This window comes from Camellia sinensis, chromosome 3 (genome assembly GCF_055761805.1).
Source record: "Camellia sinensis isolate YWXY chromosome 3, ASM5576180v1, whole genome shotgun sequence".
NCBI classification, from domain to species: Eukaryota; Viridiplantae; Streptophyta; class Magnoliopsida; order Ericales; family Theaceae; genus Camellia; species Camellia sinensis.
Genome location: NC_138963.1, coordinates 67,632,191 through 67,704,279, shown reverse-complemented (window position 1 = coordinate 67,704,279; position 72,089 = coordinate 67,632,191). Strand labels below are relative to the sequence as shown.

At 31.7% G+C, this 72,089-nt stretch overlaps 2 protein-coding genes across 2 annotated transcripts; one reads left to right on the top strand and one right to left on the bottom strand.

The window, feature by feature from the left end:
* Nucleotides 1–25,680: 25,680 nt before the first annotated feature.
* Nucleotides 25,681–31,166, top strand: LOC114277699 (asparagine synthetase [glutamine-hydrolyzing] 1). Its single transcript, XM_028219646.2, has 13 exons — nt 25,681–26,115; nt 27,474–27,612; nt 28,415–28,510; nt 28,647–28,788; nt 28,888–29,078; nt 29,178–29,339; nt 29,436–29,516; nt 29,596–29,817; nt 29,928–30,062; nt 30,145–30,225; nt 30,309–30,395; nt 30,483–30,590; nt 30,675–31,166. The coding sequence occupies exons 1-13, from the start codon at nt 26,036–26,038 to the stop codon at nt 30,915–30,917; spliced, it is 1,767 nt and encodes a 588-aa protein (XP_028075447.2). The 5' UTR covers nt 25,681–26,035; the 3' UTR covers nt 30,918–31,166.
* Nucleotides 31,167–37,613: 6,447 nt separating this feature from the next.
* On the bottom strand, nt 37,614–46,970 carry LOC114277700 (protein PMR5). Its single transcript, XM_082919971.1, has 5 exons — nt 46,475–46,970; nt 42,449–42,620; nt 42,182–42,360; nt 41,273–41,431; nt 37,614–38,328 (listed from the first exon to the last, which is right to left on the bottom strand). Exons 1-5 carry the CDS (start codon nt 46,816–46,818, stop codon nt 38,001–38,003), a joined length of 1,182 nt encoding a protein of 393 aa, XP_082776097.1. The 5' UTR covers nt 46,819–46,970; the 3' UTR covers nt 37,614–38,000.
* Nucleotides 46,971–72,089: the final 25,119 nt, after the last annotated feature.

The window sequence follows — 72,089 nt, the reverse complement described above, 5'->3', positions numbered from 1 at the left end:
GATATTAAACAATTTGAGCACAATGCCATTAAATAATTCAATTTAATCTGGCCCGAATCAATTTTTCAATTAAATTTCACCGTAGACTCTAAAAATTATGCCAATCACAATAGTGTAATCAATTCCGGGTTCTGTGGCCGATAAGGCCCTCAATTAAATTTCTGAAGCTGATTATTCAAACAGATATTCCTACGGTGAACAGATAAAACTTCAAAATCACATATATTCACATAATGGCACATAAAATCATGGTAAACACATAATCATACTCAATTTAAGGACCAATTGGCATACTACGGAACAGGGGTATTACAGCGATGTTAAAAATGCATGATTTAGGACGACTAAGTTCTTACCTTCATCTTCCCTAAAAACTCATTGGTGCAAAAGGAAGATGTGGAGATCATTATTTAGCGCAAACTCGCAATTGCCCGAGACAATGAGATAGCCTTCTCCAACACCCTTGTTGGAGTCTGGAAGGTCGGCTATTAGTTTGTATGCGGTAGATCAGGGTTTGAGGTAATAAGTGTTGCCATTGGTGGATTTGAGGCTACATATGGTATAGCAGTACTGGATGTCAGCAAAGGTTATCCTAGCATTATGACAATAATTACATAACTAAATATATAATTTTAATGTATCTCACTTTTCCTCACGTCCAATTCTCTATCAATATTAGAATGAATGCATGAAAAAAAAAAAAAGAACATTTGAGAAGACAAAGCAATGTGGTTTGAGCCCTTTCAATTGCAGAATTCTATTAATTAATAGTTATTAATTTGTTTTAGATATTTTTTTGATATACAAATTATTTTTTTTTAGATTTTAATGAAATGCACAGTGTAATTTTTTTTTTTTTGCAATTGCAACCTGTTATTTTTTAATATACAAATTATTTTTACAATGTAATTTTTTTTCTCTTTTTTTTTTCGCAATTGCTACATGTTATTTTTTAATAAGAAAATATATTTGTTTTAGATATTTTTTGAATATACAAATTATTTTTTTTAGATTTTTTATAAAAATAATGTAGTAATCTCATCACTAACCATAGTGTATAGAAGAAGTTGAAAATGGTGTAGTAGTAGGTATGAGAGAAGTCAAAAAGACTTTTGGATTGGGAGAAATCAATAAATGTTGAGATTTTTTTTTAAATCAAAAAATTAGAAAATTAAGATTGGGATATTGGAACTCCAACAAGACTTGTGGGTTAGAAACTCTCGTTTCTTTATATAATATATAGATTTTATGAGTCTTTTAATTTAAAATGAATGAATATCAATTTAATAATCATTTTATATAAATTTTATGTATAATATTTTTATGGGTAAATTATAGTTACCTCCTTTGAGGTTTCTAACAATTATAAGGATCTCTCCTATGGTTTCTGAAATTACGTTGACCTTCCATACTTTTTTTGCCATTGTCCCCCTCCTTTTAATTTAACCCAAACGGTAACTTGGTTATGCAAATGACTATAATACCCTTTACCCTTTAAATACTATTAATAACCTCAAGGGAACTAAGTGTAATTCACCTATATATTAAATTATCATTTTATTTCTCACATTTTTTTTGTATTTCCTTGACTTTGTATTTTATTTTTTTCTCCGCTATAAGTTTTTGAACTTTTATAAGTTTAAAAAAAAAAAAGAAGAGAAAAGATTAATGAAAGTAAGAAAGAAAATCCAATTTTAAGGTTTAATTTAATAAAAATAATTTAAATGAAAGAAACAAAGATAGAGATATAGATTTGAGATGTAATAAATAACAAATTATTTGAGTATTTTATTATTTTTGAATAATTTCTTCCTTCAAGTAAAATTCCATTTTAATTAGATGTAAGAAATAACAAATTTAAATAGTTTATTATTCTCAAAAAAATTATTTATCTTTCATTCCCTATCATCTAATTTTAATTTATTATTACGTGATTAGATGTTTTTTCACTTTTATATTTATTTTTGAAAAATTTGTTAATAGGGTGAGAAATATTGACCCATTTTTTTAAATATCCATTGACTAGAAATTGAAAAGATGAAAATAAAAATTTGAAAATAATATAGGATTGTGAAAAGATAAAAATGACAATTTTTTTTTATATATTTATGAGATAGAATTTGGTAATTTTTATAAGTCAATTTTTTTAAATTATAAATATGAAATGTTATTATTATTATTATTTTTTTTTCAAATTAATGCCCAAATATGTTTACAAAACAAAAGAAAAATTCATGTTTCATAAGTTGCTATGGTATTGGGTGATGTTAGCTAGCATTGATGAAAGGGAAAAAAAAATGCTGAAAAAAATGAAGGAAAGAGCATGAGGGAAGAGAATTTCTATTTATTGTTTAAACATATTTAGTGACCTAAGTTAGGATTTAATAACATATATAAGATATAATACGTTAATCTTCAATATTTTTTTTTAATTATTATTGTTATATATTTATATATATTGATGAATCGAATACGAAACATTCAATAAAGCAAAACATAGAGTATTGAAAAATATCCAAATTATAGAGCAAAAAATGACCCAAGTACAAATATATACAATATTTAAGGATTGCTTCATGGATCTAAGGAGCTCATTTTGTTTAAAAAATAAAGAAGTTAATTTGTTTTACTTTCTTAAACAAAAAATTCAAACAATAAATACGTTAGTTCAAATAATAAATTTTACGTTGTTTATGTAGTATGAAATAAATCTTATGTGAAATTAAGGTATTATCAATAATAATATTAATTTTAGAGATATGGATTCTTTTTAAATATTTTATCAATAAAAATATTAAATATTTTTATAATATCTTAATAATTTAGAATTTTTTTAAATATTGTATAGAATTTAATATTTTTTTTCAATATTACTAAAATAATGTATGAATCTTTATTAATTTTTTTTGTAAAATCTTAAGGGAGGTGAGTGAAATTTACTATTTGAATATATAAGGGTAATCTTGAAATTTTTAACTCATAATACATGACATCAGCATATTCTGTTAAGTAAACTAACAGAAGATTATCGGTGGGAGAATTTTCATAATAATTTCTATAACGCCTTCAAAATAAATACGTATAACTCAATCATTCATGATATCCATAGACATAGGAAAATAAAATATATTCATCCATCAGAGTATTCTTTACAAAAAGTATTACATGTTGACAACAAAAGTAAATGCCCTACGGGCTTACAAACTTTCCAAGTCAACACTTGGTTTCAACAAAAGAGAGTTCTAACTCTTAACAGATTAAGCCCTTGGCTTGAATTACATGTAATACAAAAGATAACTACAAAAATAAGTCTTCAGCTTCTAAACCTCCCAAGCTACATCCTTGGAGGCGGCATATCACCTGTACCTGAAAAATGATGTCCCATATAGGGTGAGCCAAAACCCAGTAGAGATACGCTAAACATAATATGAGAATTCACTAAAACATTAGCATTTGATAAATGTTTAACTCATATAATTCAACGTACATCTCTTCCATAACCAATCCATAGTCACAACCATGTTTCAATCCCTTTCCGTTTCATTATCCAATCCAATTCATAGATATGGTTCATTGTTTATCTGAACAGTTCAAACAGAGATTACAACACATACTATCAACACTTCAATCATAATCAATTTATAATGAGACTGCAACTCATATTATTACCACTTCAATACTTCAATTCAAAATGAGACTACAACTCATATTATTAACACTTCAATACTTCAATTCATCTACATTATGCAAACGTAATTAAGATTTCGGGACTTTCACGCTAGACACTCCGGCCAACTTAGTTATCAATGGAGTCCATCCCCTATCTCCTCCCAAACCGTAGAGTACATCCCCTATCTCCTTCTAAAGAAGATACATATGTAATGTATTTAAATGCTTTATCATATACAATGATCAATCCAGGCACATATTCAATGTGTTAATTCAACCGTCATATTCAATGACATATTTCAGGTGATTAGTTTCAATTTACCTAATCATCATGCAGTGTCTACAACAATCAAGACTATCCTCCACCGATAGCCCAAAACAATTATTTCTAAACAAATAATAAATTTATCAAACAGATAAATTATCAACAAATTCAAAGGTGAGTGATTAATCAATCCAATTACACCATTCAATCTCATAATTTTCCAATTTCATAACTTTCAACTCAATTTCATATTTCCATATTTCTCCAAATTAATTATACAAATTAATCAATCACATTTAATTAGGGCATTTTTCCACTTTTCTCAACTTTAGCCCTAATCCTCAATTTTACACCAATAATCCCATTTTTCAAGGTCTCACATATACATAGAGCTCAAACAATTGAAAACCACTCTTTTTATAATTTCAAATTCAAACCCTAACCTCCCAAAATTTCCATAACTTTACCATTGAATCAAAATGACTAAAATTTATGTCAAAACTCATAAAGACGAATAGTTTATCTCACCTCAAATCTAGGAGTTGAAAAGAGAAGGAGGAAGAAACTCAAAGTGCTCCAAAGCTCAACTTTTTCAGATCAAAACATAGTCCACGCGAAGCTCTACCTTTTCTTCAAAGAGACTAGGGTAGAGACACCCAAGAACCAAGTGTATTTCTAGAGAGAAGGTGTATGTAGAGAGAGAGTGTGCCGGATCTAGGGTTTTGAACGTAAAAAGAGATCAAAAGTGAAGAAGAAAGTCGCTGCTGCGAACTGGTATAGTCGAGGCTCGCTCGAGCGACCAGACACAAAAGAACCTCGCTCGAGCACAAGAAGCGTCGCTCGAGCGAACACTGTGAAACTTTAGGTCTGCAACCCAAAAGCATGCTTGAGCGCAGGACTCCTCGCTCGAGTGAAGAAACACAAAACATAGAGCTCGCTCGCTCAAGCGACAAAAGCCACGCTCGAGCGAAGAATACCAACTTTCAGGTTTTTCCAAGATGCAGACGCACGCTCGAGCGCAAGAGTTCTTGCTCGAGCCAAGAGACACACCACCCAAAACTCACTCGAGCAAAGGAACCCTGGCTCGAGCGAAGGAACTAAAAAACAAAGCTCACTTGAGCAACAAAAGCCTCGCTCGAGCGAAGAAATCAAAATCTGGACAGCAACCATTTGTTTCAAAACACACCCAACCTGTTCCAAACTCCCCCAACACATCCCAAAACTCAAATGCAAAGAATTAAAGGATGGTAATGCAAAATAGACAACAACAAACATCCACAGAACTGAGTCCGGAAAACAATACATGACGGGGAAAACCGGGATCACTATAATTTCAAAAGTATGAGATATTTCTATAATTATTAAAACCACAGAAGATGTCCCTATAATTATCAGAAATCCCATAAAGGTAAATGTAATTTACTCTATTTTTATTTATATATATCATTGTCATATTTTATGTATAGTCTTATTTGCCATATCTTAATTGTTTGTGACGATTCAATGGTGGTTTTATAAAGATAATCTTATTGTGATTACCTTTATTCATATGGTGAGTTAATCATACATTGTGTAAATATTATTAGGGTTTGACTTTTTTTAAATTAGTTATTTTAACATTAGAGAGTGTTTAGACTTGATAAGTTCATGTTGAGATTGATTTCGGTTCTTTAAATAATTCAATTTTTAAAATTCATTGAGTAAAATATTTATACGAAAAATTAAAATATTCGAGCATCGATAACTATATATTTGAATCAAATTTATATTATATAAAAAAATTACTATTTTAAAAATTATATTTGTTATCTATTTTTTACTATATAGTATTTACTTTTAAGCTGCATGTTAAAATGTTTTGAAAGATTATGTTTGCAGAGTAGTTTTTGAGATAAAAAATACGAAAACTTGTTTGGTTTGCCTTTTTTCAAAAATGATTTTGAAAAATTGTTTTGGGGAGAGAGTTTTAAAAAAAGTGATTGATTTGATGTGTATAAGAGAGAGAGTGATTTTGGAAAGTAGGTAACCAAACAAAATTTTGAGGTTTTTTTTGAAAAAATTTGTTTGGTTTGATTACACTTGAAATTTTGTATGTAGAGAATTTTTCTCAAAAATTTTTCTGAAAAACAAACCAAACACGGCCTATATATTCTACAAACGCACGTCTAATAAAGAATATGCACACTTTTAAAACTTTCTTAACTTGTGTCGTACACCTTGGTAAGGTTTCGTTTGGAAAGTTGGGAGAGCTTTTTTATTTTTTTCGACCATTTTAGTCTAGGCTAAAAAGTTGGTTTGGATTGGTTTTTTTGATTTTTTTTTTAACTTTTGTGTGAGAAAAAATGAAATAATTATGATTTAGATGTGACATTTTGTCTTTTTTTTTTTGACTAATTCAACCAAAAAACCAACCCAACCTAATTACCAAACGACACCTACAATTCTTAAATCTGGTCAACCTATGTTCCATTTGCTTTAGAGCAAGACAGTGCAGAAAGACGGTACAATCAATTAACTTGACATTAAAATTTCTTCTAAAACAAATATGATTAAAATATATAATTATAAATATCTAATTATCTTATGTTTTACATAAATATTTTACTAAATGAATCTTAAAATATGAATAGTATTGATCACGGAGTATCAATATCGATAGTATCGAGCGGTATGTATCGGAAATCGTATATCGTTGTCATAAAATTTCTTAATCAATTTTCAACACTTTATTTCCCATCGTGGTGAGTATCAACACATCGCGACCTATATAATGGTTACACCCTGTTTTGTAACGGGAACCAACCAGTTCATCAGCGATTTTCATTCACACCGATATACCGGTGGATATTCGTAATGGGACCTTAATTTTCTGCTACGTATCAACTAGTACGCTACGACCGTTTTTTGGAACTATCCTGTGAACTAATTGTTGGAGATTTGAGTTTCTCTTTCAAATAACCTAATGATTTTTTTTTTTAATTTTTATTTCAAGTAACAATCCAATACATCGTTTTTTAAGATCATGATGATGGATTCTATATGGCCATGATCGAGATTACCTACCAAGGAGAAAAGATTTTAGGTTAACATTGATGTAGAGATTGAAAAATCTTCGATAATTGTGTGATATAAAAACCTTAGGAGTGGAAGAAGCTGAATGAATGACTTACCTTGACAAGTCGTTCAATTGACATCTTATAGTGATATGTTCAGATATAAATCTTTGTAGTTAGGATAAATTACAAATATATCCTTTGAGGTTTGATTAAAATATGAATCATCTCCTATGAATCATCTTCTATGATTCTGAAAAATTACATTTTATCCCCTTGAGGTTTTTAATTTCATACCAGATCGTCCATTTTATTAATAACTCACGAAGTCAATCAACAATTTTTAATGATGTTAGAAATATATTTCAATTAATAATTTAAGTAATTTTATTATTATATAGGAGAGCAATTATGAATTTTATTTTTTTAGTTAATTCTATTAAATAAAAAATTCTGACAATGGGAAATTTTTAATTTTTCAAATCACATGGGGCAATTTATACTTTAAGCAAATCTTAGGGGGGTGTTTGTAATTAATTTTATGATTGTTTTTGGTTGAAAGATTTGATGAGAGAAATGAAAACAGAAAGGAAAAAGAAAATATAAAGAAAATGATAAATAATTGACAGGATTCGAATTCCAAATTATGTTTGATTGAGTTAAAAAATGGAGAAAGAAATGAGCATAACGTTGTGTTTGGTTAGAGGAATTAAAAAGTGTTTTGGAAAAGGAAAGGAAAAATGTGTGTGAAATTAAGTATATTTTATTTATATTTCACCTTCTTTTTCTCTTTTTCTTCCCAAATCTCCTAACCAAACACAACGTAAGTAAACCTAAAAGAAAAAAAATAAAATTACGTTTCCCTCTTTTTCAAAAAATTTAGTAGTTTTGGAAAAAAATCAACTCCCATATCACATGGCAAGCCATGTGTTTTTGGAAATATCACATTGTTAGCCATGTATTTTGGTGATCTAAAAATTCTATAAATACCATCTCATTTTGTTGAAAAAAGAGAAGGAGAGAGAGAGAGAGAGAGAGAGAGAGAGAGAGAGAGAGAGAGAGAGAGAGAGAGAGAGAGAGAGAATTTTGAGAAAGAAAATTTTGTTTCAAAAAAGAGAAAAAAGAGAAAAAAAGAGGAAAGAAAAAAAAATAGAGAAAATTTTGTTCCAAAAAAGGGGGAAAAGGAGAAAAAAGAGGGAAAAAAATAGAGAAATTTTTGAGAAAGAAAATTTTGTTTCAAAAAAGAAAAAAAAAAGGAATAAAGAGAAGAAAAAAGAGATGGAAAAAATTATGAGAAAGAAAATTTTGTTTTAAAAAGAGGGAGAATTTTGGTTAATAGAATTTTTATTTCAAAATTCTTGAGGGAGAGAAGAAAAATAGAACATTCATAAAATTGAGAACAAGAGATTTTGAAAAATATTAAGTTATTTTGAGAGCAAGAGAGCCTTTTCAACTATATAAAATTTTATTAAAACTAGAACATGAAGTATCTCGCTGAAATTTCAAAGTATACACCATTACCGTGAGGGTTTAAAAGAAGAAAAGCTTGTTAATTAGAAAATTCATCTTTTCCTCCAAATGTGAGTTTTCGTATTTTTCTCATTTATTTTCTTTTTTTATTTCTCTTGTCTTTAAATATATAATACAACATGATAGAAGTGGTTTTCTGATTTATCTAATATAAGTTATTTAATTTCTTGCATTTTTTTTTTGCTGTTTTAAACATGTAATTTTTTTATTTTAATAATAATGTAAATAATATATTATTATTATTATTATTATTATTATTATTATTATTATTATTATTATTATTATTATTATTATTATTATTATTTGTTTGATTCAACTTATGTTTAAGATAGTCATTTGTTATAATAATTCCTACTTCACGTCTTTTATTTGGTATTGTAAATATTCAGTACTGCAATAATTGCCCGCCCCGCTTCTTCCCATCCCTTTTCATTTATTTTTTATTCTTTTATATCTTTAAATAAGCATCATGTTTTATTTTTCACCATATCCATGTTTTGCACCCATATTTCATGCATTAAAATTCGGCTTATTTACATATGTGGGTTTAATGAATTTTTATGTGATTTTATGCGCTACCACATGTCTTGAGATGATTCACATGTCATGTATTAGTAGCCGAATTTATAGTTGCATTTTTGCGTATGTATTGCATTAGAATCTTGTATATAAGATCATGCATGTTTTACTAATTTTGTTTTGTAATTGTTCGTAGGATGTCGGTAAATATGTAAGTTTTCATACCTTAGCATCCCGCTTGTGTATATTTTCCTTACTATGTTTAGTATCCTACCATCTGGCTACTTGCTTACTTAATATAACTGTATAAATGCTAGTGGATGGAGGTTGTGTCACTTAATTTGGAATGATATTGATTTTCATGTTTGTAAACTCAATTTCTTTGAATTGTGCATCTTCAAAACTCTTTTAAAATACATGAAATCAGATTGTTCCAAAATGAATGGCATAATCTATGCTTGGTTGCATCACGTAGTTAATTTTAAGATTTATTAAATAATCGGAATATGAACATATAAAATAAATAAAAATCATATCACGGTTTAGTAGAAGCCAATCTTTTGGTCGGGTGAACAGGGGGTGCTCAATTAATGACCTTCATCTCTCATACCTAAGGTTCCGAGCCAAGTATCATTGGTTACGACGAACAGTGGTTTTGGCACAAGTCACGAGTTTTCTAATTTCTTCAAAATATTAGGTAGCGACTCTGAGATTTGATGACGCAATCTATTTCTGACAAATGTTTTTGTAATAAAATAAATTTTCTATAAAATTTGTCAAATCTGAACTCTCATCTACATTTCACATTTGCACTCATGAGGCTAGATTGAAAAAATCAAGGGTCTGAACTGTTTAGCGCGCACAAGTACCCTGGGCGATGCGACAATTTCTGGCGACTCTGTTGGGGATTTTATGAAACCTTGACCCGTACTCCATAATATGACTTTTATTTTCAATTAAATATTCATTGTATTACAAGCATTTGTGCACTTAAAGTCCCTGTGTTGCCTAGATACTAGTGGGAGCACATGTAAGCTTTTTGTGACACTATACCTATCTCCGTGTTATTGTTGAGACCTTGTGTAAATGTTTTTTAAGATCTGTCAAAAAGGTACCTCCGCTATCTAAGGTTATCAGACTTCAAAGAGAGGCTATATTGACTCTTCCAACTTCTTAGGATCTTATCTGGTCATTTACCAAAGGGCTCTTTTATAACGTCAACTTGACTTTAACCCCTAATAATAGAGCCGACCTTGTACATACTATAGCACATTTCCAACTTAGGATAGGATGCTCTCCCATTTCTAGAATGTCACTTGTTTAAATAGTGAAACTCTAGGTCATTTCAAAGCTAGGATAGGGTAACCCTACCCCCCCATAGAGGTGCTTGTTCTCTTTCCTACTATGTGATATGAATGAAAATCTGTATAGAGGTTTTGAAATTCAGATCAGTGGTTCAGGCATATCAGTCTGTGAGGTTGAGTTCAGTTTTTCGGTGGGACATACAATGATCAGTTATGCGAACTGACTTGAAGTGTTGCCAGAATTTTGGTTAGGGGTTTTGTTTTTGGTTTTGTTTTTGCTAAGTCGTTGTAGCACTATAACTTCATAAAATTCTAATATCCCACAAAGTCTACCAGTGTAAATCCATAGAATTGAGAGAGAATTGGCTTTTGCCCTAAAATGTTTAAAATAATTATTTTGTATAAATAATGAAATTGGTATTGGAAATATGAAATTAGAGGAATATTTATATGAATGGTGGAGTTAGATGTGTATTATCTCTCACCTATGGAAATTTGAATAATTTATCTGTTTTTGAGATTATATATATGTTTAGAAATATATGTTTTGGGCTATCAGTGGAGGATAGCTATGATTGTTGTAGAAATTACATGAGAATTAGGTGAATTGAAACTAATTTCTTAATTGTTGTCTTTGAATATGACCATATTTTAATACATTAAATATGTATGATATTTAGGAGGAGAAAAGGGATGTACTCCACATTTTGAAGAAGAAAGGGGATGGACTCCATTGAATTAAGTTGACCTATGTGTCCAGAGTGAAAGTCCCGAAAATAGTGCGTATACATGGGTGCCGATTCCCGCAGATGAAATTTCCGTAAAAAGGCAAATTGAAGTGTTTGTGTAATGATTGTATTGATTGGAGAACAACTGAGTTGTAGCCTCAATTAGGTTGTCTGGATAATAATGAATTTGACTCATGAGTTGAGGTGAAATGGATTGACTTGAAATAAATTGAGATAAAATGGATTGAGATATACACTTGGCATATTATGACCTTGTCGAATATGAATGATTTTATTACTTGCATTGTACATGTACATTATACTTATATCTTTGTTAAGATTCATATATTATGTTAGATTGTCCCTACTGGGCTTTGACTCACCCTATTTGGGAAAAACCATTTTCAAGTGCGGGTGATATGCCTCTGCTAAGGACTTAGCTTGGGAGGATTATGGAGCTGAAGGCTTAATTTCTATTTATTTTGTATTTACTCATTTACAGGCCTAGGACTTTATTTGTATTGAGCTTATAACTCATTTTGTTGTAACCAAGTATGGTCTTGGAAAGATGTAAGCCATTAGGGCATATGAATATTTGTTTAGCTTTCGTTTTTTATTTCTTCTTGTAACACATACTGTAGATTCAGGATGAACGATTTATGAATGTATATCGCATATGTCACATTTTGTATATTAACTCTGATTAATGAAAGCTTCTTATTGTATCTAAATCACTTTATACTACTTTTTAGAGTTGGATTATTGTAATTATTTTGGGGGTGCTACAGAGCATAAAAAGAGAGTGTTAATACCTGAGTGAACCTTAATCTTGTAAACTATGTACAACCTAATTCCTATCTTTGGGATACGTAGGCTTTATCTTAAAGACCCCAACCATTTTCAACTCATTCATCCCGTCCATGTTTAATTGATGTATCTTTATTCGACTCAGCTGTCATATCCATGTTTGATTGGCTCATCTCCGTTCGATTCAGTTGTCCTATTCCTCCTTCATGATGGGTTCAATTGCAAGAAAAATTTAGTGGTACTACAGTATATCCTGTTCGGGTTGTTTGATTTTGGGGTTGTGCATCTCAGGGGTTGATTTCATGTTGGCCAAGTAATGACCATTTGCGAAAATAGATTTTGAGGATTTTTAATGAAGTTGACTAATCTTCTCAAAAATTATTCTATTTTTGTAAAACCAGACCATTCTTTGGACCAAAAAGGAAAAAAATTTAGTACTCTCAGCTTGGCTTACAAGATTTTAAAATAAAGAGTGGAACAAGCATACTAATCTAACTCTCATATTGATCAAAACGTTTTTACAAGAAAACCAAAAAACTAGTCAAAGCGATGAATTAGAGGCACAGTCGAGTCAGGTGTTTTGCCTTCCCCAGTATTCTCGAAAGTCTCCATTATTACTCGTCAGAAAGTGCATAATCGTTCAACAATATAACAAAACCTTTCAGTTGGTTAGTTGTTTGGACAATTGACCGGTGATGTTTTTTGGTTTTGATTCTTGTTCTACATCACCCCACCCACGATAGTCTTACACCGCGCCCATGAGCATCGCTCCTGCGATAGTCTAAACCACGCCTGCGATTATTGCTCCCGCGATATAGTTTCTGTGTCCTTTTTATTTTGGCAAGTGTCAATCGGTCTGTTTAGGTTGTTTTTGTTTGGTTTTTCTTTCATTGAGTTGTTTTTTGATTTCTGATTAGTTGAGAGCTCAATTTTCAATTCAGAACTCATTTCAATCATTCTCATATTCAAGTTTAAACAAAATGTTTTTATACTTAAGTGTTGTGCCATTCATACCTTAATGTGCAAAAAAAACAAAAACAAAACTTCTTTTATTGAATTTCATGATTAAATCCCCTAATTACAGCATTGCATTATAACCAAAAGAAATTTCAAAAAAAAAAAAGAAGAGAAATTTGAAGCATTGGTGCTCCTTCCTGAGCAAAAAAAAAAATACACTGAGTGTAAGCAAGGTTCTCATTTTCCGATGACTTGAGTTTTTAGCGGTAACAGTTACGGACTGATGCCCCACTTCTAGTATCGATTGTCTTGCTTTATCATCACTTTCGGGAAGCTCTTGAAGAATCTACCTCAGCATTGACAAAGTTTCCAAAAGAGATTACTCCCCGCCGGCTGTCAAATAAGGAGTACGAAGGAACTCCGAATTGGGCCACAGAAGTGGCCATTCGTTTCAGCTCTTTGTTCTGTTTTTTCAATGCGCTAATCTCTTCTCGAGCACCCTTGTAAATACGTTGGAGTAGAGAGATTTGGGCGTTTAACCGATACACCTCACTTGTCCTGTTCTACAATCGATGGAACAAATTGGAGACTGCAGTCACCATCTCCACACAAGACTTCAATGTGTGGTGATTGACATCAATGTCAAACTGTGCTACCATTGTTTGCTCGACTGACATCGCAAGGAAACTGAGAATAGGGGCAGGGGCACTCTGTCCAGGCTTAGAGGTATTGGCTTCAGCATTTTCAATTGGGGAATCGTTAAGGTTAGAAAAGAGAGTGAGAGGACGGCAAGAAGAGGCCATATCAGAGAAGAGTAATGCCTCCGAAGAGAAAATTTGCAAAGTAATGGCAGGAGAGAGTTTGCAGCTTTTTGCTCTGCTCTCACGCAGGCCTCGGTTTAAAAAGAAAATTGAGAAGAAGAAGAGGGTAAGAAAAGAGGGATTGCCGAGGCAATCTTTAACAAACGAGGTCGGTCTAGCAAATGTCGGTCAGGCGCGTCATAATTATTGAAATCGCATGCTAGATACGGAGAAAGTGATAGGTACATAATACGTATATAATTTGTATATATGTACACCATATATGTATCTGTATGTGTCTGTATATATGTATATGTACGTAATATGTATTTTGTATATCATTTGTATCCGTATATGCATATATGGTATATATATAAAAAAAAAATTTTAAAAAACACAAAACAAAACAAAACAAAAATCAAAAAGAAATTGTCAAAAAAAAAAAAGGGAAAAAAATACAAAAGGAAATTTTGAAAGAAATTCAAAAAACAAAAAAAAAAAATACAAAAAAGAGAATTTTGAAAAAAAAAACAATTTTTTTTTTTTTCATTTATTGTGCATCCATCATATCATATTATTGCATATTGTATGTCTCACATTGCCCCTTTGTGTTTTTACATTGACCATTACACTTACACTGTCTATTATATTTGTCATGTATTGTTACAATCCATTCACATCATTTCAAACTTTTTCATTATAACTTTTCTCTTTTACCCCGGTTGAAACCATCACCCTATTTCGTATTGAAGTATGGTCTAGGTCTTGGATATTGGTTGAGACCCATTTCTCCTTACTCGGTTGAAACCATCACCCTATTTCGTATTGAGGTACAGTCTAGGTCTAGTGTATTGGTTAAGACCCTTTTCTTTTTTTGTCCTGTTGAAACCATCGCCCTATTTCGTATTGAAGGTCTAAGTCTTGTATATTGGTTAAGACCCTTTTTCTCTTTACCCGATTGAAATCAAACCCTATTTCGTATTAAGGTACGGTCTAAATCTCGTTGTTTGATTAACCCCTTTTTTCTCCTCTCATATGAGTGTGTTTGGATTGTACCCCTTGGTTATGCTTTATTTGCATGAGGTTTGCCTCACCATATATTACATGTTGCATTGCATAAATCATGTATTTTCGAAAACAAAAAAAAAAAAACAAAAAAAAAAGAATTCAACTTTCAATTGCATTAGCATATCATTGCATGGTTACAATTATCACTGTTGCATCACTTGGCTACAATCTATTCACATCAACATTTGATTACAACCTTTTTCATCAGTTAATGATGACTCCTTTTTTTGGGTTGAAAGTTAAAACCACTCGATTAATACTGGCCTTTTTTCAGGATGATAATACTATCTCTTTCTCTGGCTGTCGGTTCAAACCACCTTTGGTTAATACCTCTCTTTTCTCAAGTTGTTAGTTGAAGCTATCCATCAGTTAATACCTCCCATGTTTTGGGTTGTAGGTTAAAACTATTCATCGATTACATTTCTTTCTTTTGTGAGTGTGTTTGGATTGTATCCCTTGTTATGGTTCATATCAATTGCACGAGGCTTGCCTTGCATATTACCTGTTGCATTGCATTGCATAAATCATGGGTTTTCAAAACAACCAGCTTCACGAAGCGTGTAAGTCCAACATTCAAATTGAATTAGCATATCATTTGCATCTTACCCCTGAATTACGCTGGTTTGATTCCTTACAAAGGGATACGTAGGCAACCTTCAGGTTCAACCAACTGCATTTGCATTCTGTTTGTTTGCCCAACTCTTACAGCCTTGTCAAAAAGGTCATCTTCGGGCTTTGATATTCACTCACGTCATGAAATGACTTCGAGCTTTGTCAAAAATAGGCAACTGTAGACACTCCATTTTGACCGGCCTTAAGACTTGGGCACTTTCTTCCAAACACCCGATGATGAACATTGTAATGTGCTATTTTACGAATTTCTTAACAAAAAAGTCAGGTTTAAGCTTTAATTCCAACCTTACACCCGTTTTGGCCAAATTATTTTAGACCTAAGCATCATGTTTTATTTTTCACCATGTCCATGTTTTGCACTCATATTTCATGCATTAAAATTCGGCTTATTTACATTGTGGATTTAATTAATTCCTATGTGATTTTATGCACTACCACATGTCTTGAGATGATTCACATGTTATGTATTAATAGTCAAATTTTTAGTTGCATTTTTGTGTATGTATTGCATTAAAATCTTGTATATAAGATCATGTATATTTTACTAACTTTTTTTTGTAGCTGTTCGCAGGACGTCAGTAAATATGTAAGTTTTTGTACTTTAGCATCCTACTATGTGGCTACTTGCTTACTTTATATAATTTTATGAATGCTGGTGGATGGAGGTTGTGTCACTTAATTTGGAATGATATTGATTTTCATGTTTGTAAACTCAATTTCTTTGAGTTGTACATCTTCAAAACTCTTTCAAAATATATGAAATCAGATTGTTTCAAAACAAATGATATAGTCTATACTTGTTTGCTTCACGTAATAAATTTTAGGATTTATTAAATAATCAGAATATGAACATATAAAGTAAATAAAAATCATATCATAGTGAGAGGGTAATTTGTAAACAAATTGGGCCGAGCTAGGAAGAGTCTTCTTTGGGAGTTGGACCGCGTAATGGGCCGAGATAAGGGCTGGTGTAGCTCGGTCTTAGGCCAAGAAGACATCTCATATTTTGGGTTTGAGCCGAACTATGGACCGAGGTATCAGTATAAAGAGGACCGAGCTAAACGATAGCTCTGCAGGGCGTCATCTCAAAGTCAAGACTGGTAATAGTGCTTAAAGTATCACAGAGCCGAAGTAACTTGGCTAACCGCAATGTTAGCCGAGGTAAAGATGTCAGCCGAAATAAGTGGGCCTGGTGGTTAGCCGAGGTATTGGTGAGAAAGGATGTCGGGCTTGGTATAGCTCGGCCGGTCTTGGTATAACTCGGCCGGGCGCCATGTACATCGTTACTTAAGCAGGTGACCAAGGTAACTTAGCTCGGTGTGATTGCAACAGCTTATTAAAAGGAGGTAGCATCAATGGCGATGGCCGAGCTGTGTATAACTCGGCAGGGTGGCATCCGTTAGATCGGCTTTCGATCACACGGTCCGAAGGGCAGGGGACCGAGATAAAGCAGTTCGGGCAGGAATGTATAATCGAGGTAAAAGGTTTAGCCATCTCACTTGGCTTGCAGTGATGAGACTCCTAGTAGGACTCTGCTAAGGAGAGTTAGAGTCCTATTGGGATTGTGTAAACCATCTCACTTGGTTGGTAGTGAGTAGGAGCGTGACTCCTAGGAGGACTCTGCTAAGGAGAGTTAGAGTCCTACTGGGATTGTGTAAACCATCTCACTTGGTTGGTAGTGAGTAGGGTGTGTGATTCCTAGGAGGACTCTCATAGGGAGAGTTGGAATCCTTATAGGATTGTGCCAAGTAAAGTCTATAAAAGCTCATGATCAGACCTATGTAGAGGTATCCCAATTCTTACTCTAGAATACACAGAGCTTTTTGTCTACTTGTCTATTTTGCTGACTTAGGCATCGGAGAGGTATCCGACACACACCCGCCGGCTAGCTCACATTTGTATTTTGAGGGAGAAAGGTGACGACGTACGGAGGAGTGCTGACTTGATCAACAGGATTATACGAGAAGGTTTATTTCTTTCCCATACACATAGTTTAGTAGATGTCGATCTTTTGATCGGGTGAACGGGAAGTGTTCAATTAATGACCTTCCCCCCCTCCTCATACTTAAGGTTCTGAGCCAAACATTTTTTATTACAACGAACAATGGCCTTGACATGAGTCACAGATTTTGTAATTTTTCCAAAATATTAGGTAGGGACTCTAAGATCTGATGATGCAATCCATTAATGGCAAAAGTTTTTGCAACAAAATGGATTTTCTATAAAAGTTGTCAAATCTAGGCTCTCACTTACGTTTCATATTGCACTCGTGAGACTAGATTGAAGAAATCGAGGGTCTGAACTGTTCAACGTGTGCGGGTAACCCCCAGGCGATGTTACAGGTACACCACTTTCAAATGGTGTATACTATATGCACCTTATAACTAAAAAAAAAAATTATATAATTTCATACTTTCTTGACACTACAAGAAAAAACACATTTGGCGACTAAATTTTTAGTTGCCAAAAGTCAGTTTTTTAGTTTCCCCGACTAAATTTTTTAGTCGCCGGTTTGGTCGCCGGAAGATGGTCGGGAAAGGTGCCAAAAAGCAAGTCTTTAGCAACCAAAGCTTTGGTCGCCAATAGCCAATTATATTTTTTAAATTATACATTTACCGACCAATGTTTTAGTCGCCAATAGTCAATTATATTTTTTTAAATTATACATTTACCGACCAATGTTTTAGTCGCCAATACTCAAGGAATCGGCAACCAAACCTTTTAGTCACCAAAAGCTCATTCGTGAGAAAAAAAAAAAATTGCACTCACTAGCTTCTCATCTGCTCTTGTGGAGATTCAAACCATCAACCTCTCACACCATAAATCTTATACAAGACACTCTTTCCACTATGCCTCTATAACACCATATGATTATATATGCAACATATATTATTTATATAGTACACAGACCCATATTAATATAAAAGTATATATATAAAGATATAATTATTTTTTATTGAACACAATTTATGTAAAAATAAATTATTTACTTAAAAAAAAAAAGACCACTTTTGGCGACTAAATTTCTTTTTAGTCGCAAATTCTATACTTTTGGTTACTAATTATTTTTTAGTCGTTAAAAAATTTAATTCCCGTGCTAAAATTACCACTTTTGGTGACTAAACTTCTTTTTAGTCGCCAAAAAACATCACTTTTGGCTACTAAACATTTTTTTAGTCGCCCAATGCCTCACTTTTGGCTACTAAATTATTTTTAGTCACCAAAAAGTTTCACTTTTGGCGACCAAACATCTTTTTAGTCGCCCAATGCCTCACTTTTGGCTACTAATTTTTTTTTCGTCGCCAAAAAGCCTTACTTTTGGCTACTAAAATTTTTTTAGTCGATAAAAGCTATAAATCGGCGACCAAACAGATTTTTAGTCCCCAAAACCTATACTTTTGGCTACTAAATTTTTTTAGCAGTCAAAAATCTTTATTTTTGGCTACTAATGCTTTTTTAGTCACCAAAACCTATACTTTCAGCGACCAAATGTGCTTTTTTAGTCGCCAAAGATATTTTTTCTTGTAGTGTGATCATAACTAAAAAAAATAACATAACTAAACACAACATAAAATATAATTAAAACATGATATATAATTAAAGACCTTATAAATCATAATTAAAATAACGTCATAATTAAAAAAAAATAATCATAATTAAATTTAAAAAAATATAACTACATATAATATACTCCTTTTTGGGGTCAACATATAAGAATTTTCCAATTGTGAAAGATCCTTACTGCTGTGTTTGGTTGGGGGATTTGGGGAGGGATTTGGAAAGGGAAATGGAAAAGGTGTGTGAAACTAGGTGAAATGTAAGTATATTTTATTCACATTTCACCTAACTTTTCCCTTTTCCTTTCCAAATCCCTCTTCAAATCCTCCAACCAAACACAGCGTATATGTCATCTTGGTGAGTAACTCTACCGAGCAAGTCTTAGGCAGTGTTTGGTAGAATTTTAGAATTACGATTTGAGAATAGAGTTGCATTTTGAGTTTGTGAGTTTTGAAATTATGATTTGAGTGTGAAAAATTTGTTTCGTTATGAATTTTGAAAAGAGTTTTAAATTGAGTTTAAATTGAGTAATGTGACATATGATATTTGATACAAAAACTTACAACTCATAACCAAACACACAACCCAAAATTCTATTCAAAACTCATAAAAAATTTTAAAAAAAAAATTCACAATTTTTTTTTTTTTGTAATATAAAAATAACATGTGCAAAAAAATAAATAAATAAACTACCGGCCGGACGATTAGTTAACCCAAATTTTCCGGCCTTGAAAGGACTTTTTAAAAGTGAATACGGAATTAATTTTTGAAAATGTTAAATAAACATCATATTCAAAAGTGAATATGAAACTATATTTTGAAAACTCCACCAAACGAAGTTAAGTCTTATTTATTTTTATTTTATTTTATTTTTTTGACAGACTCGAGCAGGTCTTATTTGACATGACATGAGCAAAATTACACCTACCCAATCGTTAACTACGTGGTGTTTGGGAAGCCTGTGTGTTGAGTTTTTTTTGATTTTTTTTATTAAAAGACAAATTTTTTGTAAAATTAAAAAAATAAATTTAAACAAAATATCACATCTAATCCCATAATTATTTCACTTTTTTCCTCATAAAAATCACATTAAACTACAAAAAAACTCAACTATCTTTTCAAACACCAAAATTTTTTTTCCTACAACTAAAAAAACTACATAAAAACCCACTTTTCAAATAGGAACCAAATATTTTATCCTATTTTCTTAGTTCCCTTCCGCTTACTCGTTTGATCCCTTTGTCTGAAATCAACTCTCCATCACGAGATGGGGATTTAGGATGAAGTTGAGGGGTTGGTTATGTTGTGTGAATGCAAGCAGTAATAGCAGAGGAGTTCACACTATCAGAATTTCTCACAGTAGGTTTATTTCTTTGTACTTATCTTATGTTTTTAATAAAATTTTTATTTTGTTAATAAAATAAATAAATAAAAATGAGGCAAAAGGAACAAGTATGATATATAATCTTCAATCGATAATATATACATCAAATTGTATTAATGGTATTGATAGATATTGTTAGCATTAAAAAAACGAAACTACAATGACCTGCTCGTGAGTATATAATGTTAGAAATGTTTAGAAAATTTTGGGTAAAATCAGAATTTTTTTCGAAGTTTGGTCTATTATTTAGGTGGGATCCGTATGCCGAAATTAGCGGGTCAAAGTGGTAACGTGTTCTATGCCGCGTTGTAATTCACGTGGTATATTTGGTTGCTTAAAACCATTATCGAGTGAATGGAAAATTGAAACCAAAGTGTGCTCCATGAAAATGGAATTTTTGTGAAAAATCCTTAAAAATTGAAAAATGGCTTGTCTCACATTGATTTAGTGGGAAGTTTTGAGTGGATTTATAAGGCATGAGATTGGAACTTTGGGTGTGTCTCAAGGGATACCCAAGTTTTGTAGAGAAGGAGATTATGGGCTAGACCCATTGGACTCAAAAATCACCACACGCGCGCCACTATTCGGGTTGGGCTGGACCTAGGCTTGTGCGTGGTGTGAGGTTGGGTTGAGTTTGTCTGGCCCAATGCTAATCTTTTTGGGCCAAAAACATTTAAGTTTATTTTATTTATTTTGAAATAAATTCTGCCCGTTTTTATTTCAAAATTCTGGTTGGAAATTAAATTCAAATTTTACTTGCACCTCTTCAGGAATTTTTGTACAGTTTCGGGTCTGTCCAAAACTGAATCTATTCTATTCAAATTTAAATCCACCCAAAATTCAAACCAAGCAGTGCCTATAGATTTTGAATCTGTTTAATTTAAATTGAACAGATATTGTACCTATTTAATTCAAAACTAGCAGCCACCAAGCCACCACTTCATCTATTTAAATAGACTAGTCTCTCATTTGGATTTTTACTCAAATTTTCGTCCATCCTTGCTGCAATTCTTCTCTGCATTTTCCTGCATTTATTCCATTATTTTTTCTGTGAGAAATAGTGTATATACTAAGTGTGTTTGTTGAACAAATAAATTGTAATGCTGTATTTATTTGTTGATTGATTATTTTATCCTGAGAGATAGACGTCCACATTCTGAAAGCACCGTGGAGAGGACGAATCTATCTTAAGTAGTGTCGAACACTGGACTTGATCAGATTATTATTTGAAGAAATTAATGAAGTAAGTTAATTCTTTTTCAGTTTTATTTTTATTTAAATCAGATTTTAATTTTGTTTTTGTAACAAAATAAAATCTGTTTTTATTTATTTATTTTCTTTCTAGTTTAATTTTTGCAATCAAATGAATTCTCTCATTTTCTTTATTTCTTATATATTCTGTTTGTTTTTAAATACACAACAGAATTTATTATTCAAATACAGTAAAAATTATCCAACATATAAAATTAAGTAATTTTAAATTTTTGACATAATTATACTCAAACCTCTCAAACATTAATAATGTTTCTCGCTCTCTTACACGCACTCAGCTCCTTAAGTAGAGAATGCCTCAATTGCTAATTCCGGCCAACGCCAGTCACCTTCCTCCCCTATTCTAGCTCTACAAGCTGCCACCATCCTCCCCCACTGCAAAGCTGCTAGCACCACCCTTTTACCTTTCCAACTTTGTCATCGCCACCCAGGGCTGACTTCAGGAGGCTGCTAGTGATGCACTTGCTTAAGGCCTCGGTATAACAAAAGGTTTCATATTGAGTTGAAATCTTATCAGTAAAACAAAAAATAAAAAATAAATAAAGAACAAAAAATATCAATAGCTTTCCAAACTAAGATTGTCAAATTTTCTATCAATTTCATACATTGGCTCTACACCCATGTGAGATTGGTAAAAAAATTTCTATCAATTTCATACATTGGCTCTATCAATTTCATACATTCATTTGTGTAATTGGTGAAAAAAAAATAATGATTTAGTAGAGATTGCTATCATTTGTGTACCAGTAAAAGTCTATTTCCTACTCTCACACTCATAAATTAAGAAAATCAAATTTAGTTAAAATAAAATATTCTTATGAATAATTTCACTAAATTTAACTTATAGGGAAAATATTTAAGTTTTTCATACACTTCACATTTTTAACTAAAAATAAAATTTATTGACAAGATACATGAACACGACATGATAATGTGAAATAATAAATGGATTGGATTAAAGCATTTCCAATATTTCACCAAATTTTGCATCAAATTTAAATTTGATGAAAATTTTAGTGAAAAAAGATCCAATATCCTTTCATCAAATTTGTACTATTTCATCTCTTGTGAAAGTCTATTTCAATATATTCTTAACCTAAAAAAGAAAAAGAAAAAAAAAAACCTAATTTTAATTTTTTTACTTTAGATCATACATGTGACTGAGTCGGGCACGCTGGCACCCTATCTTGTAATTTCCCTATATCTTACGGTAGCCCATTGTACTTTATCATATTTAAAAGGATAGTTACTTGTGTCATTATTTTAATTTGATTGATGGAGTTGTTAAATAGTATCAATCCCGTAGCAAAAATGCTATCCTTAGATAACTGAATGAAAACAACCGGACTATCCACTATTATTCTGGATATGAATTATGACTCATCTTTATATCATTATTTTTTTTCATTTTATCTTTAAAGATTGTCTTTGTAAAAAAATCAACTTATCAATGAACAAATGAACAAAAATCTCATTTTATTTTTATAAAACGGGCGATTTAAGTTTAAATTTATAGTTGCTATTCATTTTTTTTAAATATAATTTATTCATGTGTTTAATAAATGTCCAATGAAATAAATTTTTTATACAACTCATTTTTTATTGTTGAATTTATAAAATAGAAGATTCGGATTATCTTTATGAACCTAAGATAGAGCTCACAAAATAAAATGTATGGAGGACAGTAATACCAAGGAAGTCATTTCCCCTCTGTATATTTACAAAGGAATTAATCTGACGCCAGGCTGTGCCAAACGAGGCCTTAAAAAACCCCGAAGGAAAGGAATCATCCACATAGGTCCTTGTAATATACGGTTGGACGTAGAAAAAAGAGAACGATTTTGTTGACTTTGTCGTTGTCAAAAATTTAATAGAAGTGGAACTGACTCAGCACGTTGAATTTCTGAATGGATAATGCTTACGTGTCCAAGTTCCAAAAATAAATAATAAAAATTACCTGTGCCGTCCCTTTGGAGACATGCCATGATTATTATTATTATTATTATAATATAATGTTAAGGTTACAATGATGATGTAACAATTTACATCTCACCAATCGAACATTATCTGATAACTTCAATTGTTTTATTTATTTTAGATAATGTTTTGATTATCAAATCGTGTATTAAATTTATGTATTATATAACATGTTATTACTGAAGACTCAATCGTTTATATATTATTTTTATAAATCATTGAAATTTAAAATGTCATGCAAATTAAATAATAAATAAATTTAATCATGATAGCAAACTAATAACTTATTAGTGTTAGATAAGGCTCACATAAGATCATTAAATATAATACATTAATGTAATCCTAATAAAATTGTTCAAGCATAAAAGGGAATGTAATTATTTTATTGGTGCTCAAAATCAATCATGCAGCAAAAATTGTATAGATAGAATATTGGCATCCTTTAGGAAATTGGTTATTTTAATAAGTTATTTTAGTTTTTTACTATTTTAATAGGTTAAAATATTTGTATTTGAGAATATAGTTTGATTTTTTTATAATTGGATGTGATGTTTGCAAAAGAAAAAATAAAATAATTATGAATTTGATGTAATATTTTGTCTTATTAATTATTTTGGTCTATTTTATATTTTTGTAAATTTTAGCCTAAAAAGTAAAAAAAAAACCTTTGCCAAACAAATTAAATATTTAAAAAACAAAACATAACTCACTTATGTATTTCGATTTTTCTAACTACAGTGATTGTCTCTAGTTTGCCATAGGCCCACGTTGATGATCTACATCATGTAGATCATCTAAAAAAAGAAAAAAAAAAAATTAATTAGATAATTATAATCTTATAATTGTATGAGTTAATTATACTAAGATTAATATTATTTTAACTATTAACGAATATTATTTTACCGTCTCATTTATAAATCCATATATTTCGACAATTTTAATTGAAAATGTAACACCTTCATCCTCGGAAGACGATATATATATGTATATTTTGAACTAACCATATATATATATATATATATATTGGGGTAGGATTATTTTAGTACAAAAGGACCGCAATCGCTCTATCGATTTAAATCTTGAACTTTTGACTTTCTTATTGTCCGAAAGGATAGCCACATCGATCACTAAGCTAACTGTCTTCACCCTCCAAGCTACATCTAAAAGGAATGTATTTATACGATTTTTAAAATTAAGAGAAAAGGATCAATATGTACATATTCATATAATAATTGAAAAAATCTTTTGTGTAATTAACCGTAATTTTATTATATTTAACTTAAAAAATGAATGAACTATTTTTAAAATCATACTTTTCTCTGCTTTTTTAAAATAAATATGATAAAATTATGTGATTATAATTATTAAATTAAGTAAAAAAAATTTATTAATAACCGACACCAAAAAAAAAAAAAATTAAATAACAACTAAATTAATCATCCAAACAAGACCCAAGCTGTCTTCTTTTTTTCTAAAAGCACTTTATAAGAAGACCAAAAAAAAAAGCAATTGAGACAGAACCACGTGGCATCAGAGAATACCTCAGCTCCGGATCACCGCATAGAGTCGGTAGAGTGGGAATGAACAAAATTGAAGCGGAGAAACGTCGCCGGTTGATGATAATTTGGTATGGCCTAATTTGGAACTTGCTTAAAAATTAATTTTTAATTTATTTTGAGTCATATTATTTCATTTTCTTTTTTAAATTTCTCTCAAATTTTCTAACCAAACATAGTATAAATGTAATCTAATCTAGAGAAATCTTATTAAAGGGCCATGATTAAGAGCCCCTCAAACTCTCCACCCCACACACACGTGGAAGTCGGTGATAGGGGGAGAAGAGAAAAATAAATAAATAAATAATAATAATAATAATTTGACCAATCAAAGGCAAAGGGAGTCATGGGAATGACCCTCAAAGGGGGTCCGAATCTTTATTGCTTATTAAAATAGCTAGCTCATTGAAAAAAATAAAAATAATTGAGATTAGTCATACAAAATGTTTGAGACTCATCAATTTTTCACAATTCAATCCAAAATGATGTAATTTGATAAGTATCAATTTTTGATTAATTAACGCTCAATGATATGACACCTACCACTCTTACCATATTATTGTAACTACATTTATAAATGCAAAATGTGAGTTTCTAACCTTGTTAGCTATAATAGCAACATGATTCTTTTAAAGAGTATAAATATTCTTAGGTCTTATTAAAAAAAATAAAAAAATAAAAAATCTCAGGCACAAAAGGCCAACCCAATTGCTATAAGTACGTGGCTCTCCAAGCAGATTTCAATACACTCTCCCGGTACTCATTCAAAAAAACAGTTCATACTCCCTTCCTTCTCTCCAATTTTCTCTCCCTCTCCCTCTCTCCTCTGCACTTTGATTCATTTCGATCCCCTCTCTCTCTCTCTCTCTCTAGATTTCTCTCGCTTTCTTATCATCTAGTAAGTTTGAATCATTTCAAAAGAAAAAAAAAAACAAAAACAAATTGAGTAATAATCATGTGTGGAATACTAGCAGTTTTGGGTTGCTCCGACGACTCCCAGGCCAAAAGGGTTCGCGTCCTTGAGCTCTCCCGCAGGCAATTTCCTTTTACATTTTCTCCCCATCTCTGTCATGTGTCTAATCATTTTCTTCAAGTTACCATTGCTATGTTATTTAATAACTAACCATTGATTTTCGCCAATTAAATTTTTTTTTTTTCTTCATATTTTTAAGCTGAAGCTTTGATTCTTTTGGATGGTTTTTTTTATAAATTTTTTTTAATATTTCATGGTAATGAAATTCACATTCTTTTGGATGGGTTTTCACATTCATTCTAATCTTTATCATGGAATTTGTGGATGTGAGAGTGGGATCTAATTTGTCATGGCTTCAGGTCTTATGTTTCTTGAAAAAAAAATGTGGGGTTGCTTTGAACAATCAATTCTCCATGGCTTTTGAATCAGAAATTTGTTTATATTTTGGGACCCTCATGACCCACAAAGTACGATTTAAATGAAAAAATTATTGGGTGCAATGTCTCAAAGGTGGTTCGTATCCTTAACTCACACCTATACAATCATCTCAATGTCAATCGTGTTTGCAAATACTCCTTAAAAGTTGTATGTCATGTGTATTTTTATTATATATTTTTTTAATGTATATTATATATTTTTGTGATAAATGTTATATATTTTTTTTTGATAAAATTACGATAATTTGTGATTCAAAAATAAAATTACTCATTTCTTTAGTAACATCACATATTCTTTAGTTAGAAATATTTAGATAAAAAAATACATAACATTACTACAAAAAGTGGACATTTTTGAATCACAAATTATTATAACTCTACTAAAAAAAATTACATAATATTTATTACAAAAATCGTAACATACACCATAAAATACACAAAAGGGTGCATATGATACATATTTTTTAAGGAGTGCGTATTATAATGTATATTATAACATTTCTCTCACAGGGGATATTGCCATCGATTGTAAATGAAAAAAATAGGGATTCATTAAAATATTATGACGATTATTTAAGAAAAACTGTTCTAGTTTGTGTATAGAACTCAATTGACATTTAATTATTGTTAATTATCTAATAAAAATTTTTGTGTAAAAATTTTGTAAGATGTAAATTCGTGAAATTTACATAATTCTATAGTAGGGTTGCATACGGTATGTATTATATATCAAACAATTTTCTTTCTCGGAATAGAATTTAAGAATTTGAATCCTTTGTAGTGCATTATTTATACTGTCCAAAAATATGTTTAAAAAAAAAAAGAAAATCTCCCATATCATCTTCTCCTTCCCTTACACAAAATGATTTCGTTTTAGGATACTATAAAGTTAATATGTGACCGGTGGGTGTATCTATTTCTGATTTGACAAGAAAATGGAAAAATGAAATTTGGTACTTTTTGTATGGTCTTTTTGGGTATAGATTGAAGCATCGTGGGCCAGATTGGAGTGGGCTATATCATCATGGTGATTTCTACTTGACACATCAACGGCTGGCAATTGTAGATCCTGCGTCTGGTGATCAACCTCTCTTCAATGAAGACAAAAAGATTGTTGTCACGGTACTCTTCTGTCCCTTTACAAATTAGTTTCTTTTGTCATTATTGTTTGGTATAGCTTAGACTCGAGATTTGATTAGGCTAGACAAGCTATTCTATTTGATTGGTGTTGTTTATTAAAAAAATTTATTTTTTATTTTTTATTTTTAAAAGTTTATGGGCAAATATTTAGTGCAATTTTAGCTTACAATTTGTGAAATAAAAATAGCTTAAATAAATGGTTTGGAAAAAAAAATGATTATTTAGAAATTTAAAAAATGCTTTTAAATTTTACATTTTGATTATTAACTTCTAGCTTAAAAAAATTACACTAAACACGTTCATTATGTGATGAACTTAAGCATGGTTGAAGGTTGTACTTCTAGGTTTTTGGTGGTGGTTTGGGATTTTTTGAATGTTTGATGAATGTGTTAGTTTAACTTACCAACTCATTGACATCTTATCAGTTAATAATATGAGATGTCTAATTTTGGGACGGGGTTCTTGTAATCTTTCACCAAAAAGTCATTTGAGTTAATTGTTTATCTTCAATTTCTTTCTGTTATCTCATCTCTATGCACTCTCAATTATTAAATCATACATCAAGATTCACATATCTCGACATTATTTCATCTAAATAGAAAGTCAGATAACATAATATTTCCCAAGCCAATTTAGTCCAATCTGAACCCTTATCCGTGAATGAAACACAGCCTAAGAGTATATGCATGCCTTTTTTCCTTTGTAATTTTCTAAAATTTGAGTCCAATTTTGATTTGATATTTTGATTTGATGGAGAGGTTACTATTATGTGTTGTTGAACCAGGTGAATGGGGAGATTTACAACCATGAAGAACTACGCAAGCGTTTGCCTAATCACAAGTTCCGCACTGGCAGTGATTGTGAGGTTATCGCACACTTGGTCAGTACTCTAATCATCACCATAAGATTATTATTATTATTAGTAATTGTTTTCTGTTTTTTCTATGATCTATGTTAAAAGAACTTGGTTTGAAGTTAACCGAATTAACTGTCACCTTCAATCTCATTTCCTTTAGTATGAAGAGTATGGAGAAGAGTTTGTGGACATGTTGGATGGAATGTTTTCTTTTGTCTTACTCGACACTCGCAACAACAGCTTCATTGCTGCACGCGACGCCATTGGCATCACTTCCCTCTACATTGGATGGGGACTTGATGGTACCACATCATAATTTGATCTTCTCATAAATTGAATTGAATCTAAATAATGTTCATCTCTAATCTTCATAACCCATGATTTGTCCTGTTTTCCTTTAGGCTCGGTTTGGATTTCATCTGAATTAAAAGGCCTCAATGATGACTGTGAACATTTCGAGACATTCCCACCTGGTCACATGTACTCTAGCAAAGAAGGCTCCCTCCGGAGATGGTACAACCCTTCCTGGTTCTCCGAGGCCATTCCATCTACCCCATATGAGCCACTCGTGCTAAGGCGCTCTCTTGAAAATGTGAGTCTTCTGATAATAAAAATGCTTACTTATCCACCCCAACAAAAATAAATAAATAAATAAATAAAAAATGACATGTGTTGGTTGCAAAATTTGCAGGCTGTGATTAAGAGGCTAATGACTGATGTTCCCTTCGGAGTCCTCCTATCCGGAGGCCTAGATTCATCCTTGGTGGCTTCCATCACTGCCCGGTATTTGGCTGGCACAAAGGCGGCCAAGCAGTGGGGGGCACAACTCCATTCCTTTTGTGTTGGACTCGAGGTGAGTACTCAAATCTTTCATGATTACAACAAATTACAGTATAGTTTCAAAGGAACTACTTTAATTCTCATACTAGGATGTGTTTTTGGCAAACAGGGTTCACCAGATTTGAAGGCTGGAAGAGAAGTTGCTGATTATTTGGGAACAGTTCACCATGAGTTTACCTTCACTGTCCAGGTATCAATACAGAAAATAATCTTCGCAACCTCAAGTGTTTTGGTTTTTCCATAAAATTTTTGACTTTGGAATGTAACAGGATGGTATCGATGCCATTGAAGATGTAATTTACCATATTGAGACATATGATGTGACGACAATCAGGGCAAGCACGCCTATGTTCCTCATGTCGCGTAAAATTAAGTCATTGGGAGTGAAGATGGTCATTTCTGGTGAAGGCTCAGATGAGATTTTTGGTGGGTATTTGTATTTCCACAAGGCACCCAACAAGGAAGAGTTCCACCGTGAAACATGTCGCAAGGTAATAACAAATTTTTTATGCCCAAATGGCCTTTCCATATCTAGTGGCTGGAACTGAGAAGGTTGTACTGATAACAGTGAAATTTTACCCTTTTTTGTTCGTGTTTGTAGATAAAAGCACTTCATCAATACGATTGCCTGAGGGCTAACAAAGCAACATCTGCGTGGGGATTGGAAGCCCGTGTCCCCTTCTTGGACAAAGAATTCATCAATGTTGCAATGAGCATCGACCCCGAGTGGAAAATGGTAAGAAAATGATTGGATTGATTGTTTGATAGTTTGGTACCCAAAAATAAAAAGCAAATTAATTTTCTCGAACACCTTCCAGATTAAGCCGGAAGAAGGGCGAATGGAGAAGTGGGTTTTGAGGAGGGCCTTTGATGATGAAGAACACCCCTATCTGCCAAAGGTAAAGAATGACAAATCTTAATTCAATGTTTGTTTCTTAGATCAATCACTTAGACTAACATTGTCATGTTTCATACATTTCAGCACATTCTCTATAGGCAGAAAGAGCAATTCAGCGATGGGGTCGGCTACAGTTGGATTGACGGGCTTAAATCCCAAGCCGCACAACATGTACTCATCTATGACTGTTTTAATGCTCATTTTCGAAGCAACAATTTATTATTATGGCACATTTTTAATGCTCATTTTCGCTTTCAGGTGACCGATAGAATGATACTTAATGCTGCACATATCTTCCCTCATAATACCCCAACCACAAAAGAAGCCTACTACTACAGAATGATCTTTGAGAGGTTCTTCCCACAGGTGAATCAATTCAAATCAAATTCCTCATATCTACGTTTAGTTATACTAATCTCAGAAAATTAATGAGATTTTATGGATCTGCAGAACCCGGCCAGGCTGACTGTCCCGGGTGGTGCAAGTGTGGCTTGCAGCACGGCCAAAGCGATCGAGTGGGATGCTTCTTGGTCTAACAACCTTGACCCTTCAGGTAGGGCTGCACTTGGAGTCCATCTCTCAGCTTATGAGCAACAACTACCCTCTGCTGCCAATGGGAAATTGGCACCGGAGATTATTGATAATGTGCCAAGGATGATGAGTACTGTTCCAGAAGTTACGATCCAAAGCTAATATTTCCCATTTCAGGGGTTGTTTTCATGTGTGTTTTTATCTTTGATGGTAGAAATTGAAGCGTACATGGGACTTTTAGAGATCCCAGTGTGTAAAATTTGTTAGTTGGTATGTAAAAGTGAATTATGTTTGATGTGGTGGTGTAGAACCCTTGATCAATGTCTTGTATTTGGTTAAGTTCTAGGATTTGAAGTATGTAATTTATGTCATGTAATTGATTTCATCGAATTGGACTCTATTTTCGCTTAATATGATTTTTATTTTGTGAGATGCAATAGAATCATCACTAATTAATACTATATCACTGAAGTGACAATGACATGGTTTCAAAGTTGTATCCGTATCCCTCATGATTCCATTTTCCAGTACTGATCTAAGCAAACACAGAAATTCGTTCCAGTTGCTATGCAAAACAGAAAACAATAATATCAAATTAGGCAGTCCTAAATCTTCAATCTTCTAATTGCATCAAATATTTGACAGAAAATCATTTTACACTGATAATTATTTCAAGCACTTCATTCCATTGAATTTGAGCATGATATCTCGTGTCTGCTTCTGTCGGCGTTCCTTTGCGTAATGACCTTTTGCTTGCGAGTGTGAAAACCAATCAGACTTTCGTTTTCCCCAGAAAGATTGATTACCCTTATCAGTAAACCTATTTTCATTCATCTTTTTCCAGGTTTATCTATTAAACATCAAGTTTATTGTTCTGATCTTCCCGGAAAAATTTGTTAATAGGTTTTGATATGCACCACTCTCAAGAAAACTGATGAATTTCAGAGAATGAAATGAATTTACTATGTTACACTTTCATTATATTATTTCAATGACAGATTACATTGATATTTATATACATTCATAACCATCTAAACTAACTCTAGTTCTAACTAATTCTAAACTCAACATACTCTAACTACAGCTAATTACAACCACTAACTAATACAGTTATTATTCTGTTACACTTGATGAGCCGGCACTGCTTATTCTGTCACATTGGATGAACTGGCACTGCTTGTAGTGAACTGATGTTGCTGTAGCTTACTCTGCTCCGGTTGCTCTGAGTTGTGTGATATCCTATCATTCCCCCGCAAGCGAATGAGTGGAGGAGACACCAAAAGCTTGGTTGTTAGAAATTGAAACCGGGTAGTGGAAAGAGGTTTGGTGAACACATCCGCAAGTTGATCCAAAGTAGGAATATAGCGAAGAACTAACTGATGGGAGCAACCTTTTCTCGCACAAAATGGCAATCGACCTCGATGTGTTTGGATCGACTATGGAAAACTAGATTGGCAGCAAGGGAAAGAGCAGATTGATTATCACACCAAATGATAGGAGGAGAGGGAAGAGAAATGGCAAACTCAGCTAAGAGCATTTGCAACCAAGTGACCTCAGCAGCAGTATGAGCCAAAGCCCGATATTCAGCTTTAGTGGACGAACGGGACACAGTAGCCTGCTTTTTAGAGGACCAGGAGATGAGATTTGACCCAAGAAAAATGCAATAGCCAGAAGTAGAACGCCGATCTAAAGGATCACCAGCCCAATTTGAATCTGTGAAAGCCTGCAACTGAAATGAGCTAGGCGAAAAGGTGAGACCATGAGACAAGGTACCCTTTACATAGCGGAGAATCCGCTTGACAACAGAAAAATTGGCATTAGAAGGAGAATGCATAAATTGGCAAGCTAGATTCACAGCATAGGCTAATTCAGGCCGGGTAATAGTCAAATATTGAAGACCGCCAACAATACTGCGATAGAGAAAGGGATTAGAGCAAGGAAGAACATCAGCTGTAGAAGAAGAAGGCTTGCTAGAGACCGGAGTGGCACAAGGTTTACAATCCACCATACCAGCTTTTACCAACAGTTCAGAAGCATATTTAGGCTGGGAAAGAAAGAAACCAAGGGAAGAAGAAGTAACAGAAATGCCCAGAAAATAGGAAAGGGAACCCAACTCTTTCAGGGAGAAAGCCTGGTGCATATGTGTTAACAAGGATTGAATATAAATAGAGTCATTTCCAGTGAGAAGTATGTCATCAACATAAATGAGCAAGTAGGTAATAGTGGAAGAAGTTTTGTGAACAAACAAGGAGTGGTCACATTGACTCATGACAAAACCTTGAGAGATAAGAAAGGAAGAAAATGTGGAATACCAAGCCCGAGGTGCCAGTTTGAGGCCATACAAAGCCTTATGAAGTTTACAGACCAACTGTGGGTGAGAAGGATCAATAAAGCCGGGAGGTTGAACCATATAGACCTCCTCTTCCAAACGACCATGGAGAAAGGCATTGGAGATGTCCAATTGCTTTAAAGACCAGTTAGAGTGCAAAGCCAAACACAAAAGAATGCGATAGTGGGCTGTTTGGCAACAGGACTGAAAGTGTCCTGAAAATCAATGCCATGTTCTTGAAGAAATCCCTTAGCAACAAGGCGGGCTTTATGCCGAGCCACAGTACCATCAGAATTTTTCTTAAGTTTAAAAACCCACTTACACCCAATGGCTTATTTATTTGGTGGAAGAGGAACCAAGGATCAAGTGTGTTGCATTTTCAAGGCAGAATATTCATCTAACATGGCTTGAAACCAAACAGGAGAGGTAAGAGCAGATTTGTAAGAAAGAGGTTCAGTTGAGGAAGCAGGACTAGAAGTAAGAAAACAAGAAGAAGAAGGAAGAGAAGAAGAAAGTTTAGACTTGGATCTGGTTTGCATACTATGAGTGTTAGAAGTAGAAGAGGGAGTAGGAAGAGGTAAAGGAATAGCAATAGAATTAATAGGAATAAGAGGCTGCTGAAGCTGCTGTGTATGCTGCTGTGTATAGGGAGACTGCCGAAGTTGCTGTGCATGTTGAGACGACTGAAGCAGCGGAGATTGCTGTGGGAGTCGAGGCGGCTGGAACTGTGGAGGCAACTGAGATAACTGAACAGGCTGTGTGGACAATTGATTAGGATGGGAAGGTGATAAAGGTGTAGGCAGAGGCTGTGACGGCAGCAGAGGAGACTGTGAAGGAGGCATGGGATGCCGAGGCTGTGGAGAAGAAGACCAAAAGAAGGAAGAGAGAGTAGATTGAGTGGGTGTAGTAAATGTAGATGATGGAGTAGAAAAGGGGAAAATTGTTTCATGAAAAACAACATGTCTAGAAATAAGAGTGTGACCAGTTTGTAAATTGAAGCACCTGTAACCTTTAATGAATGGATGATAACCCAAAAATACACAAGGCGCAGATTTAGGTTATAGCTTATGAGTGGAAGAAAATCAAAGCCAAGGATAGCAAAGGCAACCAAACACTTTAAGCAAAGAATAATCTGGAGAAGTGTGAAATAAAAGTTGAAAAAGGGAGGCATGAGACAATGAAGCACTAGGAAGCCTATTAATAAGAAAAGTGGCAGTGGCAATAGCATCAAACCAGTAGGTGAGTGGTAAAGAAGACTGATGGAGAAGAGCAATAGCAGTTTCCGTAATGTGCCTGTGTTTCCACTCAGCAACACCATTTTGAGAGGGTGTATGAGGACAAGATTGTTGATGCAAAATGCCATCGGTTTTGATAAAATGTTCCATTTGATGATTAAGAAATTCTCCACCACCATCTGTTCGAAGGATTTTGAGAGGAAATCCAAATTGTTTTTCCACAAAAGATTTAAATTCCAAGAACTTGGAGTAACCCTCACTTTTATAACTCAACAGATAAAGCCAAGTAAAGCGAGAGTAATCATCAACAAACAACACATAGTATTTATAGATAGAAGTAGAACCAACAGGGTGAAAAGGACCCCAAACATCACTATGAATAAGAGCTAAAGGTTGATTTACATGAGAATTAGACAAGTTGAAAGGAAACCGATGACTCTTAGACATAGAACAATCAATACAAGAAAATGAAGTTTTATTTGAACCTAAAGGTACATTCAAAAACTTATGAAGATGTTGAAACTTGGAAGCTGAGGGATGGCCGAGCCTTTGATGCCAAAGCATGAATGAATCTGGAGAAGCAGTGGTGCTGTGAAATGCTTGTGATGAAGAATGCAAAGGAAAATGATAAAAACCATGCGTATGGAAGCCTTTATGGAGTGTAGCTTTGGTATTGTTGTCCTGAATAGAAAAGGCAGAATTATTAAAAGTAATAGAACAATTATTGTCTTTGGCTAATTGCTGAACGGAAAGAAGATTAGAAGAAAGAGAAGGAACATGGAGCACTCTTTTGAGTTTGAAAGAATGATGTGGAGTAGGTAAAAGACCTGAACCAGTATGATGGATAGGTAGAGGAGAACCATCAGCCACAGCGACTTTCTTAGAACCAGTGTAAGGTTGATAGGTAGTCAGATTACCAAGATCATTAGTAATATGATCTGTGGCAGCAGAGTCAAGATACCAAGGCTGAAGAGACAATTCTGGGAAGCAACGTCAGAGGTGGATGTAGTGTAAGCTTTAGAGCCAGATGAAGCAGGAAAATGCTGTGGAGAAGACTGAGTTGACTGCTGAAAATGAGGATCCATACGATGCCAACACTCAAATGCAGAGTGATTTGGCTTGCCACAAATCTGACAAACTGAACCAAAAGTAGATCGAATTTGATTATGATTTTTGGACTGATACCTTCCTCTAGAAGAAGAAGAATATCTACCACCAGACCTATTCCCTCTGTAATTACCTCGAGAATCTCCTTTGTAGTTAGATCTGCCATGATGATATGTAGAAAAACCTTTTGAAGCAGAAGCATTATCTTTCATAGCAGCATAGGCCAGAGAAAGCTCAGAAGAAGATTTTTGTTTCTCTTCAATATGTAAAGCTTCAGAACACAGTTTCAATATGTAAAGCTTCAAAACACAGTAAAGAAGATAATTCATCCATAGTAATCCTTTCAGAACGAGCTCTAATAGTAGTTTTAAAAGCATCGTATTCACTTGGCAATCCATTCAAGGTGATGAGAACTATATCTTCATCATCAACCGAAGCTGAGGCAAGATGCAACTGATCAACCAATTCTTTGATATGACTCAAGTAGAGTTCCATAGACTCAGTTTTCTTAGAAATCGAATTCAGTTTATTCTTCAATTGGTGGATATGAGATCTAGAAAGAGAGGTAAAACGCTTATTCAGAGTTAGCCATACCTCAGAGCTAGTTTTGAGATGAAGAACCGAAGTGAAAATCGAAGGTGAGAGAGTAGCAGTGACACAGCTGAGAAGATGATTATCAATCATCTTCCATTTAGAAAATTCAGGATTAGGTATCTCTTTTCCAGTTGAATCAAGAACAAAAGGAGAAGGACATGAAGATGATCCATCAAGAATATCAAGAAGATCAGTTGCTCTGAGTATATTCTGTAATTGTGTTTTCCAGATTATGAAATTTGTTGAGTCAAGCTTTACATTGACAAAAGAAGAGAGATTAGAAATCAAGAGACCAAGATTGGCTGGAAGAGTAGGTGGTGCTGTTGAAGACGCCATGGATGACATCTCTAAAGCTCGCTAGAGCAGGCTTAGCTCTGATACCATGATGAATTTCAGAGAATGAAATGAATTTACTATGTTATACTTTCATTATATTATTTCAATGACAGATTACATTGATATTTATATACATTCATAACCATCTAAACTAACTCTAGTTCTAACTAATTCTAAACCCAACATACTCTAACTACAGCTAATTACAACCACTAACTAATACAGTTATTATTCTGTTACACTTGATGAGCTGGCACTGCTTATTCTGTTACACTGGATGAACTGGCACTGCTTGTAGTGAACTGATGTTGCTGCAACTTACTCTGCTCCGGTTGCTCTGAGTTGTGTGATATCCTATCAAAAACCTCTTGGAATCCAAAGGGGTTGAAATTGATCCTATTCTTCTTCCATTATCTCATCATCACCACCTCCATATTCTCGTTCAGAACATGTATAGTTCTTCTTTATGGTTTAGATCAAGCTCTTTTTATTCATCAAGTCTCTGATCTTCCTTTTCATCCTGTTTGTCATTTTACTAGCACTTTTCCAAAAGAGGTTTATCTTCTCCTTTGGTATTCATTCCTCGACAGCCAATGAGATCATGACTTCGTTTGGGAAGTTGCTATTTTAATTTTTGGCTATTTTAGTAGGCTAAAATTTTTGTGTTTGGGAAGATGATTGGATTTTTTTATGGTTGGATGTGATGTTTGTGAGAGAAAAACTGAAATGATTATAAATTTGATGTGATATTTTGTCTTATTAGCTATTTTAGCCTATTTTATCTTTTTGTGAATTTTCGCCTAAATTAGGCTATTTTTTTTCTTCCCAAACACCCCCATAATTCAGCACAAACAAAAAGGTTCCCAATATTTCCTTCTTGAGCTTTTTAAAACAAAAACTAAACCATAACAGTGTTGGATATAACAATTTTACAGGTCTATCACTTTATTCATACATCCCTCCAGAATTTCAGAATCTGTCCATTTCCCGATTTTACAAACAGATTGTTTGAAAATAAACTCTCAAACCTTAAACATCCAAATCAACATTACTTCTCCAAACACATGACATTTCATGGAAACCATTCACTACCCTAAACCTTATACCTCTCAGTAATGACTTTCCTCCATGAGGCCTGTTTGTGACCATCACAAATTGTGTTTTGTCTTTTGGACACTTCATACATTACCATAAGGTCAGTCAAACCAATTCTTTCTACAACCCCTCAACAAAAATAGAAATTAAAAAAAAAAAAAATTAAGGAAGAAAGGACAGAAAGATGATTCATTAGTAATATTTTAAGATTTGAGTCAAGGAATTAAGTTGCCTTATTTCCCCTAACAAATAATAAACATCCCAATTCCCAAATGCCACTATTTTACAAGAGTGATATCTAAAGGAGCAATTTGCATCCAATCCTAAGGCTATATGGGTGTACATCAATAGTTTTTCTACTCGCACAGAAACCAATCACAAAACCGAACACAATCCTCTCACATTGGAGTGGAATCCACCTCGTGTGAGAGTGTTGTGTCCATTTCCGTGATCGATTCCTGTATTTCTTGACTTTTTCATACATCAATAGCTATAAAAACTAGCACCATCTCCGGGGGCATATTCCTATAGAAGATACTACTAAAATTGTTAGAAGAACAAAGCCGTGTAGAACAATTCGTTCCAAGTATCGGGCACACCAGGAAGGCACCAGTGGCTACAGTCAGCAGAGTGGTCAGGGTTAGCTCGTTGTTCGGGGTTCAAATCACCACTGTAGATGGAGGGATGCGCGTCTTTCCTCATTGCCGACAACGTTGTTATGTCGAGCATATGTACCATGCTGTTCATTTCACTTAGTACCGAGTCAACCACCTTTATTTGATCTAGGTATCCCCCTGGGTAGGTTATGTCGCCACTCATCGGCACGGTCTCCCCATAACAGCTCTTTGTTGATGTCCGGGCATTCCATTCCATTGGGCTGTAATCAAGATTGCAATTCAGATATAATCGAAATCATATAAATTTGGTGCTAGGAAATTGAGTTTTGGGGATGAGAATTATCTTGCCGACTATAAAGTTGTCACTAAATGTGGAGAAATCATGTTGCCACTAAAATTTCACATTTTCTGACAATTTGTTCTTCGTCACTCAGGCTCTGTTCGAATGAACAAATTTCAAATGAACGAATTCAAGGTGAATTTTATAAGCTACTAGGATTGAGAAACTAACAGAGGAGAAATTAGAATAGAATAGAACTATTTTATGAGATTTTTGTGAAAGAATAATCCTATGGATGAAAATTTTCAAATAATTATTTCAAATCCATCATGTTCATAAATCCAAACACAACTTAAATTCATATATATATATATATATATAATACAGAGAATATTTAGGCCTTGTTTGGGAACGCATAATTTTAGCAACAAAGTCACTAAAAATTGAAAAAGTTTTCAACTCATACAAAGTCAAATGTTTCCCAAACATATTTTTTTTTTCACCTCATATTTTTTAGCCTAAAAACCATTAAAAAAGTCACTTCCCATAGATTAGATTAGTGAACTTTATTCTTTGTTTGGTTGCAAGAACAACATAAATTGTCCCCTTCAGACATTTGCACATGTTTGGTTCCACCAACTAAATTTGGGACTAAAAATTATAATGTGAACACCATTGCTGCATGTTACTGCACAGACCAGGAAACATTCAAATTAATTTTTTTTAATAATTAATATTCACATGGTTGGGAAAAGAAAGAAAACAAACAAACACTGTACTGACAACAGACAGACCAAGTGAGAAAAAACATTATATATTATATATAATAAAAAACATAGAACTCATGAATTAGAAAAGATAAAGGGTGCTATAGATCAAGTATATGCATTTTTTTCCACCTCAAAAGAGACGATTTGGACAAGAAAAGTCTAGGAACACAGAAAAGGATCACAGAAGTGCAGATTCAATTGCCTGAGATGCACCAGTGTACCAGTACCAGCACCAGCACCACTGACCTTTTCATGGAAATATTAGTTGTGAATTTAATGAAGAAAAATGCTTGAGAGCACTAAAAATGGAGCACTAGAAGGAGCACTAATGGTGTGGCAGTGAGCCCCGTCCACTTTCTATGCCTTGTTTCTTTTTTTTTTTTCTTTTTTTTTATCATTCCCAATGCATTAGTGCTATTAGTGGTGTATTTTTTAGTAGTCTAAATCATTGTTGTTTAATGAAATTTTCAATTTTTAACATTTAAAAGTGAATCTTTTAGGACGTGATAATTTCGATAATGATGAAATAATTAGAAAATTGTTGCCATTTTGGAAAGCCCTAAGCATGATTTCCAGGTCTGTCACCGGTGCAAATTGGACAAGGCATCAGCACAAATCCTCATAAATTTGAAGGGCAATGGATGCTTAATTTAGGCAAAATTAGACTGATGTTTGGGCCAAAAAGGTATAAAATAAATTAAAATAACGAAATTTGAGATTGTGCTTAGGCCAAGCTTGTGATACATTTTACATGACAAAAACCTTCTGTTTAAATTTAAGCAGAAAGCTAGCTTAAATTTGATTCTTTTGAAGCTGTCTCTTAGCTTATTTTGGGTATCTGGGGGTCCACTCATACTTGCATTATTAAATTATACCAACTTTCAAACTTATACTTACTCGGCTTCATGTGGCAACCTTCTGTTTTAGTCAAAAAGTCAAAAGTTACTATAAGTTGTCACATCACTCTCTCTATTTTTTTTGCACATTTTTTTTGTCAAAAACCAAAAAATTACTAAAATAGTTTATTCCCAAACGAAGCCTAAGGTTTTGAATTAAATTATTTAGTAATTTCGGCACATTAATTTAACATGTGTTGCTTGTGGATCCCATAAAAACAATATAGAAAAATTACAAACAAAATTCAGAATTTGATACTCAAAACAAATTAATTTTTATAGTTCTAATTTTTTTCAATTTAAACTCAATATTTTTCAAATGATGCCAATTTTTTAAATTAATTGGGCGATTGGGTGTTGAGAAAAAAGTCAGCTTTTGCTCTACAAAAAAAAGAAAGAAAAGAAGGCTACCAAGTTGTTTGTCATCAGCTAGAAAAGCTAAATGCCACATTTGTTTTCACTCACAAAAAATACTATTTCAGCAATTTTCCAAGTACATTAACTTTTTAAATTTTTACAAAAATCAAAAAGTTACTTAAAAAAAAAAAAAAAAAAAAAAAAGAGTAAGCTCAGAGCTTCTTCGAATAATTCTACATGTATAAACGGATTGATCCCAGAAATTGAAATGATGGTAAAACTAGGAAAAGCAGCTTAAAATCTCAAGGTTGTTTTGAGTATGACTTATGAGTTAACTTTTTTGTTTATTATGAAAATATGTACAAAAAAATAAAAAAAGTAATATGACCTCAATAAATCGATAAACTTATTTATAGTGTTACCAAAAGGGCCATCATGCTGCATGCACAAAAACTATATTTGAACTATAAATTTTAATAAAAATTTAAAATAAAATTAACTTATATTTCATTCACATATTTTTTTTTCTTCACACAAAGTCCTATCCACATCAAAAATCTACCCACAATTAGGAAAAATTGACAAAAGGAAACACACAACCCAAAATATTCACATGAATATTTATGTCTTATCTGTACTAGACATATTTATGTACACCTAATCTTTTTCAACTCAATAGGGTTTGACAATACAAGCCCCCATAGACAAAGTGGTGCATAATTACAGGCTTTACAGCTCCTATCATTTTCTTGAATCTGATTACAGCTATTATGAATGGAGCCTACAGTCTTTTAAAAAAAAAAAATTCTCCATAAACAAAAAGCATTTGCACTTAAATTTTAGAGCAGGCATTCAACAAACAATAATTTGAGAGAGAGAGAGAGAGAGAGAGAATAATTACTTGTAGTGGGTAGGAGAGATGGATTGGAAGAAGAGTGTTGTTCTACTTGTGTCAACATTGGTGTCAACCCATCTGGCCCATGTTCTCAGACCCCTCTCCAAAGCAACCAAACGATCCATGTCTTCATAATATGATCCTCCTGATTGCATGTAGTCCCACCTACACATCATCATCCCTCAACTATTTATCATATATTTTAAGGTAAATTACACTAACCACCCATGAGATTTTGATAAAATGTATTGAGCCTTACAAATTTAAAATAATAGCATTATTCCTTTAAATTTTTTCACATAATACTTAACTTATTTATTTTTAATAATTTGTTTACTCATATGAACAGAAAAATTATATTATTGCTCTTTTAAACTAAAATGTTCTTATTTTACTCGTATTAGTTCCAATCGTTTAAATCTTACTAAAATAACAATCAGTATAATTAAGCCAACGTATGGAGTTCATAGTATTTTTTTTAATCTCCGGCTAGATTCATATAATTTAATTTGCATCTAACCTTTCAAAATAAAAGTATATAATAATATTATGTTTTTTCATTAATACAATTAACTAGTGACTTGTGACAATGGCTAATTGTCATGTGAATCAAAATTATAAAAGAACACAATATAATTATGACAAACTTGTAAAACTCAGTATATATTTTTTCTAGACATAAAGAGAGATTAGTGTAATTTAAACATTCTAATTTGATAAGTGTGGTCCGGCCAACACCCATGAATATAGTTTATAAATTTAATTTTCAAACTACTTTTTTAGTTAATTTTTTTGTGGCTGTATATCATTGTTGTCCTTCTTAAATAGAAAATGCTATATATAATTTTATTTTTACTTTTAAAAAAAATCATATATATCATTAGAGTTGAACTAAAACAGGATTAAATTACTAACCCTTGGAGTGATCCTTTGTGGCTCCACCAGTGACCGGTGTTAAATGACAGCACATCTGCACCCCTCCACGTGTTCCCATTCTCTGATATATCATCCAACTTTAGAACCCTCTTCCCTTCCCCTACATCAATGTCCACCAGATAGGGAGATCTGTAGAACGACACGGCTACACCGTAGTCCTGCAATTCACCATAACAAAACCCAAATCAGGGGATTGATTGAATTAATTAATTGATAATAGCCGTCCGATTAAAATCACACGCTCACCAAGAACTTGAAGGTTGAGAGAGGATCTCCTTTCATCATTTGCATCCGTGATTGAGGCACCGCAGCTGAAGTCATACAAATCAACGACTCCCATTGGTTCCTTCCCAGAGAGTCGCCCACAAACATCACAGTCTTCCCCCGCATTTTCGACAGAAAATCAACCCCATTGAAACTATAAAATAATAGAAAATTTTGCTAATATAGCATGAAAAATACCCAGAAAGAGAAATGTACTAAAAATAAATATTAAAAATGAGTTATGAATTTAAAATTTGTGGGTAGAATTTTTTTTTTTTTTTTGGATATAAAAAATGAACAATGCTACATACCCCAGTGACGTGGCGCGGCCTCATTGGCTGAAAACAGAAAAATAAAAAATAAAAAAAAGTTCTTTTTTTTAGTTTAAAGCTAATTTTTTTACTTTTTTTAACCTTTTTGACATTTTTATGTGAGAAATAATATAACTTAAAATAGGTTAAAAGTTAACTTTTAATTTTTTTTTTACTGAATGAGATTTTTTTAACTTGTTCTAGGTGTAATTCACACCTCACTAAATTTTATATTTGTATCATATGTTATGTTCTAAACAATTTTTTAATTTATTTATTTTTAGATACATAATTTGTTTTAAAAAAGAATGCGCCTTTGAGCCTTTGAGCCCCCGTCGTTTTAGCTCATCACCCATCTTATTTTGGCCCCGTTTAGTAGAGCTGTGAGTAAGTGATTATAACTTATAGCCTAACAGCTTATAGCTTATAGCTGTGAACATAAGCTGATTTTTAACTTATAAATTAAGTTTCTTCTCCCCCACTCAAAGAATAAGTTGATTTTTGACTTATAAAAAGTTATAAGCTGTATTGTTAAGCTGAACTACACACATCAAAATAGCTTAAATTAAGCTAAAAGCTGAAACAAGCTGGAAATAAGTCCTACCAAACAGGGCCATTGATAGATTTATATTCTAAACTCTTTACATCATGAAAAAATTAATATTGATAATGATACGGTGTCAGACAAAGAATAATACATATATATATATGAAAAAAATTATAATTTAATTATTAATATACATAAAGATTTGGGTAAATAAAATTACGCTTATCTATTCTTTGAAAAAAATTATATAAAGTCATATAATTACTGTTATCAGATCAATTGATTATTTATTTTTATTTTATTTTTTTAGCCCAATTCGGGTTCTTTTAATAATTTGAACTGTTCAAATTGTAACTCTCGTCAAGTAAATCATCTTCATGATTTTTTTTCATAATCCCTAATATTACTCTTATTTATATTAATAAATTTTACTACTTATTTATAATTGCTTTCTAAATTTTATATAAAATATGCCCTTCATTTGTTTTTGGCAAAATAAGAACTTCATTGATAGTAAAATAGGAACAACAAAGTTGAACATACATATATATATATATATATATGTATATATTTTATTCATAAGAACATACATATATAAGGACAACCAAAATGGCTAAATTACAAGCATTTTGTCGGGTGTCATTTGGCCTCCACAATTTTAGTTGACCCATATTTCATTCTTAATTTTAAATTTTGTGTCAATTTAATAGTTTTTTACAAAAAAAAGTCATCAATTTACTAAAGTTGCCTCATTTAATTAAGCAAGTTTATAATTTTTCTACTAAAAGCATGATATTGACTACTCGTGTGCGCATTTTTCATCAAAAATATTAATGATTGTAATCAATTGAACAAAATTGAGATTAATAAATAAAATGAAAAAGAGAATTGCTATCTATACCTATTTTATTTCTTTGGATCTCCCACTTCCTTAAACGAAAAATACTTTGAAATTTTAATTTTTAAATTCTAAAACTAACTTTAATGAGTTGACAGTAAATCCTATTTAATATGATGTGATGTTTTAGTTTTGATTTGTTAGTCTGTCTTTTTTTTTTTTTTCTTACTATATCATTAATATTCCATTAAAACACTTAAATTAGTGCTATGAATAATTACTGACCCTTAAACCCATATCTACTTAGCCCTCTTTTGAGAGGTGGATTATAATCTACTTTTCAAATTATAATTCACTTTCCTTTCTCATAAAAAACTGATTTATAATCAGCTTATAATCAATTTTTAAAAAACTGATTATACTCGTATTTCCAAAATAACCCTTAATTGAGTTTCTCCCATTTTCTCTTTAAACACCTGCCTATACCCCTCTTCTTTGAACCCCCAACTCATCTTCTAATAGCCTATTCTCATTGCCGGCCGCCACCGTTGCTGTCTTCTCACCGTCGGCCGCCACCCGCCTTCCCAGCTCATCACTCCGCCGCTATCACCATTGCCTTCCCATTTTCAATCACAGCAACGGTGGAGTGATGAAACCATTTTCTTTCATCGCGAACCATCTTCTTCGATCACGGAATTGTGAACCCCCATCTCCATAGATCTCGACCGTCGGGTGGGGGAAGGCGTGGCCGACGGTGATGATGGGCGGTGATAGAATTAGGGTTAGGGTTTTAGGAGACGAGGATGAGGAAGAAGATGAACGGAATCGCAACAACCATTTTCAATCTTTTCTTTCCAAGATCTCGGAATCGCAGCAACCATTTTCAATCACAGCGGCGACGGCTAGCGGCAGCTAGGGATCGCGAAGGAAGATGAATAGAAGGATGGTGATGGCAGTAGCGATAGGTGATGGCAGCGGTGATAGGTGGTGGGCGGTGATGGCAGCGGTGAATAGGTGGTGGGCGGTGATGGTAGTGGCGCGATGGTAGAAAGAAGAAGAAGGAGAAAGAGAGCGAGTGTTGCGATGATGGCGGTGGTGGGGGTGACGGTGGTGCTGCGATGTGGTGGTGGTTGGACGGTCGGTATTGGGGGTGAGGAGGGTGAGCTGTGGCTATTGGAAGTGAGGGAATTAGGGTTAAGATTTGGGGAATTAGGATTAGAGGGTTTGAAATGAGGATAAAAATGAAATTTTATTTTTAAATAAAATTATAATTAAAAAAAATAAAAGAAATGGGAATCTAAAGAAATAAGGTGAGTGTAAATAATAACCCTCATAAAGAAAATGTCAAAATTAAAATCAATCTAATTAAAATAACAAAAAAATTGAAATATAATAACAAATAGTGTAATTTGTCTTTTTTGGATTCGTATGGATTGTTTTTTTAATTTTTTTAACTATTTTAATTTAGGATTAAAGAGTCACATTTGTAATAGATTTTTTAATTTTTTAAAATTTTTATAAGAAAAAAATAAAATAATTAAAAATTAAATATAATATTTTATTTTATTTAATTAAAATAATTTATTTTATAATATTTTAGTCCAAAGACATTCATATGGGGCTTTAAATTGTCAATGTGAAGTGTCCGTGACAGACAGAACTGGATGGGTTCAGCCCTAGCCCCAGAAAAGCTGAACCCTTCAGAAAACCATATGACAATCTACGAAACCAACACACACAGATTGGGCGCAATAAAGGAAAATATTTGGGACATTCAAAAAAAAGTACCACACTGAAGTAACAAGACATGGGTCTAACTTGTAATTTATTGCATATATCAGTTGGTTTGGGAATTTTTATTTTTAATTGAAAAATTAAAAAATAATTAAAATAATTTATTTTTAAACTAGATGGATCCAATTCTTATACTATGAATTTATTGACATTAATGGGTAAAGTTTTAACATTACTGGTGTGAATGATAAATATCTTTGCAAAGTATGATATTATATTTTGAGTTTTTTTCTTTTTTTGGCACACAACAGGGTAGTAGGGGGTTTAGATAACAACGAAAAGGATCTCACTCACTCCGTCCACTCAAACCAAAACTTGTAACCTTCTCATTATGTCAAGGACAAAAACATAAAACATAAAACATAAAACATAAATTACTAGGTCAAATGGCTTGTCCAATTTAATTTAAATCATCTATTCAAACCATCATTATTTGTATTTTAATCTTAAATTAAACATTATTGCAGAAAATGATAATCCGAGAAAGTGAAGCAGAGAATGTAAAAAAAGCTAGTAACCTGGGAAGCTCGCAATTGGAAGGTTGCCAGCGATACTTGAGGTAATCGGAGTCGGGTCGGCCGTACATTTGGCAGTTGAATTCGGGGTCGATGAATGGACAAGCAGAGGATTCGTAGAGAGGATAAGAGTCATCGCGAACCCAAGTGCCCATGAACAGAGCACAAGAGGTTTGATTGGTTTGGATCATGGGTCTGGTGTTGTGGTGTTGGTGGCTGTGTCTGTTCTTCAAATTAGCTAGCAATATTGATGAAGCTTTGTGGGTTTGTACCAAAACTAGGCAAAGAATTGCAATGCATGACCTCAAAGAACAAGGACATGAAGATTGCCAAGGAGGTAGAGCCATTGCCTTGAATTTTTAGGGGAGAGAGAGAGGGAGAGAGTGGAGAAAGTACAACAGGAAAAGAGGCAGAGAGAGAGAGAGAGAGCGTGCTGTGGTTTACAGCTTATAAAAGACTGGGAATTTTGTTGATTTTAGAAATAATTGCTTCGTCTGACAACTTGTTCTTTTTTTTTAATTATTTTATAAGATGAAGAAAAAAAAATATGTTTAGAATAATTTGTAAAAAAAAATTATAATTAAATAAATGATTGTGATAAAAATAGTTGATTAAGGTATAAAATATTTTTTTTTATCTTAATAATTATTTTCACATTTTTTACTTTTATTAAACATTTTAACCAAATTATGTATTCTTGTTTGTTGATGTCTCACTCCATTTATCACTTGATATTTATCAAGTTGACTGTTCAATTTTTAACTAAAAAAAATAAAGGGTTTGGCTTCCCTCCCATCTTTAATTGGACTAGAGTGCTGTACGGCTCGTGGATTTACCATAAGTTTCGTTTTGATAATTTGAATAGTTTAATGTGTAAAACTCGTCAAGTATTATATGTCTGTAAAAAATTACGTTGTTCGAATATTGATAACTATTTCATCGAATCAGATTTCTGTTAATTATTTATTTTTTCACCGTCTATTTTTTTTATACAAAACTGATTTGATCATATAGCTATCGATATCCAATCAACGTAATTTTTTATAAGTATATAATACTCGATGAGTTTTACACATTAAATAATTCAAATTATCAAAATAAGAGTCGTGGTGGGTCTCAACAACCTCCAGTCTATTATCAAAGCGGAGGGAAACCAAATACAAAGTATAGGTCAGATAATTTTATTAATTTGCACATCATATGAATTTACTCCAAGATAACCACATAATTTTTCCTATTAAGCATGTTCTGGTATTGAGTTTTTGATTAAAAATTTAAAAGATTAAAGAAATGAGAGTTAAATTACACTAAATTTTCTTAAATTATGTTTCATTTGCACTTTGTCATTTTGAATTTCAAAATGCAATAGTTAATTATCACAAATTATTATTTTATTATACTTAACACCTTCCGTTAAGATTCTATTTTGGGATTTAAACGGAATCAGGTCATGTACTCACGAAACTAGTCAATTTGCAAAAACCGACAGAACTAATCTAATTCACCCATTTTTAAGCAATTTTGATGGTATGGGTGAACGAATGCGGATGTAGATTTTTCAAATCCACCTATGTTCAGACGAATGACAAATGAGAGATCACCCGACCCAACTCGATCTGCCAACCTTTCTTAACAAATAATATTATATTTTTATGATTTGTATGTTAAAAAATACATTTTTTTATTTAGTAATAATATTAACCATTTTATGAAATATGAAAGTTTGACTTTAATTATTAAAAATGAAGAATAAAAAAAGACTCAAAATTTAAAAAAGAAAAAATTACTCTAAAATAGTTTTAAAAAAAACATGAAATAGTAAAGTTTAAAATGCCAAATTGATGGACATCCGCCAATCCGTACAACTCACTTAATCCGCATCTGCTAACAAAACGGACGAATGCAGATTGATTTTTTTCTAATCTGTCTAAGTTTTGACGGATGGCAAAAGAGAAGTCATCCGACCCAACCTGATCTGCGAGCACTCCTATTATCTAGTGATCTCATTTACATATTGTATCCCATATTGTAGTGCAAACAGGATCACCAGATAAAAATATTATTATCTTAAAAATTTGATAAATATGTCATTTACTTTACATGTGATCTAATTTTGGATAAATTCATAAGAAACCTAACAAAAAAAAGTTAATTATAACAACATACTTATCATCAATCTCACATATAATGGAATCACTAGATAAGAATATTATTGTTCTAAAGATTAAATAAATTTATCATTTACTTTACATGTGATCCAATTTTATATAAGCCCCTAACTAGACCTTAATAAAAAGAATTAATTGTAACAATATAATTCATCGATCTCAGATCTTAGACTAACGCTTTCACCGTGTGGGAATGAAGAAAAATGCCTTAGACCCCCAGCTGGGGGTGCTGGGGTCTTCTCCTATTGGCCCAAAAAAAATTTTTTATTTTTTTTTATTTTTTTTTTATTTTCGGCCATTACCAGCCCCCCACGTGGAGGTGGGGGTGCTGGGGGTCTCTCCTGCTGGGGGTCTCCAGCAGGACCGGGGAATGAATTGATATGGTGAGCGCTTTAGAAGATCAAGTTTAGTGAATACTAGTCTATCACTCGTGCTATGCATGGGATAATTATAGATATTTATATTTGTGTTAGATTTTTTTTAATATATAAATTATGTTTTTAAAGATTTTTTATAAAATAATTTAACAATTTTTATCACTAACCATAGTGTATGGGAGAAGTTGAAAATGATATTGTAACTATATACGGGTTGTATCTATAATTATTTGTATGAGGAAATTTTAAATGCTGATCAAGGAATTTTGACCAAATCAATAAATGCAAGCATGTGGAAAGACATGTGGATTGAAAAAAGTTAATAAATGCTGATCAGGGAATTTTAACCAAATCAATAAATGTTGAGTTTTTTTTTAAAATAAAAAATTTAGAAAATTTAGATTGAGATATTAGAGCTCCTACAAGCATTGGGGGTTAAAAACCCCCTTTTTACTTAATATATAGTATAGATAGACAGCAAGTGAATTGTACATGCATGCGTGGTTGATTTAAATCCAAAGTTTTTTTTTTTTTTTTTTAAGGAAAATTACTATTGGTAATTCCTTCAACTGACTCATGAAAAATTATGTGGTTTTAATTATTAATATGTATAAAATTTATCATTTATTTATAATTATTTTTTAAAATTCCCACTAAACTGTAATTTCTCCTTTTTTTATTGTTAGCACCAATTTGAATATAAAATTTGGAATATAAAACAAAGAAATTGTTTTAGTATTTTAACTTACTATTTAATTACCGCTTGGAAGGTGAAATTTTTTTGTGTTAACATTATTAATTCAACATTTTGATAAATTCTCTTTTAACATTTGACCATGTGTGATGATTAATAATAGTGATGGTAGAACTTTATTTTTTAAATGTTAATTGATATAGTAACATTTTATAATCTAAGTTAACAAACAAAAATTTTATTATCTACAGAACAATCAATTTTAGATTTTTTTTTTTTTTTTTTTTTTTTTTTTTTTTTTTTGAAGTGATGGTAGTGTGCTGGTGAGAGTTGTTAAAGGTGGTACCTGGGATAGTTTTTCGTAATTTTTACTATAAAAATCTTAAGATTGTATTATGATGTGCATTTTTTACTGATACACATTGTAACATTTAAAAATAATAATAATAAGCATATATATTATTTTTGTATTAAAAAAATAGAGTAATGTTACACCACCCATCTCTACAACAATAGAGAGGGAGCAGCTGTAAATACTTATACGCCCATCCATACACATTTATACACGTACACATAGATATTGTATGGATTTTACATTCATGTGTAAGGACGTCCAAAGATAAGTGTATTTCTATTTTTATACTAAAAAATGTAAATAAATAAATAATTGAATTTTTTTTTTTTTTTGTTACAGGAAAATCCTCCCACTCTCCCGCAGGTCCAGGGCAGCGCCCCTTGCAGAGATCATCAAGGTGTCCTGTTGTCCGTTCAGAGATAGGAGACTATAACCTGAAAACTTATCCCTACCTCTCAAGACAAGTTTCGTTTAAGTCAGGACTCGAGCAGCAGGAGAGTATTGGGCCCACACCAAGTGTTATGGTAACAATAACTTGAGACTAACCTCCTAACCAACTGTGTTACGTCCAAAAAATTGACCTAAAAGATTTTGAACTTAGGACTTAGGGTCTTAACCCCCAAGCCTTTCCCATATTGTCAAACGAATGAGGATCCTCTCCTTGCAGCTCTTGTACTTGCACCCGTCTTTGCAGGCCTTCGGGTCTACTTTTAGGCCCAATTTTGATAATCCGAACCGTTCATATTTTATGATTTATTCAGTATATCATACCTGTAAAAAATCAAGTTGATCGGATATCAGAAAGTATGTGTTCGAAAAATTGAACTAAAAACTATTTTTTAAAGAATTTAATAAACAGTTTTCCGAATATATACTTTCTGATATCCGATCAACTTGATTTTTTATAGGTATGATATACTGAATAAATCATAAAATATGAACGGTTCGGATTATTAAAACTAGGCCTAAAAGTAGGCCCGAAGACCTGCAAGGACGAGCACAAGTACGAGACTGCAAGGAGAGAACCTTGGCTCATTGTCAAACACCCTGGGGTTAAATAATTGAATGTTAAGCTTCAGAGGAAGATAGTTGGGGGAATGGGCCCAGCATGTCCAGGACCATTGACAATGACATTGTTGTCGGTGCCTTACTGTTATTTTTTGATATTCATTTGTTAAAAACAATGTCGACTCAGTATCTTTTTGTTAGATTTTTATGAACAATGTGATAAGTATTAAGTGATGAGAATGATATCTGCTAATATTTCAATATCATTAAATAATCACCTGTTGAGTGGAGTTGAAAAATGAATTTATTCAAAGGGTCAAGTTTTTTCCATATCTATTTTGTAGGTTAGACGATATTGTTTGGGTTCGTAGAATTTGTTACGGATTTTATTTTGATAATTAATTTTTTTTTTTAAGATTATAGTGTTTAGATTATTAATGGAAAAAAATTAAGTCAATCTAATAACCATAATTATATGAGATTTATTTATGGTGTGTTTGGTTGAAGGATTTGGGGAGGGATTTGGAAAGGGAAATGGAAAAGGTGTGTGAAACTATGTGAAATATAGGCATGATTTATTCACATTTCACCTACCTTTTCCATTTCCCTTTCCAAATCCCTCTCCAAATCCTCTAACCAAACACAGCATTAGAGAAAAAATGAATAACAAATATTATTTGAAAACCAAATCATCCATTTTTAGGGAAACAAATGTAATAAACTACTGTAGTTACGATTATCGAATCAATTTGATTTTTTATATTGACATTCTATACATTGTGGTATAAAAAATGAATAGTTCAGATTATTAATTTGGAGACTGTGGTGAGCTCCAAAAAGCTAAACAATACAATTCAATCTATTTTATGGACTAGAGAGAATCTACTCCCTTGTTGAAAATGTGTGAACAAAACACAGATTATACTTGGACCAAAATATTGAATTCTATATTATAAAACATATTATTGACTTCACTTGAAATTGTGGTTTCTATTATTTTGAATTAATAAAATTTTGTGGAAAAATGATTTTTTTACACATTTTAAAAATTTGTAAATAAAACACAGAATTTTAATCTCACATTTGATTCAAAATTGGAGCATTATTTTGTACCATTTATTACTTGATAATTATCAAGTTATTTCCTAAAAAAGTAACAAAAAAAATATTAAATCTCACTATTTTAATAATAAAAAGTTAGCATACCATATGAATTTGCGAAGACCAGCAAATAATTTTCCCTATGGTGGTGGTATGCGTCCGGATCCTCTAGAGTGGGATTCCCTGAAGTGATCCCTGAAGTGAGTGATCCAATGGCTCAAAATAAATCTAACCAAAACGACGTCGTTTTGGTTAGATATTTCAACAACAAAAAAAAAAAAACAAACTTTGAGGACAGAGATTTTGCAGTTTGCAGATGGAGAGGGAGGAGGAGAGAGAGTAGGGGAAATAGAGATTTTGCTCCAAAAACAAATAGAGATTGAGGAAAATCAGAAACAACCCGTGTCCAAGAGATTGATTTATTTATTGTTTGATCGAGAGGGAGGAGGAGAGAGAGTTGAGGAAATCTTTATTTCAAAGAATCTCTATTTACAGTTGGGTTGTTGGAGCAAAATCTTTATTTATTGTTTCTTGAATCTATTTCAAAATCTCTATTTATTTATTGTTTCTTGAATCTATAGTTAGGTTGTTGACGAAATAGAGATTTTGCAGAGATTGAATATTTTTTTTTTTTTTTTTTGCAGAGATCTTGCAAAAGTTTTGATGGGTTTGAGAGATGAAGAAGAAAATAGGTGGATTTGCAGAGAAACCCAAATGAAAATGGATTTGGTGTCATCCATGGCCATGAACTCCCTGAAAATTAGATTTTGTGTCATCCTAGCCCACCAAATCAAGATCCATGGATTTATTAGATCTTCATTTTCCCCCAAAAAACTAAAATCCATTGAAGAAACCAGTAAATCAAGAACACAAATAGCCATGAAGAAGAAGAAAAAGAAGATGAGAGTGAAGAGATGGAAATCTGAAACTCAACCCTTTTCTTTCTCGCTCTATCTCTCTGTGTCTTTGTATTGCTTCATATCTCATCTGCAGAAATTTTGAGTTAAAGTTTCTTTCTTTATTTTTTTTTTTTTTGTGAAATTACTAACCAAAACGACGTCGTTTTGGTTAGATTTATTTTGGGCCATTGGATCACTCACTTCAGGGATCACTTCAGGGAATCCCACTCTAGAGGATCCGGACGCGTATGATATGGGCCCAATCAATTGAAAGTTCATGTGCGGGGTTCAGCAATCAGTCGGCACCTGAACGTTTGATTCTCCAATCTTTTACTTCCTTTTTTCCATTTTAGGCTCCGTCTATTTCAATATAAAATATATATTTTTTTATTATTTAGTTGAATGAAAAATAAGAAAAATATTTTTCGTCATAGTCTTTATAATTGGCTTACTTCAAAAATTATGTAAGTCAATTTTTAGAAAGTTCACAATATAAAGTTTTTTCATCAAGTGTCAATTAAACATCCCATTTTTTTATTTTTATTTTTTTTGGTGCAAAATCAATTTATATGAAAAAAAAAAATTAATATAAAATATTTTATATCAAAATAAACAGAGCATAAGTAAACAATTGGGACAAAATAATATTTGGTTTATGATGAACAAAAGCCACAAGTATCCCAATTCCTATTCAAAAAGTAGGCAAATTTTGAAAAGCAAAATGTTCTTTACTTTGCTTCATCTACTTTCTCAGAACATCATTCTATTCTTCTTACCTTGAATGATTGGGTAGGTGTAGCGGCCTTGAGAATATCAAGCAATATTTAGGTTAAGTTTGGGAAGATTAAATAAGTGTATTTTTTGACTTTTCTTATATTATGTGTAGAAAAAGTAGAGAGGAGATGTTGATTGATGTGACCCAAAAAAAATAAAAAGATGAAATAAGTGTACTTTTTTAGTTTAGCCAAACTTGGCCTAAGAATCAAGTGATATGATTGTAAATTTTTTATAAACACAATATGTAAAAATAAAAAAAGTTTTATAGTCTTCTGATCGTATGAATAGGGAATTAGGTCGTGAATCGGTTAAACCTATAGGTATTGCAAACAAAATGTTTCTAATTTTCATTTCTATTTATATATCGGAGCGTATGTTGTTATTATAAAAAATTAAAATTTTAGAAATCAAAATTTTGAGTCAAAATTATTTTCTAAGGGTCAAATATTTTTGTTGAGAAAAATGTCGTTATTATATTTTTCGTAATAAAAATTAGACATTAATAATAAATTATTATCTTTTTAGGATCAAATTTTTTGTCTCAAAAAATAAATCATTTTGAGAATAAATTATTTTGTTCCTGACATTTTTAAAATTTTGTCGCTAAAAGCCTTATTTTTGACTTTTTGGGACGACTTTTTAACGACTATCCTCATGACGACAGAAATTGGTCCCTAAATATTTTTTGTAACAAAATTTTCACTTTTAGAGACCAAAATTTTTTATCTCTAAAACTCTTATATGTTGTAGTACATATCGTCTAGGGTTGAAAACGAATCAAACCGAGCCAAACTTTAGCATGTTTGGACTTGTTTATTAAGAGTTTAACGAGTTTCAGATCGAACTCAATAAAAATTTAACAAACCAAACTCAAGCTCAAGCCTGTTCACGAACCTTAATAAACGAAAGAAATTATAAATTCATACTTGCGTATAAGACTAAAGTTAGAATTAAAATTTTGATTATATAACTATATATACAATATATATATATATATATATATATATAAATATACTAAAAAAAAGTCAATATCTTATCAAAATCTAAATAAATTTAGCTATTATTTACATTTATATTATTTAAATTTGTAAATTACATATTTATCCTATTGTGTTATACATATTTTTATGTTATTTAATAAATATTAAACAAGCCTAATTGTCATGACCCAAACCTGTCCCTATAGGTTTAGCATCGTTACTGTCCAGTAATTCTAAGATTTCTGAAGCCTCTAAAACACATTAACAAAATAAGGGGAAGCAAATATTACAAATACAACGTTCATAGACCCAAATATGTCCCTATAAGTTTAGCATCGTTACTGTCCAGTAATTCTAAGATTTCCGAAAGCCTCTAAAACACATTAACAAAATAAGGGGAAGCAAATATTACAAATACAACGTTCATAGAGCTGTGCAGACTTATATAAGATAGAAAATTTCAAACTTTATATACATATATTATGACGTCAACATGCGCTATTAGTACAAACAATCAAAAAGGAACTTAACCCTGCTACATATTACACAAAAGTTGTTCAAACAAAAACAAAAGAAAATAAAAACTTAAGACTGTTTCACAAACTTGACTACAACCATATATCGGGAATCTCCTTGTGAGGCACAATGGTTGGCTGACAAAACTGATCCAGACTGGAAGTCTCAAGCTTGGTCACGCGCCTGGTCACCTACATATACATGTAAAATAATTAGCTGGAGCCCAGTAAACAACAATAGAGTGAAGGTTTTATGAATGATGTCCATCACAGATTCAGAAATCAGAGTTCATATCAAAAACAAATTCAAATTCACATACTTATACAGATCTCATAAACAGTTATACGTGTTACATCCATTAGCCAACAAATCACTTGTTCATAAAGACACACATTCACTCGAGATGGTCACAAGGACCCACTTTCACTTGAGATGGTAATGAAGACCCATTTTTCACTTGAGATGGTTATCTAGATGACCAACTTTCACTTGATAAAGACGGTTATGCATAACTAGTTCCATAAATGGAACCCACTTGAAACCCTAGTACCATGTCACATGAACACTCGATGCTAAGGATGCCATGAATACATTTCAAAAAATTAGACTGTCATTTATGATTCACAAATAGCATTTCAGAAAACAGATCATATTACATTGTTCAGAAAAGATTTAAATTCAAATATAACTTTACAGAGTCGTTACTCACAAATAGCTCCAGAAGTAGAACAGATCACTTGCACAAAACAGATCGATTAGGCGGGTGTTAACATGTCACCTACAAACACATGACAGATACACTTATACGTGTCATTGGCGCTAAACTTATTATTATTCTTTCTTAACGTATGTTTCTAACTCTTATCCTCATTATTGTAACTTAATCATGGCCTATAAATGCCTAGAATGCAATGAGCATGCAGACATGTACTTTGAAAACACTTGCAAAATTTTTAAAAACATGGCAGTTCGCTCGAGCGTAACTTTGGTTGCTCGAGCAGTCTGCAAAGTCTATAAAAGTATTGGATGCTCGATTTTAATACTTGATGGTCGCTTGAGCCAAGAACTGAGAAAAAGGATATTTGTGTGAGCGCACAATCATTCGCTCGAGCCACCGTGCAATTGTCTACAAAACTACTGGGAGCTCGCAATTTACGCTCAAGTATAGCTTTGGTTGCTCAAGCGAAGCGACCAAATTCTGAAATTTCTAGATTTCTGTTCCAAGTTCAACACTCAATTCCAAAGTACCAAAACTCATTCTTTTGGGCCCAAACTTGAGAAACATGTAGGAACCCATTATACTTCATGAATTGAATATCATTCGGCAAAAATCAAGGCCCAAAGTATGTCAATTCTTCAAAACCAAATCAAAGCTATGCTTCTCTTCATACGAAATGCACATGCATGTAATTATCCAAGTTTTTTACTTTGAAAACATGATCAACTAAGACAAAATGACATAGAACATGATGAATTTCCAAAACAAAGCTAGAATTATGACATGCATGTAAGAATTCTTTGGGAAAACAACCTCAAATGCCATGAATTATACATACATATATGTATTGAGCTTTAATTCTTGAATCTTAGCTTAATTCCACACCTAACTCTATTGAATTCATGTACTTATTGTCTTAAATACAAAGGTTAAGAGTATAGTTCTTACCTAAGGTTGAATTCAAGTGTGATTCTAACTCAAAGCTCCAAATTGTCTTCAATTTTTCCTTTCCTTCTCTTTGAATTCAACTCCCCTTCAAGCTCTCTCTCTCTCTCCCTCTTTCTCTCTCTCTCTCTCTCTCTCTCTCTCACACACACACACACACACACACACACACACACACACACACACACACACACACACACACACACACACACACACACACACACACACACACACACGTTTTGGTCTCAAGAATGAGGAAGGAGTGAAGTCTAGAAGATATATGAGCCTTATATAGATTCATTTAACTTAAGCTAATTAAGTGGGACACACACACACACACACACGTTTTGGTCTCAAGAATGAGGAAGGAGTGAAGTCTAGAAGATATATGAGCCTTATATAGATTCATTTAACTTAAGCTAATTAAGTGGGATTAGCTATAATCAAACTTGTTTGAGTTAATGTAATTTATTCTAATTATTTGATTCCGAATCGAATTCTAATTAAACTCACCATAATTTCCAAAAATTCTAAATTACACGTTGACCTAGTCAATTTCATGTTCGGATGCCGATAAGGCCTTCAAATTTCATGCCAAAACAAAAATTCAGACAGATATTCCTACGTCAGACTGATAGGCATGCAAAACACATACAAAATGCACAATTAACACGTAATTTCATCTTAATTACTTATTAGGCATTCTTAATCAAGGATTAGCCAAGCTTTAGTATGTTTAGACTTGTTTATTAAGATTTTAACGAGAACGCAATACAAATTTAATGAATCGAGTTTGAACGAGCCTTTATCGAGCCGAGTTCGAATATTTTCACGAACGATTCTGTTTATTTGTAGCATGAATATTGTCTTATCAAAAAACTAACTAAAACAAAAAAGCAGTTAAAAGGAGTTGAGAAAAAAAGGAAAAGACGAAAGAAATAGTGAAAGCAACACAAAGTGCAAAACACTGATAAATCAATCGTCACATAGAAATATTACATTACGAATTGAGCAACAACGTTAGGTGTATAGAATTAAAATATTCACAAAAAAAATATATTTAGTTTACACTTACTTTAAATGTTAAAATAAATTTTAGTTAGCAATATGTTTTCTGTACACATTTCGTATTTTAATTATGTACAATTAGTGTTATTGTCATGAATTTGAATTCAAATATTACACCCACCAAGTGAGTTTTATTGGTAATTGTTAGATTTTGCTTTACCACCAAAAAGAAAAAAAGAGGATGATAATTTAGTGCACATAATAAAGAACCGAAAAGCTTCCACAACTTTGTGAGGTTTCTGATACGCAAAACTCACTTTTGTTTGGCAACACTTAATAAAAAAAATTTTTCTCTTGTGTCTGGTAATTTTTTTTTATAATTTTTTGTTAAAATTTTATACTTTCCAGGTCTTTCTAGTTTAGAATCTAAAAAGTAAAAAATAAAAATAAAATTTCAAAAAAATCACGAAGGACAAAAAAATAGAATAAAACCATTTTTTAGCCTTTTTATTTTTCTTTTATTGTCTGTCTTCTTATCTAGTAAAATCTAAATGTGAAAGTTTTTTAAATAAAAAAAATTATAAGCAAATTCACACACACACACACACACACACACACACAAGAAAGGAAGGAAAAAAGAAAAAAGAAAAAAAAACCTACACACACACACAAGAAAGGAAGGAAAAAAGAAAAAAGAAAAAAAAGACCTACTTGAAGCAATTGCCAAACCATTATGATTTGTGGCTACCAAAGATGTAATTATACTTGGCTAAGGATTTTCTATATGCAAAGTTTTTATTTTTCGTATTTAATATATTCTCAATCAAACGATTGTGTGATTAAAGGATAAGAAATTTGATAGATATTTTTTTTCAAATAAATATGATATGCTAAAGTCGCTATCAATATCTAACCATCATAATTTTTTTTATATAAATAATGTCCTCAATATGTTCCTGACCGTTAGAATTATTAAAACAATTCCAAGATAGACCTATGATGGTTGGACTAGACCCATCTAGTTTGCCATTTCAAATCAATGATACAGTCAATTATCAGTCTATAGTGAATAATATGTACTCAAGCAAGTTTTGCTAATCTCCCTATACAACTTTCTTAATAACTAAAATTTCTTTTTTTAGGACTCTCAACAAATCGAGTGAAACTGAGTAGCAACTAATTTAAGGGTAAATTACTAATAAGTCTTAATAATTGAATTTAATTCTTATCAAGTTCTATTGAAGGTAAGTCATAATAAAATCATCGCTGAAAATAATTTTTTGTGACGATTTTTTACATATGTAGCTAAAAATTGACAATTAATAACTTTTTTGTCACGATTTTTATAAATTATCGCTAAAACTTACAATTAATGAGAATTTTCTTTGACAAATTTTTCAAACTGTTGTTAAAAGTTAAAAATTAATGACTTTTTTGTGACGATTTTTTTTAAACCGTCACTAAAATTATAATTAGTGACACTTTTGTGACAATTTTAAAACTGTCGCTGAAAATTAACAATCACTGACGTTTTTTAATCGTGTTTGATAAAAAATATCATTAATTATCATAAGACCTATTAAATAATAAGTCCACCTATTAAGACCTATATGTAAGTCCCCCATTATTAAATTTGACTTGAAAACTTAATGAGATTCAAAATGTCTGTAAAATTGACTTTCTTAATATTCAAACTCATCTCAAATAAGTTTTAATCATGACAATTACCAATCAAACACAAGCATCTTGATTTTTGTAGTACATATAATCAAGTTTAACCTAGGATTTAGTTATTTAGGTTTTCCATGAACCTTAATAAATATGTTTAAACTTGGTTTATTTACATTAACGAATCAATTTTAAACAAACTTTTAACGAATCAAACTCCAATAAATTAATTTATTTTACAAACTTACTTTTTATAGCCACTTGTTCTTTTAACAATAAACACAAGCAAAATCTTCTATAATAGAGTGTTGCTATTAGTACTTACCTAATTTATTTGAACTCCTCAATTCTCACTTTTTTTTTTATTACAATTATACTCTAAAGTAAAATTATATTAAATGATAACTTTTAATGGAACACTCACTCACCAAATGAAAACAACTAGAATGACATTCTATAATATTGTACACCCACATCCATCCCCCATCTATACATATTCTTTATCAATCTAAATCATAATCATATTCTTCTTCATCACCATCCTAAACCCATGTACTCATCTTCAATGAAAAACATTTAAAACTACCTAATCAGTTAACGTTAAATTTGTTTAGTGATTTCAAATGTGTTTAGTGTTCCAAATCAATTAACGTTGCAAACAATTCTATTATCGACTCCAAGTTTCTATATTTGTGATCATTTTCATCATTCTTTGATACTTATAGAGTAATGGAGGACGATGACAACAATTCTAATAAAGATGACGTTGCATTGATAAATTTGTCTATCTTGCATTTACGATTCTAGATCGTTTTCAATTCGGTACTGGTTTGTTGACTGTTAAGGTTCTGTTCAACAATACAGTACTAAACAAAAGCACTTAGTTCAGTAATACAGTGTTGAACATAAACATTTTATTCAGCATTGGAATACCGAACAGTTCTATTTTATAGGGTTTTTTTTCCCTATTTCTGTTTTTCTTGAGAGTTTTTCCCTCTAAAACCCTTGTATTGAGGGGTTTACCCTGAAATAAACCAAAAAAATAATATGTGATGAGGAGTTGGAGGTTACCTAAGAGAAGAAGAAAGAGACCGTTGAGGAGATTTATAACGAGATTTCAGACTGAGATACCATTGTTCACGGTGACAAGGAGAAAGAGACCATCATTTATGAGAGAAGGAGAAGAGAGGAAGAGTCAATTCATCTCTCAATCATTCATCATTTACTGGGAGAAGAAGAAGAGAATGGGTACAAAATTAGGTGGGTGTGATAATACTATGAATATAGGTAAAATTGATATTAGGTGGAGTATTCAAAGAAATCTTATTAAAACTTAGGATTTAAGGTGTGGTACAAAGAAATGGGAGATCCAAAAAAATTAGATAGCTGCTAATAGCAACCCTTTTAGAATAAGTAAAATAAAATTTATATTACCCTTTGTGATTTGGTATCGGAATATTTTATCCTCTATAATTAAAATATAATCCAAAAAATTCCTTGGACCAAAATCCACTGCTCAAATGAATTTTGCCCTAATAAGTACATGTAGGACCATCTACTTATGTTATGTCTAGGACATCAGCATTTTTCTATCTAAAATGGCGGCAACTGGGGAGGCCAAGAAGATCATATTACTAATGACACAAAAAGGTTCGAATGTTTCGCGACATAAATTAAGTAATTAAAATAGGTAGATCTTATTAATGATGAGGATGTGCATTGGTGTCGGTCTTTCTTTGATCCGGATTTGGACCGGATCATTATTAGTTTCGTTTTAATAATTTTAATTATTTATTTTGTAAAGATATTTGTATATATCATTCATATAAAAAATTAAATCGATTTAATAATCATAACAATGTTTAATTTAATGCATTTGTCACAATAATTTTAAAAAAAAAATCATTGTCTATTTTTCAAAAATACACTTATGATAAATTAAACAAATTATAATCATTGAATTGACATAATTTTTTGTATATATAATATATACAAAAAAATTAATAAAATGAACAATCTAAATTATTAAAATAGAAATCAATGATGATTTTCACAAACCCAAACAACAATCTCCCATTCACATCTTAGGTGTCGTTTGGCAAACTTGACTTTTTGGTTTTTTTGACTTTTTTAACCTGAGACTTTTTTGTTCGTTTGGTATTTTTGTTTGGCTTTTTTGAATTTTTTGCATTGGAATGACAAAATTGCCCTCTATTTGGAAATGATGCTTTTTTGACTTTTTGTTTGTATATGGGTCAATTTGGTAATTTTACATTAAAAGTCAAGTGCTTTGTCATTTTGTGATTTTGTGACTGTTTTTTTGTTCTTATATGCTTATTTAGTCCCAATATGTTTACCAAACCAAGGCTTAGACTGACTTAGATCTTGAATGGGAGAGAAATGAGACCCTTAATTTATAGGGATAATTACGGACAAAACCTATTAAGCAGACTTAAATATCATTTAGTCATGTTGACCTTTTAAATGCACCGATAAATCCTCCATAACCTATATTACCCTCATTAATTTATTACTCCTCATTAATTATCTTTTTTTCTGTTATATTCTCTTTTTATCAATTCTCCACGAAATTTTTCTTTTCCTCTCTTTCTAAACCATTTCTCTATAGAGCTCTAAACCACCATCGTCTACCGCCACCGTCACCATGGTCGTCCACTCGCCACCAACCACTGCCACCACCACCTCATTGTTCGATCACCGCCATCATTCACCAACGATTTCTATCATTTTTTTTTTATCTCTACCATCATTGATCTACACTTCACAATTGTCAATCTATATTATACAACCTTCGATCTACACACCATCATTACCAATCCACTACTACTGTCACTAATCTACACCGTCATTGTTCAAATCTAACTATTTACAATGTCGATCTAGTATTGTAGCCATCTTCACCGTCAAGATGTAGCCATTATATGGTCACCGGAGCTCTTTCTAGTGAGATCAGGTCTCTCTCTCTCTCTCTCTCTCTCTATATATATATATATATACTATGTGATAGATCTCCATGAATTTGGTGGTGAAGATCTAGTTAAACCAAATCTATTGTTTGTAAAATCTTGATAAATCTACAGTGATAAATTTATTAGTCTTACACTTTTTTGTGTATGTAAATATGTGAATGTGTTTGTGAATGAATATGTAAGTGAATGTGTATGTATATGAGTATGAGTGTAATGGTGTAAAAGAGTACTAATTAAATGGTATGGTTATTTATTAGTGATAAATTTATCACTGTTAACATTTATCTGTATCTCCCTTTATTCCTCATTATTTTTATTAAACTAAATCAGCTGCAAATCATGATTTAATATATGAGTGATAAATTTATCACTGAATAATGTTTGATTCTTGTATTGATTTGTGACGGAGATGATATATCCAGTGATAAATTTATCACTGAATCTGTCTTTGATTCTTTGTATTAATCTGCGAATGTAAAGAATTATAAGAATTTCTGATAAAAGTTCCTCATTCCTCTACTACATTCTCTTCATCCTTGTTCTTCTTATTTTTCTCTTGTCACCGCTAGATCTAAGGAGGTACTGGTGGTAGTGACGCGTTGAAGATGGAAAATGGCCAAAAAAATAGTCGAAGGTAGTTGCCAGAGGTCCATGGTGGTCGCAGGTAGCTAGAAGCAATGACCGAAGATGGTTGTCGGCTGTCAGAAGTGGTAGTCAATGGCCGGAGTTGGTCTTCGACAGTCAAAGGTGATAGCGGTAGTTGTCAGTAATAAGGTGTCATGGCAGTGATCTTATGTGTAATAGAGGGTATTTTGGAAATATTGATAAATGAAAAAATAAACAGAACTTATAGATCAATAAGTCTAATTAAAGGACCGACCTGTAAGTGTTCCTAATTTATATGTATAGTGGGGAGTCATTATTGAACATGGCATATCTGTTTGAGAAGATGGATTAGGTTGAGTTTGGGGCTATTTTAGCCACAAAAAGACAAAATAAGTTTTTAGTTCAATAAGACAAAATATCACATCCAATCCATAATCATTACATTTTTCTCTCACAAAAAGTCAAAAAAATCAGAAGGCCCTCTTCCAAATGAGATTTTTTAACCTCAGGTTAAAATAGTCAAAAAATCAAAAAGCCAAAAAATCAATTCATTTCCCAAACGAGCCCTATGATTGTGCCTTTAAAGAATGTGATGGATATCTTTGCAATATTGAACAGTAGTCTATTTTATTTTATCAGTTTATTTCACTTTCAAAGTGTATTGATATAATAAAAATTATGTATATATATAAATTTTACATTATTTAGTAAATAGTAAAACATATTATGTTACATATAAATCATAAAAAAAGTAAAGTGTTCTGGTGAATTGTTTATATGAAAATCTCATAAACTATTGAGAAGTATCACTTTATCCTTTAAATTAGGAAAACATAATGTAATTTATTCTAATTATTGTTTATATGGTGGGATTAGCTATAATCAAACTTGTTTGAGTTAATGTAATTTATTCTAATCATTTGATTCAGAATCGAATTCTAATTAAACTCACCATAATTTCCAAAAATTCTAAATTACACGTTGACCTAGTCAATTTCATGTTCGGATGCCGATAAGGCCTTCAAATTTCATGCCGAAATAGAAATTCAGACAGATATTCCTACGTCAGACTGATAGGCATGCAAAACACATACAAAATGCACAATTAACACATAATTTCATCTTAATTACTTATTAGGCATTCTTAATCAAGGATTAGCCAAGCTTTAGTATGTTTAGACTTGTTTATTAAGATTTTAACGAGAACGCAATACAAATTTAACGAATCGAGCTCGAACGAGCTTTTATCGAGCCGAGTTCGAATATTTTCACGAACGATTCTGTTTATTTGTAGCCTGAATACTGTCTTATCAAAAAACTAACTAAAACAAAAAAGCAATTAAAAGGAGTTGAGAAAAAAAGGAAAAGACGAAAGAAATAGTGAAAGCAACACAAAGTGCAAAACACTGATAAATCAATCGTCACATAGAAATATTACATTACGAATTGAGCAACAATGTTAGGTGTGTAGAATTAAAATATTCACAAAAAAAATATATTTACTTTAAATGTTAAAATAAATTTTAGTTAGCAATATGTTTTCTGTACACATTTCGTATTTTAATTATGTACAATTAGTGTTATTGTCATGAATTTGAATTCAAATATTACACCCACCAAGTGAGTTTTATTGGTAATTGTTAGATTTTGCTTTACCACCAAAAAAAAAAAAAGAGGATGATAATTTAGTGCACATAATAAAGAACCGAAAAGCTTCCACAACTTTGTGAGGTTTCTGATACGCAAAACTCAATTTTGTTTGGCAACACTTAATAATTTTTTTTTTCTTTTGTGTCAGGTAATTTTTTTTTATAATTTTTTGTTAAAATTTTATACTTTCCAGGTCTTTCTAGTTTAGAATCTAAAAAGTAAAAAATAAAAATAAAATTTCAAAAAAATCACGAAGGACAAAAAAATAGAATAAAACCATTTTTTAGCCTTTTTATTTTTCTTTTGTTGTCTGTCTTCTTATCTAGTAAAATCTAAATGTGGAAGTTTTTTAAATAAAAAAAATTATAAGCAAATTCACACACACACACACACACACACAAGAAAGGAAGGAAAAAAGAAAAAAGAAAAAAAAAACCTACTTGAAGCAATTGCCAAACCATTATGATTTGTGGCTATCAAAGATGTAATTATACTTGGGCTAAGGATTTTCTATATGCAAAGTTTTTATTTTTCATATTTAATATATTCTCAATCAAACGATTGTGTGATTAAAGGATAAGAAATTTGATAGATATTTTTTTTCAAATAAATATGATATGCTAAAGTCGCTATCAATATCTAATCACCATAATTTTTTTATATATAAATAATATCCCCAATATGTTCCTGACGGTTAGAATTATTAAAACGATTCCAAAATGGACCTATGATAGTTGGACTAGACCCATCTAGTTTGTGATTTCAAATATCAGTCTATAGTGAATAATATGTACTCAAGCAAGTTTTGCTAATCTCCCAATACAACTTTCTTAATAACTAAAATTTCTTTTTTTAGGACTCTAAACAAATCGAGTGAAACTGAGTAGCAATTAATTTAAGGGTAAATTATTAATAAGTTTTAATAATTGAATTTAATTCTTATCAAGTTCTATTGAAAATAAGTCATAATAAAATCATCGCTAAAAATAATTTTTTGTGACGATTTTTTACATATGTAGTTAAAAATTGACAATTAGTAACTTTTTTGTCACGATTTTTATAAATTATCGCTAAAACTTACAATTAATTAGATTTTTCTTTGACAAATTTTTCAAACTGTTGTTAAAAATTAAAAATTAGTGACTTTTTTGTGACGATTTTTTTTAAACTGTCGCTAAAACTTATAATTAGTGACACTTTTGTGACAATTTTGAAGCTGTCGCTGAAAATTAACAATCACTGATGTTTTTTAATCGTGTTTGATAAAAAATGTCATTAATTATCATAAGACCTATTGAATAATAAGTCCACCTATTAAGACTTATATGTAAGTCTCCCATTATTAAATTTGACTTGAAAACTTAATGAGATTCAAAATGTGTGTAAGATTGGCTTTTCTTAATATTCAAACTCATCTCAAATAAGTTTTAATCAAGAAAATTACCAATCAAACACAAGCATCTTGATTTTTGTAGTACATATAATCAAGTTTAACCAAGGATTTAGTTATTTAGGTTTTCCATGAAACTTAATAAATATGTTTGAATTTGATTTATTTACATTAACGAATCGATTTTAAACAAACTTTTAACGAATCAAACTCCAATAAATTAATTTATTTTACAAACTTTTTATAGCCACTCGTTCTTTTAACAATAAACACAAGCAAAATCTTCTATAATAGAGTGTTGCTATTAGTACTTACCTAATTTATTTGGACTCCTCAATTCTCACTTTTTTTTATTATAATTATACTCTAAAGTAAAATTACATTAAATGGCAACTTTTAATAGAACACACACCCACCAAATGAAAACAATTAGAATGACATTCTATAATATTGTACACCCACATCCATCCCCCATCTATACATATTCTTTATCAATCTAAATCCTAATCGTATTCTTCTTCATCACCATCCTAAACCCATGTATTCATCTTCAATGAAAAACATTTGAAGCTACCTAATCAGTTAATGTTAAATTTGTTCAGTGATTTCAAATGTATTTAGTGTTCCAAATCAGTTAACGTTGCAAACAATTCTATTACCAACTCCAAGTTTCTATATTTGTGATCATTTTCATCATTCGTTGATACTTATAGAGTAATGGAAGACGATGACAACAATTCTGATAAAGTTAAAGTTGCATTGATAAATTTATCTATCTTGCATTTACGATTCTAGATCGTTTTCAATTCGGTACTGGTTTGTTGACTGTTAAGGTTCTGTTCAACAATACAGTACTAAACAAAAGCATTTAATTCAGTAATACAGTGTTGAACATAAACATTTTATTCAGCATTGGAATACCGAACGGTTCTATTTTATAGGATTTTTTTCCCTATTTCTGTTTTTCCTGAGAGTTTTTCCCTCTAAAACCCTTGTATCGAGGGTTTTACCTTGAAATAAACCAAAAAAATAATACGTGATGAGGAGTTGGAGGTTACTTAAGAGAAGAAGAAAGAGACCGTTGAAGAGATTTATAACAAGATTTCTGACTGAGATACCATTGTTCGCGGTGACAAGGAGAAAGAGACCATCGTTTATGAGAGAAGGAGAAGAGAGGAAGAGTCGATTCATCTCTCAATCATTCATCATTTACTGGAAGAAGAAGAAGAGAATGTGTACAAAATTAGGTGGGTGTGCACTTGGGTGTGATAATATTGTGAATATAGGTAAAATTGCTATTAAGTGGAGCATTCAAAGAAATCTTATTAAAACTTAGGATTTAATGTGGGATACAAAGAAATGGGAGATCCAAAAAAATTAGATAGCTACTAATAGCAGCCCTTTTATAATAAGTAAAATAAAATTTATATTACCTTTGTGATTTGGCATCGGAATATTTTATCCTCTATAATTAAAATATAATCAAAAAAATTCCTTGGACCAAAATCCACTGCTCAAATGAATTTTGCCCTAATAAGTTCATGTAGGACCATCTACTTATGTTATGTCTAGGAGATCAGCATTTTTCTAACTAAAATGGTGGCAACTGGGGAGGCCAAGAAGATCATATTACTAATGACACAAAAAGGTTCGAATATTTTGCGACATAAATTAAGTAATTAAAATAGGTAGATCTTATTAATGATGAGGATGTGCATTGGTGTCGGTCTTTCTTTGATCCGGATTTGGACGCTACTTTATGGGATCATTATTAGTTTCGTTTTAATAATTTTAATTATTTATTTTGTAAAGATAATTGTATATATTATTCATATAAAAAATTAAATCAATTTAATAATCATAACAATATTTAATTTAACGCATTTGTCACAGTAATTTTAAAAAAAAAATCATTGTCTATTTTTCAAAAATACACTTATGATAAATTAAACAAATTATAATCATTGAATTGACATAATTTTTTGTATATATAATATATACAAAAAAATTAATAAAATGAACAATCTAAATCATTAAAATAGAAATCAATGATGATTTTCACGAACCCAAACAACAATCTCCCATTCACATCTTAGGTGTCGTTTGGCAAACTTGACTTTTTGATTTTTTTGACTTTTTTAACCTGAGACTTTTTTGTTCGTTTGGTATTTTTGTTTGGCTTTTTTGAATTTTTTGCATTGGAATGACAAAATTGCCCTCTATTTGGAAATGATGCTTTTTTGACTTTTTGTTTGTATATGGGTCAATTTGGTAATTTTGCATCAAAAGTCAAGTGTTTTGTCATTTTGTGATTTTGTGACTTTTTTTTGTCCTTATATGCTTATTTAGTCCCAATATGTTTACCAAACCAAGGCTTAGACTGACTTAGATCTTGAATGGGAGAGAAATGAGACCCTTAATTTATAGGGATAATTACGGACAAAACCTATTAAGTAGACTTAAATATCATTTAGTCATGTTGACCTTTTAAATGCGTCGATAAATCCTCCATAACCTATATTACCCTCATTAATTTATTACTCCTCATTAATTATCTTTTTTTCTGTTATATTCTCTTTTTATCAATTCTCCACGAAATTTTTCTTTTTCCTCTCTTTCTACACCATTTCTCTAAAGAGCTCTAAACCACCATCGTCTACCGCCACCGTCGCCACGGTCGTCCACTCGCCACCAACCACTGCCACCACCACCTCATTGTTCGATCACCGCCATCATTCACCAACGATTTCTATCATTTTTTTATCTCTACCATCGTTGATCTACACTTCACAATTGTCAATCTATATTATACAACCTTCGATCTATACACCACCATTACCAATCCACTACTACTGTCACTAATCTACACCGTCATTGTTCAGATCTAACTATTTACAATGTCGATCTAGTATTGTAGCCATCTTCACCGTCAAGATGTAGCCATTATATGGTCACCGGAGCTCTTTCTAGTGAGATCAGGTCTCTCTCTCTCTCTATATATATATATATATATACTATGTGATAGATCTCCATGAATTTGGTGGTGAAGATCTAGTTAAACCAAATCTATTGTTTGTAAAATCTTGATAAATCCACAGTGATAAATTTATTAGTCTTACACTTTTTTGTGTATGTAAATATGTGAATGTGTTTGTGAATGAATATGTAAGTGAATGTGTATGTATATGAGTATGAGTGTAATGGTGTAAAAGGGTACTAATTAAATGGTATGGTTATTTATTAGTGATAAATTTATCACTGTTAACATTTATCTGTATCTCCCTTTATTCCTCGATATTTTTCTTAAACTAAATCAACTGCAAATCATGGTTTAATACATGAGTGATAAATTTATCACTGAATAATCTTTGATTCTTGTATTGATTTGTGACAGAGATGATATATCCAGTGATAAATTTATCACTGAATCTGTCTTTGATTCTTTGTATTAATCTGCGAATGTAAAGAATTATAAGAATTTCTGATAAAAGTTCTTCATTCCTCTACTACATTCTCTTCATCCTTGTTCTTCTTATTTTTCTCTTGTCGCCGCTAGATCTAAGGAGGTACTAGTGGTAGTGACACGTTGAAGATGGAAAATGGCCAAAAAAATAGTCGAAGGTAGTTGCCAGAGGTCCATGGTGGTCGCGGGTAGCTAGAAGCAATGACCGAAGATGGTTGTCGGCTGTCAGAAATGGTAGTCAATGGCCGGAGTTTGTCTTCGACGGTTAGAGGTGATAGCGGCAGTTGTCAGTAATAAGGTGTCATGGCAGTGAGCTTATGTGTGATAGAGGGTATTTTGGAAATATTGATAAATGAAAAAATAAACAGAACTTATAGATCAATAAATCTAATTAAAGGACCAACCCGTAAGTGTTCCTAATTTATATGTATAGTGGGGAGTCATTATTGAACATGGCATATTATGTCTCTGTTTGGGAAGATAGATTAGGTTGAGTTTGGGGTTATTTTAGCCACAAAAAGACAAAATAAGTTTTTAGTTTAATAAGACAAAATATCACATCCAATCCATAATCATTACATTTTTTCTCTCACAAAAAATCAAAAAAATCAAAAAGCCCTCTTCCAAACGAGATTTTTTAACCTCAGGTTAAAATAGTCAAAAAATCAAAAAGCCAAAAAATCAATTCATTTCCCAAACGAGCCCTATGATTGTGCCTTTAAAGATTGTGATGGATATCTTTGCAATATTGAACAGTAGTCTATTTTATTTTATCAGTTTATTTCACTTTCAAAGTGTATTGATATAATAAAAATTATGTGTATATATAAATTTTACATTATTTAGTAAATAGTAAAACATATTATGTTACATATGAAATCATAAAAAAAGTAAAGTGTTCTGGTGAATTGTTTATATGAAAATCTCATAAACTATTGAGAAGTATCACTTTATCCTTTAAATTAAGAAAACATACAAATAGACTCCATAAACTGTAAAAAAAGTATCACTTTACTCTCTAAACTATAAATGCTTTCAAATAGATCCCATAAACTATAAAAACGTACCAAATGGACTCCTAATGGAAGGAGTCAAAGTAAAACATGCTAATAATTTAGAAGGTCTATTTGTATGCTTTTATAATTTAGGAAGTAAAGCGATACTTTTCAATACTTTAGGGAGTCCATTTGTAAGCTTTTATGGTTTATGGGGTTAAAGTGATTTTTTAATAGTTTGAGGGTCTCCATGTAAATAACTCTTTTTATAATATATAACCGGAAAAATTATTAGGTACTCCCCGAAGTACCATGTGGCTATAATCCCTCACCGATCTTCATTCATTATGCTCCATCATTTTCCTCAATCACTCAACACAAATAATTAATACCCCACCTTCTTCACTAATCATACTATCATAAAACACCATGTAGTCGTAGTCCCAGACTACTGATCGTTTTTTTTGTTAGACATATTCTTTTACGGTAAGAGTAAGATTTTTCTTCGATCTATGTATTTGTTTTATCTTTTTTATTTTGATAATTTGAATAATTTATTTTATTGGGTCAGCTGAAAACATCATCCATATATAAAATTAAATTGATCAAATATTAGTAATAATATGATCAAAATACAAAATCATGCAAAAAAAATGAATGGCCTATTTTTTTAAATTGTATTGTTTGCTCTATTTTTGTAATCTAATTATGTGGCTATGTATCAATATTCGATCAATTTATAATTTGTGCATGAACAAGCTTTTCAACGAACCTATAAAAGAAACATATTAGATTATTGAAGTGACCCACCCACTTTGTCCAGTCCAAATATATGGACAGGAAAGCAGCCAAGTCCTTGCGGTAAAACTAAAACTCAAAATTGTAAGGTCCAGTTGGACTCATCGTGGGCTTGACTCTGATGGTCTAATTTGTTCATTTTATAGGTTTTATGTATAGATTATTTATAAAAATAATTAATTAATTATAACCTCATTAGTTCAACCAATAAAATATTGTATGTTATTCACGTTTTGTAAACAAATTTACACTATTCGTAGCACTAATTAATATATTAATTTTCGACACAGTCGTAGGTTTCAAAGATCATAAATCTTTTGTGGAGCCAATTGATCGTGGTTCATTTTCCTCATTTATTTTTTATGTTTTTGTTTTGGTTTTGTTATTTTCCTCATTTATTTTTTGTGTTTTTGTTTTGGTTTTATTTTATTTGTGTGTTTGATATTGAAGTGGCAATTAAGATCTTCAACAGCTTGTCGCATTAAATTCTACTTAGATTGTGGAGAGGGAAC

Bases quoted from the DNA above. Each gene is read 5' to 3' on its own strand.
- LOC114277699 (XM_028219646.2), top strand. From the start codon at position 26,036: ATGTGTGGAATACTAGCAGTTTTGGGTTGCTCCGACGACTCCCAGGCC. The intron at 29,340-29,435 runs GTGAGTACTCAA...TTTGGCAAACAG, and splicing joins CCTTTTGTGTTGGACTCGAG to GGTTCACCAGATTTGAAGGC. The intron at 30,063-30,144 runs GTAAGAAAATGA...AACACCTTCCAG, and splicing joins TCGACCCCGAGTGGAAAATG to ATTAAGCCGGAAGAAGGGCG.
- LOC114277700 (XM_082919971.1), bottom strand. From the start codon at position 46,818: ATGGCTCTACCTCCTTGGCAATCTTCATGTCCTTGTTCTTTGAGGTCA. The intron at 41,432-42,181 runs GTTAGTAATTTA...GATGATGTGTAG, and splicing joins CACAAAGGATCACTCCAAGG to GTGGGACTACATGCAATCAG. The intron at 38,329-41,272 runs GTAATTATTCTC...TCTTGATTACAG, and splicing joins ATCTCTCCTACCCACTACAA to CCCAATGGAATGGAATGCCC.